Genomic DNA, 72,078 nt, shown 5'->3' on the forward strand with positions numbered 1-72,078 from the left:
CGCCCAAAAACCCAGATTTTGACCCGAATTTTGAAATTATTGGTGGGACCCAGCGCAGAAAAAGTTGACTAAAAAAATATTAATATTAATAATTTAAATCAATATAAAATAAAATAAAAAAATTAATATTAATAATTTAAATAAAAAAAAATAAAAGAAATTAAAAAAAAAAAACAGAGGGGTGGCTGCCAGTGGGGGAGGCCGCGCGGCCTCCCCCGACTACTGGGGGTGGCCGCGCGGCCACCCCCGACCCTTGGGGGAGGCCACGCGGCCTCCCCCGACCCTTGGGGGTGGCCGCGCGGCCACCCCCGACCTCCTCTGGGGGTGGCGCGCGGCCACCCCCATTGCCTGGGGGTGGCCGGGCCACCCCCAAATTGGCAGCCACCCTTGCTTCATTTTTTTTTTTTTTTAATTTTTAATTTTGATTTCAATTATTTTTTTTAAAAAAAAAATATTTATTTATTTTTAATTAAATAATCAATATATAATAAATTATTATTATTTAAATTATTATTTCACACAACTTTTCAAAATACCAATCATTATACACAACTTTTTAAACTATCAATCATTTCTTACCATTAAAATATAATATTTTTCAATCTCAAAATTCAACACCCAAACACAATTTCTTACCTCGATATTTGTAAATAGAATTAGAATTTAATTCTAATTCTCAAAATTCAATACCCAAACGCACCATTAAACTCTCTCACTCTCCGTCAAATCCAAGCAGCAAGAAGACAAGTTTTACCTAGTTCTAAGAAGCACTCAGTAAGCTTCTAAACTTTGCGATTAGGCATGTAAATAAATCAGTCTGTCCGACAACTCGCTCGATACCCGTCCGGTTAAACTCGACCCGAACTCGAGCTTGGTACTGTAGAAACCCGTTCATTACTGTAGAAACCCGCTCAATTAGTAAGTAATACATATCCAACTTACTTGACAAAACTCGATGAGGGTTTGCGAGCCTAGCTCATTTAAAACTCGATCCAACCCGTTTGCCAGACTCGTTTAGGGCTCGCGAGCCTAGCTAGCTCGTTTAATATAATTGAATATGTTAATCAAAATGATTTATATACATTTAAGTATGTATATTAGTAATTGAGTAATATATGTTATATAGGTAACTTTTGCATAACATACTAACTAGTTAGTTAATAACCAAACATATTGTTTAGTTAATTAATATATACTGTGTAAATAAGTGACTTAGTAGATATAGTTAGAATATTCAATATTTTGCGTTAATATACCTATATCTATATATATGTGTGTGTATTATATATTAGCATTAAGCGTATTAACATACTAACTAGTAACAAGTTAGTTAATATGTTTGTAGTCAACTATAGGTTATTTTGATAAAAAATATATATATATATATATATATATATATATATATATATATATATATAGGTTACTTAATATTTGTATGTGTATTATATATATGAATGTATGTATTTGTGTGTGTATATATATTAGTATTAACGTACTAACTAGTTAGTTAATATATACTAACTTAATATTACTAAGTAATTAATTGAGTTAATTAGCATAAGTTATAACTACATAAGTTGTTAGAAAGTTAATAGGTAATATGTTAATATGTTACTACTATGTTTGTGCGTATCAAATTATCAATTATAGTTATAAATGTATTAATTAAGCGTATATGATTCATTAAGTAACTAACTTACTAGATAATCTCATATCATATTATATGATTTATAAAGTATAGTTAATGAACGGTTTAGCTTCTTCAAGCGCTGAGTTAAGGAACGGTTTACATTACACATTTCAAAGGGAGATCCCTCGATTGCTTAGCTTCCAAGCTGAACTATATTTTATGAAAACTTCACAAAAATTCCCTTTCCCTTTCCCTTTTCTTTTTTCTTTCTTAATTTTTTTTTTCAAGTTTTTAATTTTAACATATTTATATATATTTTTTATTAAGAGTGGCACATCTTGTTAGGTATTGGGTCAGTCCAACAATTAAAGGAAAGCCCGTATGCTACAATATGACAGAGCAAATCCATTAGTCAACGATCTCCAAGATCCACATCTTAACATACACAATTTAAATGGCCTATGATATATCGGTAAAAGGAACGTGACTCCCATCACGACAATTCCTGAGATAGGCAGCATGATCCTGATAGAGCCCTGACTGACAAAGTGAAAGATCTAGAAGCGAAATATGATCGGATGATCCAGGAGATCGCGCATAAAATATTGGGAAAGCAATCAGTTGTAGAAGATTTATTCCGAAACACCATCCTTTCTTTCACCGAGCATATCACAAACTTCCCTCTCACAAAGAAGTTCAAAGTCCCTCATATGCTGCTATTCGATGGCAATAGTGATCTAAAAGAGCATCTCGAGACAAATCGAGTAGATTTGAGTCTCCATGGAACCCCTGACAAAATAACATGCCGGGCTTTCTCGCTCACACTCAAAGACAATGCTCACGATTAGTATTCCATAAGTAACTTTAACAATCTCGGGAAAGCAGTCCTATCACAATTCATCGTAGGTTGCAAATGTAAGAAGCCTTCAACTTATCTTTTCACCGTGAAATAGGGACAAATTGAATCTCTCGGGGATTATATCATCTGATTCAACCATGAAAAGTTGATCGTTGATGACCCTAAGCAAGATTTAGTCTTTGTGGCTCTCTTAAATGGGATCCTAACCAAAGGACCATTAATAGGAGATTTAGCTTGAAGAACTCTTGCCTCACTTTTAGAACTCATGGATAAGATAGAAGAGTTTATCAATGCAGTAGAGACAATGAAAGCATTGCTAGAATTCAGGTAGATTCTTGAGAGAGAGTGCCATGGAAAGCCAAAAGACAATCGAGAAGAAGAGAGAAAAATCTCATATAAAGTCGCTAAGAAGATGGAGGTAGTAGCTCCCCTAAGAATGATGGCGCCTCAAGGAAAACCGGTTTACAATTAGTTGAATTCTAATATGGCTCCGATTCGCATGGAAATCTGAGAAGGCTCGGGGTTACCTTGGCCACCAAAAATGCTAACTCCTACCAATAGGATCGGAGGTCTCAGAATTGATATTGTGAATTTCACAATGATCATGCCCATGGCATAGAAGAGTGTGTCGCCCTAAGTTTTGAGGTAGACAAGATGATAAAGAGTGTGTAATTAATTTGCTTCCTTGCCAATCAACAACAACAAAGGCCTCAACAGGAACGGAATCCACTGAGAGATTGCTATTATCAGAGAAACAATGATGGTCGTTAGCACAAGGTTCTAATATGGTAAAAAGTTAATAAAATACTCTTTAATTTAAGTCTCCACTTAATACTTGTACAATAAATGTTATTTCCAAAATAAATTTTAAGACTCTAATTAAGGCACTCAATCATGGTAAAAGTAATTACAAATTGAAAGTTTAAAAAAAAAAAATCAATAAATTCTTGGAAAGTTCTATTTGTGTACTCTTTTTAAAAGCTTTATTTTTACAGTTATGAAATTAGTCCAACGTGCATAATTTTTTCTCCAACGTTTATTTGAATTGAATATTTTGAAAAATATGAAAAGTCTTTAAAGTGTATAAATTCTCATTGCTTGCGTTGTGCTTAATAGATAGAATTAAGCTTTATTTTGAAAAAAAGGCACACTACATTTTCAGGCCAACATCTAACATTTGGAGGTGTACGTTCACGATATTCGATCACCACACAAAAATGGCCATGGATGGTGCTGCAACAAATACAGCGAGTAAAATCCCAGAGGTGGTGCTGAGTTCCTCCTCCACAGGGCCGGCTCCATGTATTTTGGGGCCTAAGGCGATAATTTTAAATTAGGCTTTTTATATTTAAATATTAAATAAAATTTTTATTTTTGATTTTTGATTTTTATTTAAAATCATTCTTTTCAATGTTATACTGCTAGTAGGTAATAAATCTATATAAAAGTTTTTTTTTCTACATAATTTTATTATTCAATAAAAATTAAAAATTTCAAATTTCCGTTTGATTGTTGAGAATTTCTTCAAACTTATTCGCAACAAGTTGAAGTACTTCAGTTTTTGTATTTTTTTTTTATATTTATTTATTGACAAAGTTGTCATATAAGAGAGGGAAAAAAAAATGCCCCCCAAATTGGAGTAAGATCCCAGCCCTCCAATGACCGAAGAAAAGAGAGGAAACGTGGCTGTTCAGTAGCCACACATTCCTGATGACCAAAAAATACAAAAACGAAAAGGTGTGGTTGTGCATTTTTTTGTCTTTATATCTTGTTGCCTTAAAAGAAAAAAGTCTGAGAGCATAAAATATTGCAGGCAAACTATCCAACATTTGGAGGTGCATGTACGTTCACGATATTCGATCACCACACAAAATGGATGGTGCTGCAACAAATACGGCGAGTGTAATCCCAGAGGTGGTGCTGAGTTCCTCCTCCACCCGCAAGGCCATGCCGGTGATTGGCTTTGGCACGGCCGCAGATTCCAACGACAGCGCCACCCTCATATCGGCGGTCCTGGAGGCAATCAAGCTCGGTTACAGGCACTTCGACACAGCTTCTTTATATGGGTCAGAGCAGGCTTTGGGAGAAGCTATTGCCCAAGCTCTCTCTGTCGGCCTTGTCACCTCCCGGGACGACCTTTTCATTACTTCCAAGCTCTGGTGTAATGATGCTCATTCGCATCTTGTTCTTCCAGCTCTACAGAAATCACTTCGGTCAGTCTGACTCTTTCTTTCTCAAATAAAGCTCATAAATTAAAATCTTAGATAAGTGCGGACTTTGTAAATTTGACATGAATTTAATATTAAATTAACAAATTTAGATAAAAAAATATTTACTCGTTTAATTAAATGGATTAGTTAGAGTTTGACTTATATCTACGTACTCAACATTGTTGACATGTATATGCAATTTCCAAGAAGCAATTGCAAAATTATACTTGGCCATAGATTAAATTGTTTAGGGAATTTATGGTTGAATATTTAATTTCTTGGGAACAATTACCATTGATATATATAAAATCTACTATTTTCTATATATTTATTTTGATTGAGTTATTAATATGAGTTATTGTTATTAAGAATTAATAATATAATGTTCTTTTTTTTAAAAAAAAAAAAAAAAAAAAGGTTTTAAGTTATATAAAAAAAAGTGTAAAAATTAAAAAAGAAAAATAAGGTAGACCAAAAAACTTTTCATTGATTTGAACTAACTCAATAAAAATACTTCAATTCTCAAATTAAATAGAATAGAAGAAATCATACTTATATACAATATACATATACTACAAAAAAGAAAAAAAAAAAAAGGTGATATTTAGTGACGTGTCTACAGCGATGAACTTTTTGGCACGTCACTAAACTTTTTTAGTGATTAGAAAATCACGATGTGGATTTTGATATGTCACTAATTTGAAAATCTATCCAAAATTCAGAAGTATTTTTCCTGATTCTCTTTCAATTTTTTATTTTTGTTAGCAGATATGGTAGCACTAGCAGCCTTCCATGGAATAACATCCGTGTTTAACAAGTCTACTGATTTCTGTGGCTTCAATTCCCTCACTTTCTATATATATATATATATATATATATATATAGGTTGCTGCCTTGGAATTTAGAATATATATGAGCCTACCTCATAGATTCTCCATGTATTTGGTTTTCCTACTATGCAACTTATTGTTCATTTTTTTTCTTCATAAAAGTAAAAATATGTTTCAATTTCAAGATCTCTTGATTTATGTTGTTTTGATAAACTAGTTTACTTAATTTTTTGGTTATTAGTCACTAAATTATATATATATATATATATATATATATTTTAAAAAAGGAATTTCGTGTCCAAATTTGCGACGAACACATTAACCACGTTGGAAACACGTTACTAACGTTTAGTGACGTGTTAGAGCTTCTGACATGTCACTAAACCCACGTTTATGTACTGGTGAAAGATTTCATTTAATTAATCCTAGTAACAATTTATTCTTTCAGAATTATTTTTCTGTTTGCTTATTTGGAGCAACTAGGGTCTTTCTCTTCCTTTTTTTTTTTTTTTTTTTTTATTTTTTTTTTTTTTATTGAATTCCTTTCAATATTCAATTCTTAGTTTCTGATGCTATCATACGCTGTCAGAATAATCTTAGTTCTGCACGACGTCTGAATTTATGGTTGAATATTTTAATTTCCTGGGAACAATTAACATTGATATTATATATATGGAAAATCAACTAGTTAAATAGAAATTAAAGCAAATAATGTTGGAGATGACGAATTTTTGCAGGAGTCTTCAGTTGGAATACATAGACCTATATTTGATCCACTGGCCAATCAGTTCGACGCCTGAAAAGGGGAGATGGCCTATTGATGAACAGGACCTGATGCCGATGGATTTCAAGTCTGTGTGGGCAGCCATGGAGGAGTGCCAGAGGCTTGGCCTTGCCAAGTCCATTGGAGTCAGCAACTTCTCTTGCAAGGAGCTTCAGAACTTGCTCTCCTCTGCCACTATTCCTCCTTCAGTGAATCAAGTGAGTCCACTGCACGAGCTTCAACTTTTATTCACAAACAATGTATATTAATTCTGTAAAGATGGTGATTTATGTAGGTGGAGATGAGCCCAGTTTGGCAACAGAAGAAACTAAGAGAATTTTGTAAGGCAAATGGAATTGTTGTCACTGCTTTCTCTCCTTTGGGTGCAAAGGGGTGTAGTTGGGGTACCCACCAAGTTATGGAGAATGAAGTACTCCAGGAGATTGCAAAAGCTCGGGGAAAGACTGTTGCTCAGGTTCTATTCAATATCTCATCAAATTAACGGCCATTTGTGATTAGGCACTACGAACTGACAAGTGTCATGATTTAGCCTTTTAAATTGTCAATATGTTATTATTTAGCCCACTTCATAAGTCTTGACCGTTATATTGGATGAAAAAAAAAATCAAATTTGAACAAAATGTTATGAAAATACCCTTATTTTGATCATTAAAAAATCAAAATTATCCTTTTTATTTATTAATTAGTAGAAAAAAGATAAAGGGTAATTTTAGTTTTTCAATAGTCAAAATAAAAGGTATTTTCCAAACATTTTGGTCAAATTTGATTTTCCATCAACATAATGGTCAAGACTAACGAATGCGGCTAATTTAAAACAAATTGATAGTTTGAAGGGGCAAAACATGACACTTGTCAGTTCATTGTACTTTATAAAAAATAGTTGTTAGTTGAGAGGGCTAAATTATATCTAACCCAATTTTTAATTGAAATAAGAGGTAAATAACATAGACAATATTTCAATCTCATGACCTTTGACTTTGATATCATGTTAAATCACTACTTATGCCAAAAACTTTAGATGATAGGAAATTGCTAATTTAATTATTTTATTTATATTTTAACGTTATGGAATTATTTTTGACTTCAAACATATAAGTTATTAAGTTTAAGCTTTTGGGATAACTGTAGATTGAACATAATATCAAAACAGAAGTCCTGAGTTCGAACCTTGTCTTTGTCATTTACTTTCAATTTCAATTAAATATTTTATGTGTTGGGCCTCAGCTTAAGAGTGTGTTTGGAATTGCGATTTCATAGACAATAAGTGCGATTTTAAACCAAATCGCATAACATAAATCGTTTGGGAACTGCATTTTTAAAACTAACGATTTAAAAATGCAGAAAATCTATTTTTTAAAATCGCAGGTAAGATGATGCTTTTTCGAAAACGCGGAATTTTAAAGCATAATTTGCGATTTTAAAGGCTAAACTGCGATTTTGCCAAATGCTTAACTGCGTTTTTAAAAATCACTTTTTCAAATTGCACATTTTAAAATCGTTATTTTAAATCGCACTTTTTGAAATCGCAAACTCAAACGGACCCTAAGGGAGCTAGAGTTTAAGGGTGGAGTATTAGAGTATAAATTAAATAATTAAATTTACTTTTTTCTATAATGTAAATTTTTTAGATAATTGGTGATTGAACATATCATTACATGCATGTAGCTGTGTGTGTGTGTATATATATATATATGCTTCAATATGTTCTAGTAAGTTGATGATAGTGTGGGTTTTTGGTAGGTTTGTCTGAGATGGATTTATGAGCAAGGGGAGACTTTTGTGGTGAAGAGCTACAACAAGGAGAGGTTGAAGGAGAACCTGCAGATCTTTGACTGGGAACTATCAGAGGATGACCGTAACAAGGTCAATCAAATCAAGCAGCACCGGTTGATCGTCGTGAAGGAATTTGTTTCAGCTCGTGGACCCTACAAGTCCATTGAAGAGCTTTGGGATGGAGAGCTTTAAGGCTTAAGGCTACTATATATATGTTCATGGCTGTAACAAGTATTTTAGGAAGAGCATATTTTCTTAAACGGTTCTCATTCTCATACATGTGTTTGGATCTAGCAATAGCAGCAAGTCAAGACTGCAGGAACTTCGGAAACACATCTTTTCATTTTAACTCATGCTGCCTAGGTGTCAGTAATGGGTGCTTGTTGCATATTATAATCAAAGTTATCAATTGTTGACACACATGCGAATTGAACACGAACACAACACAAAGTTATAGAGTTTGGATTTAGACTATAATCTGTTTATGACTCGCTAACTTGTTTATGACACGTTTATGACCCACCAATCTTTTTTATGACACATTTATAACCAGATTAGCTAAACGGGTTGACCCTCTCAACCTGTTTTGCTAACCAATCTCTTTTCCTCTCCGGTGAGAAAACCCTCATCCTTCCAGTTTGACTCATCTGCTGTAGTTGCATATTTAGGCATTTAGCCCTTGATGAGCAGTGGCATAAACTCAGGTTTGCTCAAAGTATAGGCAAACTCTAATGTTAATTCACAGCAAATGAGCAAATTGAAAGGGGGATTCTTGTGTGCGCGCGTCTATATCTCTTGCTTTGACTCTCTTTTTCACACGGGAGATGAGTGGGCCGTAGATCTTGGCCATCTCGGACAAACCATGGAGAAAGAATAATTGGGGGCTGCTGGAGAGAGAGACGAGAGAGAGGAAGATTCTTGTGGTGTCAAAAGAAAATAATAAAAAAAATTTAAAAAAATAATAATAATATTAAATTCCTCTCCAGCCCTCCTATTTCCCTCTACCCCAAATGCCGCGCTAATTCCACCAATTTCGCCCAAATCCACACCGGCTCCGCTCCGATAATGGCTGCCTCTTACAAGCCAAAACAGGCGAGGGCTCCACCTGCGCTTTCCTTGCCCACTCCCCCGTCACCAAGGCAAGTCTCTTTCTCTCATTTATCCTTAATTTCTGTTTCTTTTTTACAAAACGAAAAACTTCCAAGTGTGTTTTCTGGTGCCCTATGGTTTTAGTTCAAGGTCGGGTTGTGCCAAATTTCGGTGACGCCCTATAAGAAGCGGAATATCGCACACTCTCACAAGGCGATCGAGGAGGCCGCTTCAAAGGACGTCCAGCTTGTTCTCTTGCCCGTGAGTACACACCCAAATTTTTGAAACTTTAGATTTTTCTAATCTTATTTTATTTTTATTGACATATCGAGAGTCGGATGTCTGATATGGTTGGACTATATTGAGAGTTCGATGATCTCATAATTTAAGCATCGGAGTGATCCCGACGGGACATTTTGTGCTTGACCTTCCTTATCTCGATTCAGGATTTAGCGTGCGATCAACTAATTCTTTAAGTTCATTTCCATTTCAAGTTAAATGTAGATAATCTAAGTTTAATATTTTGTTTTGTTATATTTATTGGTGTTGTGTTACACCATTTGAAATTTTTAAATGGCATAGTAACATATTCATTATTTAGCAATATAAACAGAGACTATTATATTTGTAAAAAATTTAGTTTGATCCAGGAAATGAATCATTTTTATTTACCATCCGAATTATTCTCTCTATCTTTCTCTCTTTACTTTTTTTTTTTATTATTATTTTTTTAAAAAAAAAAAATTTAGCATAAGCTTATGATAGTGAAGTTCTTTTACCATCTATAATGTTTGGGTGGTGATTCAAAACGAGACCAGATAGAGAGATAAGGTTTTAGGCCCAACAAAACCATACATGGCCCAGATTCACGGCTAATTCTGCCCCAAAGCTCCACGCGGGCTAGTAACTTTTTCCATAGTCATGTACATGGCCGCAGGTTATCACCCTCATTGTCAATATTCCCCTATACCATTAGTTATGTCAATTGTTTTGGTAACTTTTTGTTAGCCTTGAGGGGGAAAATTACATTATTTTGGTAGTTTAGGAAAAAGATTAACACAATTGAAAGTTTGGTAGAAATATTGACAATGAAGTAGTAGTTTGAAAGGGAAAACATTAACATAATTTATGCATATTTCTTTTTCTTAGAAGAAGAAAGGAACCTAAGTTGTGTTTATATGGTGATAAAAAATTAAAAATTAAAAAAAAAAAAAAAACTAAAGGAGAAGGGGTGCTACCGAAGGGGTAGCCACGCGGTTACCCTTGGAAAAACCTGTGCGGCCACCCCTAGAGAAAAGCTGGGGTGGCAGCAAGCCACCTCAAAAAACCTAGGGTGGCTGCGCGGCCACTCCAGAGAAAAAATGGGGTGGCTGCGTGGCCCCCCAGGTTGCGGGGTGGCCGTGAGCCACCCCCTCCACCTAAGGGGGTGGCAACCACCCCCTCCGACAGCCACCCCCTATTCTTTTTCTTTATTCTTTTGTCTTTTTTTTATGCTTTTTTATGCTCTTTTTAAAATTAAAAAAAAAAATTAGTTTTAATATTTTTTATTAATAAATTTAAACCAAATTAATAAACCATTTTTTTTTATTATTTTTTTTTATCAATTGAGAGTATTTTTGTCTTTTAATCAAAATTAACGTCCCAAATCAATATATTCCGTCCATGTAAATGGGTCTGACTAACGGAAGGAGGCAAAATCTATGAAGTTGATAGTTGTATGTTCTTTTTTGGTTGAGTTGGTAGGTCATGGGACATCACGCATTTGTTAGTAGTTCATAGGGGAAAAGCCGAAAAGATAATTACCCCTATAATTTCTTTTTTAATGGAAAGCATACCTATCGATATGCTAGACAATATTATACAGATTCTGTAATTATGTCTTTCATGCATTTCTCTTCTAAATTTGGTCATAGTTGGCAGGTTTACAGAGGAAATTTGGTGACTATTAACTAGCTTATTCAGTAACTTCGCAGCTGATGTTTGGCCAATAAACATGATGTAGCATTTCCTTTGAGTGTAGAAAGCCTTGCTGCTTCACATGTAATTAAATGACCAATAATCTCTTGGGAGACATCAAAATTGATTGCGAGCATGTCTATTTTATCTTTTACAAACTGATGAGGAGTGTCTCATGCATGTTTATTTTGTTGGAAATTTTAAATCACAGTTATATGTTCACCTGCACGAGATGTTGGAGCTGGTTATGTGGCTTGGGGCCACTCCACTCTTGTTGTACCAGTAAGTGGATATTAACATATTGCTTTTCTTTGTACAATGGCAATTCCTTGGGAGATTGATGTGTACTACATGCGGAAGACCAGGTGATTTCTTCAAATTTTATTTCACACTTTGTTATGTGCTTAGCTCGGGAATAAGATTAGGATTAGGATTAAGACCCTGTTTGGTTTGCAGAATAGATCCATGGAATGGAATGACTATTCTAATGGAATAGTCATTCTTTTGTTTGGTAGGAGTCTATTCCATGGAATAGCTATTCTAATGGGAATAGCTATTCCCTTATGAAGAGGAATACCTATTCCTTCCATTTTTGAGAGGAATAACTACTCCTTGGGGTAAAGAATACAATTTCCAAAAAAAAAAAAAAAATCATTTTTTATTTTCTTTCAAATCTTTTGTTTAAAAAAAAAAAAAAAAAAAAGAAAAGAAATGATAAAAACTAAACCCCAAAGTGGTTGGCCGACCACCCATTGGGGTGGTCGGCCAGCCACTATGGAGGGCCAGGGGTAGTCACACCACCCCCCAGGCATTCGCAGGGGGGGGGGGGGGGGGGGGGGGGGGGTATGGTGCAACCACCCCCGGAGCAACTGGGGGTGGCACAGGCCACTCTGAGTTCTCGTCGGGGGTGGCCGCGGCCACCCCTAGGGTCCCTCGAGGGTGGCCGCAAGGGTGGCCGGCCACCCTCAGAGGCCACTTGAGGGTGGTCTCCGGTTCAACGGTGGGTGGCCGACCACCCCAATGGGTGGTCGGCACCCACCAATTTATTTCAATTTTTTTTTGTTTTTATTTTTTTAGTTTGATTTTTTTAAAAAAAAAAATAAAAATTAATGTAGGATTTTTTTAGTAATTTTCTTTGAATTCCGATTAAATGTGTGAGTTATTACCAAACAAAAGAATAGGAAAGTCATTTCATTCCGCCACCTTTTATTCTTAGGAATAACTATTCCTTTCCCTAATGGAATGACCATTCCGCGAACCAAACGAGGCCTAATAATTCAATTATGGGTAGGTGGTTAGATTAACCATTGCACGTGTACGAATCACTTCAACTCTTTATTGAGCCGCTGCGTCACCTGCATCATCGCCCTTAAACATCCCATCCGATGCTGCCTTCTCAGCAGCCACCATCGGTGTCACCCCTAGATAACCATCTGTTGCCATAGCTCCACTAAACTGCAGGACCAACACAACCATGGATTTTGCTCCCATTGCGATGCGCAGATTGAAAAGGGCCACCTTTGCAGCAATTTGTTCTTCAAGGAAGGGGAACTCACGGGAAACATAGAGGTCAAAAGGGAGACCCGGATGCGAAGGGATCATCGTGGTGCGTCACCGTTCGCAACAGAGCGGAACTGTACGACGTTGTTTGCATGTGACTGTACGTTGTCGTGTGTTGTCAACCCAGGGGCTCCATCTGCACAAAACTGTTCGCCTTTTCACCGCGGTGCAATACCGAGTGAGAAGCAGACTAGTGTTCGTAGATCAATGGAGATGAGTGGGCTGACTGACATGACGTACGTTGTGTTGAAGAGGACCCATGAGCTGCGATTTGCACCGCACCTGCCATCTGTTAAACAATGGGAGCAACCCAAGTTGCTTTCAAAGAGGACCTGTGCACTACGACCTACTCCGCACCGGCCACCTACATAGTCCGGATGCTATGTGGGTTGCGCCAATCGAGTATGGAGTTCATGGAGGAATCAAAGGTGTCGATGGAGATCCAACCGCGGCCAAAACATATGCAACTTGCGGAGACGGAAGAGAAGCCGACGTGTCAGCCGTGACAAATGTGTCTGAAGCGCCTAAAACCCGTAGTGGAGGAAGAGGAGTTGACGAAGATGCAGTGGCAGAGACTTGGGGGAATGAAGCAATGAAGGACAAAAATGAAATTGCTGTAGAAGAGCCACCGCGAGAGAATGCCAAGGCGATTGGCAAGCTGGCAAGGTTATTCAGGAGAGGGAGAGGTTGGAGGTGCCACGATGATGCATTTGAGCTCAACGGCCACTGTTATGGGTTGGGAGGGTGATAGCATGCTGCCACGAAGGACCACTCGGCCACATCACCCCAACCCACGCTACATGGCCTTACATGAGGAGCTGCCAGCAGATGCGGACTCACGAGAACGTGGCTAGGAAGTGGAGACGCAGGGGATGGCAGTAACATGCAATACGAGTAGGGGGGATTGCATGACCATTAGTAGTGGACAGTTAACTTAGTGGGTAGTTATATGACAATAACTTAGTGGTAGCTCTAGTATAAAAGAACGGCTTAGCATGTAGTTTAATTACTGATTATTGTATTGACTCTTGTCATTTGTGGTTTGTATCCCACCCTAAGTGGATTCCTTATCTATCACATATCTTCATTTCTGTTCAATTCATCGTGAGTTCCTATCAGAGGGGTTTGGGGATATTGTTATGCTAGCTCCTGAAAATGTTAAAGAAAAACGTTACGTGACAATATTTAAGAGATTGAGCTTCTTCTTTAGAAAACAATATCTTATTACCCTTGAATAATTTCTCCTAATCCAATCACCTACCCCAAATTGAATTATTAATGATAATCCTAATCTTATCTCTGGGCTGACACACCTATTTATGAATTCGGTGAAGCTCTTTAGGCTGGTAAGTAATCTTATCGCATAAGTACTTACAAAACTGTGGCAGTTTGGAGAAGTCCTGGTAACCACCGAACACGCGGAGGCTATCATCATAGCAGAGATTGATTATTCACTAATTGAGCTCAGGAGGTAATTAGTTGCGGAAATGTTTTTACAGTGCTTTATAGTATTATTTTATCCTAATTCTGTGATTAAAACATTCAGGACAAACCTCCCATTGTCAAAGCAACGGCGAGGTGATCTCTACCAATTGGAAGATATCCAGAGGCTGAACTGTCAGTGACTGGAGTGAGAAATTCTAGAGGTCTGTTCTGATGCATGCATGGAAGGATTTTCAGCCAAAAAGGCTACTGCAATGAAAATGGGAGACCATTGTATTCAGAGACTCTATTGCACAAACCATGTCAGGCATTTGTATAATTTGTATGTGGTGAGTTGGAACTTGAATTTCTGGTTATATAATAATATTGTGTTGGGTATATCATCCAGCTCATAAATTTGCTTAAAAGCTTCAACAATAATAACTACTCGTTTAAGTTTTATCTTTGGCTTATTATGGTTTAAGAATGAAATTACTACTCAGGCCGGATTGAGCTGGTTTGGTCAAAATTTTGGGAAGACATTATATGATTATCTAATCAACTTAGAGATAATAGGGGTAAGGATCAGATCAAATGGCTCCCCTTGAGTAAATTTAGATAGGTTGGCTTAGGAATGGGCACGCTTGCCAAAATTCCCCTTCAAAATTGTTGCAAACTGAGCAAACAATTAAATATGTTTTCGATAGATAAGTTAGAGAGAAATTTGGGAAATTTATTTACCACATTAAAATAACATCTCTCTCTCTCTCTCAAGAGAAATTTGGGAAATTTTACCATTTTATACCGGTTGATAGTGTGGGTTGTTGGTAGGTTTGTCTTAGATGGATTTATGAGCAAGGGGAGATTCTTGTGGTGAAGAGCTACAACAAGGAGAGGATGAAGGAGAACCTGCAGATCTTTGACTGGGAACTATCAGAGGATGACCATAACAAGATCAGTCAAATCAAGCAGCACCGGATGATGCGCAAGGAGGAACTTGTTTCGGCTCGTGGACCCTACAAGTCCGTTGTAGAGTTTGGGATGGAGAGCTTTTAAGTCTTAACCTTTCTTCAACAGTACTCATGCCTAGCTTCTTTATAATTAAGAGATTGAATTTTACTGTTAGGATATGCACGTAATATGGATACACTAAAACTGGAATGGGCCTAATAGAACTTTAGAATTATTGGGTTTTCAACCATGCTCAATTACATGAGCGTTCATTCATATATATATAGACCGATTACAAAAGACTTTGAATCAAACACTAACTCTGATTACATGTACTCTCTTTACAATAGACTAGAACTCATCTAGCTTTATCTCTTAGGACTCTCACTGTGAACATAGAAGTAGAATACTAGAAGGACTCTCTCTTATCATAGAACTCTTATCGTAGAACTCTATCTTATCACATCAGCACTAGAATTTCGGATAGGAGATGTAGTCCTACCACTTGTCTTCCGAATAGATTGCAACGCACAAGACTCAGATTTGGATTGTGAGTCTTGTGCGTGAGTTGTATTAATACCCTCCCGCAAGATCAACGGGGGAGAAGACACGTTGAGCTTGGAACATAGAAGTTGAAACCGGTTGGAGACAAGAGGTTTAGTAAGCAAATCAGCTAGTTGATCCGAACTAGGGATGAATCGAACATTCAGAGACTTATCAGCAACACGTTCTCAAACAAAATGGAAGTCAATTTCCACATGCTTGGTACGCGTATGGAAAACTGGGTTGACCGACATGTATGTAGCTCCAATGTTATCACACCACAAAGTTGGTGTAGAAGAGAGACTAATGCCAAGGTCTAGAAGGAGGGCACGAACCCAGAGGAGTTCGGCAGTAGTATTAGCAACAGCCTTGTATTCAGCTTCTGTCGATGATCGAGAGATAGTTGGTTGTTTGCGGGAGCTCCAAGAGATCAGGTTGGAACCAAGAAAAACACAGAATGCACCTGTGGAGCAACGATCGTCTAAGCAACCAGCCCAGTCAGCATCTGAGTAACCTGCCAAAGATGTACTGGAGGTGCGATGAAGAAGCAGACCATGGGAAGGAGTATGCTTCAAATACCGAAGAATCCGTTAAACCGCCTGCCAATGAGGTTTGAGTGGTCTATGCATGAATTGACACACTCGATTAACAGCAAAGCTCAGATCAGGACGAGTGAGGGAAAGGTATTGCAGGGAGCCAACTGTGCTTCGGTAAAGAGAAGGGTCTTCCATAGGATCACCAGTGAAGGCCGAAAGTGTGGAGGAGGAAGCCATGGGAGATGTAACTGGTTTGGCCTCAATCATATTGGTTTTCTTCAAAAGATCCAAGAGGCCACTGGTTGTTGGATGTCAAGAGTTGGAACCTACTGTTCCAGGCGCATCTCATGAGCAAGGAGAAGGCCGTATAACTCATCAATGGAGAGAGGGTCAACCCGGGTAGTAACTGAGGTAACAAAAGGATCATATTCGGATCCAAGGCCCTTGAGAAGAAACGAGACACTCTCAAAGTCGTTGAGAGGCTGACCAGCAGCAGCCAAGGTGTCACTAAGGGTCTTAATAGTCTGGAAATACTCTGTAATGGAGGTATTGCCCTTCTTAACAGTGGCAAGTTGAAAATAAATCTGCATTACTCGGGCTCAAACCTGAGAAGCAAACATAGTGAGCAGAGTTTTCCATAAGGCTGAGGATGTAGCACAACCAACAGCATGCACAACATATGGTTCGGAAAGAGTTGAGATAAGGATGCTGAGAATCAGTTGATCTCTTTGGCACCACACGAGATAGTCTGGGTTGACAATAGTTGCAGCAGCTCCAGCGTCTGTACTGGGATTTGCGATTGTTTGAGCCGGGATTGGATTGGAGCCATCAAGGAATCCGTAAGAATCCTGTCCCTTGATATAAGCGAGGACTTATGTCTTCCACGCCATGAAGTTTCCTTTAGAAAGCTTGATATGGAGATTGGGGTTCATGTTTGGGACGGTAAAGACAACTTGCTGGGGGGTTTGTGTTTGGGGTTGAGTGGCCGTGGAAGAAGGAGAGTCAGAATCAGAATCAGCCATGAATCAAGACGTTTGTCTATGAAAAGGCTCTGATACCATAATAGAACTTTAGAATTATTGGGTTTTCAACCATGCTCAATAACATGAGCGTTCATTCATATATATATATAGACTGATTACAAAAGACTTTGAATCAAACACTAACTCTGATTACATGTACTCTCTTTACATTAGACTAGAACTCATCTAGCTTTATCTCTTAGGACTCTCACTGTGAACATAGAAGTAGAATACTAGAAGGACTCTCTCTTATCATAGAACTCTTATCATAGAACTATATCTTATCACATCAGCACTAGAATTTCGGATAGGAGATGTAGTCCTACCACTTGTCTTCCGAATAGATTGCAATGCACAAGACTCAGATTTGGATTGTGAGTCTTGTGCGTGAGTTGTGTTAATAGGGCCTAAGAATTGGCCCAGTCCAATAGCCAAGAAGGGGGTGCCGAATGACAGTTTTGAAGCAACCCCAAGAAAATTTGGATGCCATAGCATAAAAGATTGCTTTGGAGATCAGCTAGACTAAAAGTGTTGAAGAGGACCTCCACTCCGACGCCCGACGAGAGATGTACCGAGTGGTTGTTGTGCAGGGGACATCGAATCTTGCAACTCCACATGGAAAAAGGGGAGACATGCTATGGAGAAGCAGAGAAGTTGAAGGTGGGAGGGGTTGTACATGAAAGCTAATAGTCTATCAATCTGATGGGCGGTACATAAGGCCCGCACTCGACACTTGGTATGCATGCGCAATGGGGGGAGGGTGTGGAGGATGGAGAAAGGGGTCAATGGTGGCATTGGTAGGGTTCATGGGTGAAGGGCGGTAGATTTGACTTCCCAAAAACGAGGAGAAAAATGTTACTTTAGGATCAACGCTGATAATAGGTCATTAGTTGATTATGAATCTATGATGCCCTATTCTTAGTGTCAACACATCGTTCTAGGTTCTAAATCCATGAGCATTGGCATAGGTGATGGGTCATTATTAGCGTTGACTTCATTAGGATCGATGTATTTGGGTCAACATCCTTAGCATTAACTAGTCGCTACTAAAGATCAATAGCGTCAATGCTGGGACTTTTAATAAGCAATTTTTATTTTTTATTTATTTATTTTTGTTATTGCCAGTGATACCAAACAAAGAACCATGATAAATTGATAGGAACTAGAACCAAATTTGCATAGGAGTCTCACCATGCAGAAAATAGAAGTCTCTAACAAATATAGGAGTAAAAAAAAAAAAAAAAACCATTGTTCCATGTACTTAGTAAATATATATAGTAGTTGAATCAGATATGCACATTTATATACTGTCACTGCCGATCGAGCGACAAGCATTGTCGATCGATCCAACAGCAGGATCGATTGACATAGCGAAATAATGTAGTGTAGCATGCATATAACAACACATGTCGACGACTTTAGGTAGAAATCATCACTGCCATTGATGATTTTTATCTTAGATCATAAACCCAGTCTATTTTGGAGACACTAGAATTACTAACAAACAACTAAACATAATTTAGTTGGTAAATTTTAGTTTAGTTAGAACCGAACTTCTCATTCAATAGAGATAAGAGATATTAGTCAATTTTTATTCTTTGAATCTGCGTTGAACACCTCCAAGGCCTTTGTCCGTGGATCAAATATGCTCTGTAATCATCTGCACCCTTCAAACTCACTATAAAGGAAAGGGCGAGCGATGGTTGTTCTTCACAAGACCGAAAATTCTCTCTTTGGCTTCCTGAAACTCTCCACTCTCACATTTGAACCAATTCCCACAATAAAAACCGGAAAACTGGTGTTCCACGGGGCGGGGCGGGTTCTGTAGGTCCTGCACACCTTATTGAAAAGTAAATTACACTTCTTTTTCTAAAGTTCAGGGCCGGCTCGATACATTTTAGAGCCTTAGGCGAGAAGTTTAAGTGAGGTCTTTTATTTAAAATTAAATATTATTTAATTTAAAATTATATTTTTATTTAAAATTCATTCTTCTCGCCTTTTGATATGCAAAATTACTTATTAAGTTTTTATATTTGAGTTTTTTAAACATTTCTTTTTCAATTGATAATATGGCTAATCCATTTAATCTTTATTGTGACATTGTTGATCGATCTTAGATTCTTAGGTAAGATTTTAATTTTTATGATAGGATTATCTAAGACTTTTAAGTTGCACAAGGAAACACAAATTAGTGTAAAATTATTTCCTCATATCAAATTAAAAATTAATGCAATTGATTGATTGAGTTTTTGGTAACTAACTAATTTCTTATCACTGATCAAACTTAAATAGTAAGTTATTGGAAAATAATTAAATTGGAGAGGAAGAGAGAAATTCAAATTTTAATAAGAGTTGAATAGGGAAATTGAGATAAAAAAATAAAATAAAAATGGAAACTTGTAAAGAGAAAGATTTGTAATTGAATAAAATATTTAGGGACTTTCCATGTACTTAACATTTAATTGTTTTTTTTTTTTTTCAATTCTATTTTGAACATTGGACTCAATCATAAATGCACTATTTTTGAAGGTTGTGTATTAAAGCAACACACGTAAGAGAGAGAGAGAGAAAAAAAAAAATACATATCTCATGCAATGATATTAATGCATTTTCTTAAATTATTTTTACCATAATTTGTGGCCTTAATAAAAAAATATTGATGGTAATTAAATAAAATATTTAGAGACTTTCCATGTTCTTAGCATTTTTTTTTTTCTATTCTATTTTCAACATTAGACTCAATCATAAATGCACTTTAACGTTGTGATCACTTGTGTGTGTAAAGAAGCAAAACACGTGAGTGAGTGAGTGAGTGAGTGAGTGAGTGAGTGAGTGAGTGAGTGAGAGAGAGAGAGAGAGAGAGAGAGAGAGAGAACCCAAATCTCATGCAATGATATTAATATATTTCTTAATTAATTTTTTACCAAAAATTTGGAGCTTTAATTAAATAATATGGATGGTAATTAAATAAGATACTTAGTGATTTTTCATCTTTTTAGCATTTTTTTTTTCATTCTATTTTGAACCTTGGACTCAATCATAAATACACTATTTTGAACGTTGTGTGTACCGCAGCATTTTACCATAATTTGGGACCTTAATTAAATAATATTGATGGTAATTAAGGCCTTAATTTTTTTTGGAAATAAATTTTCATTAATATTTTGTAATTGGGGGCTTTATTAAATTGAGATTGCTTGCATGATATTAATGCATTTCTTAATTATATTTTTACCATAATTGAGGGCCTTAATTAAATAATATTGATGGTAATTAAGGGCTTGTTTGGGTAAAAATTACGTTTTTATTATTTTTGAAATACATGTTTGGGTTGTTTTGTTAAGTTTGAATTCTACAAAAACAAATTATGATAAAAATAGTAGAATATAATACGAAAGAATAGTGGAATATAATACAAAAAAAAATTATACACTTAAACGTGCCCTAAGGCCTTATATATATATATATATATATATATTTTTTTTTTTTTTTTTGGAAATAAATTTTCATTAATATATTTTTTTTTGAACAAATTCCTTCATATTATAAAACCATTAGCAACAACTGGGACCAAAGCATAGGACAACAAGTTCTCTAATTAGAATATAATAGATCTAGGGAGGAATTTCTTCCATCCAGATTGAGTCTACATTAATATGAGTGACAGCCTCACGAGCTAATTCGTGAGCTGTTGAATTGGCCTCACATTTGACATGGATTAAGTTCACCGTCTGAAAAAACTGCATGCCAGATTTGATACCCTCCAATAAATGACCATATCTACTCACGTTGGCCAAATCAATTGCTCATTCTGTTATAATTTGCAGGGAATCTCATTTTAAGCAAATATATAAAAATAAAAATAAAAAAAATAAAAAAAAACCCAACTCCTTACAAAAGAGTACTGCCTGAAGAGTCGCTCATGCCTCGGCCATTGTGGGATCAACTATAAGAAAAAATGTGGAACTCCGAGCAGCCAAAACATATCCCTCACAATCTCGAATAATAATGCCCATTCCAATTTGTCCCTTATGTGCATTTATAGCCGCATCCCAGTTTGCTTTAAAAGTTCAACTAACTTGTGGCTTCCAAATAGATAGTGGTTGATCTGCTTGCACTACAACATGCACCTCCATTCTCTTTGACATGAAACCGGTGAAAATCCTCCACAATCGCCTTGGCTTCCTTGAATATTTCGGCGGGATGGGCGAAAGGGCCCTCATAAACTACAGAGTTCCGACGCAACCATATTTTTCGAGCTAGCACGGCCTCCAATTCTGTCTCCTCTCTATTGCATATGTCCATTAAAACCTCAACTAAGTTTAGAAAGTTGAGACGATTAGTAGATAATTTTTGCAGTTTTGCTGGTCCACACCACCAAGTGTCTTGGGTAGCTGGGTAGGCCCACAGAGCATGGAAAACTGTTTCCTCATCCCTTTCACAGATCGGGCATGCTGTACTAGCCACCACTTTCCTTCTAAACAAATTATCCTTTGTTGGGAGAATATTGTTACAAGCTTTCCAGTGGAACACTTTTACGTAGTTAGGAATAGCTAGTGACTAGAGCGTCTTCCATATTTTTTTCCATAGAGTTAGTCCTTAAGCTTTCCCCTCTACTTTGCCCATGTTTCTCTACTTCCAAATAATAATCCCTCCTTATTGTTAACTAACGGGAGTAACAACAATACCCAAACTTCCTCTTTGTGTGAATCTACAAGAAAACTACTAAATAGAGCAATATATATGTAAAATATATATTCAAACACCACAAACACAAGACACACAATTTTTAAGTGGAAAACCTTCTCGGTATGAGAAGGAAAAACCACTGGGTCACTCAAACAATTCCACTATCAACAATTACAGGAATACATGAGTCTTCTCTAGTCTCAACTAGAGGCATACAATCAGAGATTATCTTCAAGAAATACAATTTCTTGGCTCAAATCAACTTCTACAAGAATAAAGGAAAAATCTCACCAAAGAGGAGGTTACTGTTTACGGGCTGAAAAACGACCACCGGATGCTCAGAATCTGATCTCCACCGTTCACAATGAAGATTCACGTGTCATGAACATCCCCAAAAAATTTCAGCTCAATCAGACCACAAACGCTCGTTGATCAGAGCACTTGATGAGATTTGGACGGAAGTTCCAGAAAAGTGACAGCAGCCTCTTTTCTCCTCTTCTTGTGTTTTCTGATTTTTCACTCTTTCTCTCTCTCTACTGTTTGCTACAGTAAAGGAAGGGTTATTAACCCTCTTTGGGCCTCTCTACCCATGGGCTAAAGCATAGACAAGTATTGGGCCATCCTCACTTAGGAGGAAACCCAAACCCAACATTAACTTACCATTTTTCTCATTGTGAATTTGCCATTTTTAGTACCTCTCCATATTAATTAATCTTTTGGTTGTAGAGGACTTTTAAGGAATGCTGGAAATAATATGTACTTCCTTCTCCAGAAAGATTGCTCGAATGAGAGCGAAATTCCAACTCTTAGTGGTTGGATCAATATGGTTGGTTTGGCAACAGAGTGGAATAATTATTCCACTCGGGTTTTTTCTAAAACCCACCCACCCGCCTAAAAAATCAGATTTTGACCCGAATTTTGAGTACACTCAAGGCTGTCTTTCAGATTAATGGTGAGACCCACGCGCAGGAAAAGTTGACTAAAAAAACGCGTAGGTCCCACATTTAAATAATAAACTATTAATAATTTAAATAAAAAAAATGAAATTAAAAAAAAAAAAAAACAGAGCCTGCCGGTTGGCAGCCACCCCTCAAAGGGGGTGGCGCACTGCCACCCCCGACACTTGGGGAAGGCCGCGCGGCCTTCCCTGACCACTGGGGGTGGCCGTGCGGCCACCTTTAAATCTAGGGGTTGGCCTAGCGCCACCCCCCGAGGTTGCCGGGGGTGGCAGTGCACCTTCCCCAACCACTTGGGGAAGGCCGCACGGCCTCCCCCGACCACTGGGGGTGGCCGCGCGGCCACCTTTAAATCTAGGGGTTGGCCTCGCGCCACCCCCTGAGGTTGCCGGGGGTGGCAGCGCGCCTTCCCCAACAACTTGGGGAAGGCCGCGCGGCCTCCCCCGACCACTGGGGGTGGCCGCGCGGCCTCCCCCGACCACTGGGGGTGGCCGCGCGGCCTCCCCCGACCACTGGGGGTGGCCGCGCGGCCTCCCCCGACCACTGGGGGTGGCCGCGCGGCCTCCCCCGACCATTAGGGGTGGCCGCGCGGCCATCCCCGACCACTGGGGGTGGCTGCCGATTGCTTCTATTTTTTTTTTTTAATTTTAATTTTAATTTTGTTTTTTCTTTTAAAAAGAAAAATTATTTATTTTTTAATTAAATAATTATTATTTAAATCATTATTTCACATAACTTTTCACAATACCAATCATTATACACAACTTTTCAAACTTCCAATCATTTTTTACCATTAAAAATAATATTTTATAATCTAAAAATTCAACACTTAAACACAACTTTTTGCTTCGAAATTCGCAATTAGAATAAGAATTCAATTCTAATTCTAAAAATTCAATACCCAAACATTCTTCTACTCGTGCTTGTTCCACCATTCTTCTTGAACTTTGCTCCATTAATATTTTTTAATTGTAAATCTTCTTAAATTGGAGGCCTGCCGCTTAAGACTCAAGGCTGTCTTGCTGCTGGCAACTTAAAAATTACAATCTAAAAAATGGAAAAGGGTAATTACTTTTTCTCTTTTATGAACTATCAATTTTTGCATAAAGTCCTTACAAACTATCAACATGATCAAAATAGAGCATTCAACTATTAAAGACAATTATTTTATCCTCTTCTGTCAGTCAAGGGGTTAAAAGAAATGGTCAACGGGTCATGTGACCGTTATGTGCTATTTTACATTGGAGCATATCGAAAAATAGTGGAGGCATGTTTGACAATGATGGTAATTCATGGGGAAAGGGGGAAGAAAATGATGGTAAAACGACATGTGATGATCACGTGACTTGTTGACCGTTTGTTTTAACCCCTTTAACTGACGGAAAGGGAGAAAATGATTGTCTTTGACAGTTGAATGCTCTATTTTGATCGAGTTAGTAGTTTGTGGGGATTTTGTCCAAAAGTTAGTAGCTTACGAAGAAAAAAGTAATTATCCAAAATAAAAATAAAAATTCAAACTTAGTTGGCTCACGATGTGACTGGGTGAAAATGACGTCATCCCTCACGTCAAAGACAAACGATAATACAAGCCCTTCAAATGGGAATATAAGCACCTCGATCAGCGATCGCACTCCATTTTCAGACCAAAATCTAACATTTGGAGGTGTCGTTCACGATATTCACTACACAAAATGGATGGTGCTGCAACAAATACAGCGAGTAAAATCCCAGAGGTGGTGCTGAGCTCCTCCTCCACCCGCAAGGCCATGCCGGTGATTGGCTTTGGCACGGCCGCAGATTCCAACGACGGCGCCACCCTCATATCGGCGGTCCTGGAGGCAATCAAGCTCGGTTACAGGCACTTCGACACAGCTTCGTTATATGGGTCAGAGCAGGCTTTGGGAGAAGCTATTGCCCAAGCTCTTACTGTCGGCCTTGTCACCTCCCGGGACGACCTTTTCATTACTTCCAAGCTCTGGTGTAATGATGCTCATCCTCATCTTGTTCTTCCAGCTCTACAGAAATCACTTGGGTCAGTCTCACTGTTTCTTCTCAACTTAAGCACAGAATTAAAATCATTTCAGCGGTATATATATATATATGATTCTTCTTGATTTTAATTTCACATTTTGAGTGTTCGCCGTGTGTATCACAGAGTGACAGAGATAAATACCGATTAGATGATCATCTGTAATTATTGGTCTAAATTTCAGAAAATTCGAACATTTGATCGTAAGACACCACTTATCTCAAGTGAGTTTCATACGAATTCAATACAAAATTAGCGAATTTTGGTTGAAATATATTAGGGAATTTTAACTAACAGTGGTTATAAAAAATATGGTGCCAATAATTTGGAAACATGATTACAGTCAGTTCAATTTGACATGTATATCCAATTTCCAAGAGGCAATTGCAAAATTATACTTGGCCATCGTCATAGATTAAATTGCATGTTGGGGAAATTTGAATTTCCTGGGAACAATTAACAGTGATATATGGAAAATCAACTAATTAAATAGAAATTAAAGCAATAATGTTGGAGATGACCAATTTGTGCAGGAATCTTCAGTTGGAATACATAGACCTGTATTTGATCCACTTGCCAATCAGTTCGACGCCTGGAAAGGGGAGATGGCCTGTTGATGAAGAGGACCTGATGCCGATGGATTTCAAGTCTGTGTGGGCAGCCATGGAGGAGTGCCAGAGGCTTGGCCTTGCCAAGTCCATTGGAGTCAGCAACTTCTCTTGCAAGAAGCTTCAGAACTTGCTCTCCTTTGCCACTATTCCTCCTTCAGTGAACCAAGTGAGTCCACTGCACCAGCTTCAGCTTTTATTCACAAACAATATATATATTAGTACTGTAAATTAAAGATCGATGGTGATTTGTGTAGGTGGAGATGAGCCCAGTTTGGCAACAGAAGAAACTAAGAGAATTTTGCAAGGCAAATGGAATTGTTGTCACTGCTTTCTCTCCTTTGGGTGCAAAAGGGAGTAGTTGGGGCACCAACCGTGTTATGGAGAATGAAGTACTCCAGGAGATTGCAAAAGCTCGGGGAAAGACTGTTGCTCAGGTTCTATTCATTATTTCATCAAATTGAAAAGATAGCAAACACCAAGCTTTCAATGCTTTGGGGAAAAAAAGAATTATATATATACACACACACACACAACACACACATATTAGAGAAAATCACGACACTTTTCAGTTTATTGTGTAAATTATATTTAACTAATTTTAAAAAATAGCTGTTAGTTGAGGGGGTTAAATTATATTTAACTAAATTTTTAATTGAAATGGAAGATGAATAATAGAGACAATGTTTGAATCTCAGGACCTTTGGCTCTGATATCGTGTTAAATTACCACTTATTCCAAAAATTTAAGCCGATAGAAAATGGTTAATTTAACTATTTTATTTATATTCTAACTTTACCTGTTCATCATATAAGTTTAAGCTTTTAGAATAAATGTAGATTTAACACAATATCAAAACAGAGGTTTTGAGTTCGAACCATTTCTTTGTCATTCACTTTCAATTAACTATTTTACTTTTGGGGCTTCACCTTTAAGGGAGAGTTTAAGGGATGAAGTATTAGAGCATAAATTAAATAATTAATTTTTTTTTTCTATAAACGTAAGTTTTTGGAATAATCGGTGATTTAATACACCAATACATGCATGTGGCTGTGTGTGTGAATATATATATGCTTCAATATGTTGAAGTAAGTTGATGATAGTGTGGGTTGTTGGTAGGTTTGTCTTAGATGGATTTATGAGCAAGGGGAGACTCTTGTGGTGAAGAGCTACAACAAGGAGAGGTTGAAGGAGAACCTGCAGATCTTTGACTGGGAACTATCAGAGGATGACTGTAACAAGATCAGTCAAATCAAGCAGCACCGGATGTTGCTCCACGAGAACTTTGTTTCGGCTCGTGGACCCTACAAGTCCGTTGAAGAGCTTTGGGATGGAGAGCTTTAAGGCTTAAGGCTTAACCTTTCTTCAACACTACTCATGCGTAGCTTCTTTATAAGAGAGTGTAATAGGGGTTTGTTTAAGTGCTTCAACTCTTCTGTGTGTACAATATTATAGAGCTCTTTCTTTGCCCCCCTACTAAAAATAAAAAATAAAATGTCTTTCTTCGTCTTTTTTTAATTATAAGAAATTGAAACAATGTAATTATAGAAGTATTATGTTTGTTAAAATTTTTGTTGTCTTACCAAAACAAAAATATTAACAAATGACCCAAAACACAACTCTTAAAAATATACAAAAAATAATTTTTACCTTTTTATCATATCAGAACACATTTTTAAATAAAAATAAATAAATAAATTATCCACAGAACACATTTTACAAACATACACATATTTTTTAATATGTTACTATTGCACTGCTATTTTTTTTTTATTTTTTTATTTTTTTGTTTTGAATTAGGTGCTTGATGTGAGGTTTGCACTGCATAGTCGGAAATGTTTAATATTTGATTATTTTTTTTCTCCATTTTAGGCACATATATATATATACACAACTGGGGAGAGAGGCCTTGCTCCTGCTAGAGTAGGATTCTTTACAAATCAAATGAACGAATAATAACGGGTCTTTTTTAAGTAATTACGTCCGCAATAGTAATTTGTTAATTTAAGTTTTATTGGCAAAAATAATATAATACTATTTTATAAAAAAAATAAAAAAATAAAAACTAAAGTGTTGCTATTAAAACAGCCACGTACGACACTAAAAAAATTACCTTTTTGAAATGATCGGCTCTTTGCAATGCTCAATGCTGCTGTTCGAACATTCAAACTCAAACCCAAAGTACCACCTGCTATTCTCTTCCTCTTATCTTTCTGGCCCAAACCCTAACGTTAATTCACAGCAAATGAGCAAATTGAAATGGGGATTTTTACGTGCGTGGGTCTATATCTCTTGCTTTGACGCTCTTTTTCACACGGGAGATGAGTGGGTCGTAGAGCTTGGCCATCTCGGAGAAACCATGGAGAAAGAACAATTGGGTGCTGCTGGAGAGAGAGACGAGAGAGAGGAAGATTCCTGTGCTGTCAAAAGAAAATAATAAAAAAATTAAAAAAATAATAATAATAATATTAAATTCCTCTCCAGCCCTCCTATTTCCCTCTACCCCAAACGCCGCGCTAATTCCACCAATTTCACCCAAATCCACACCGGCTTCGCTCCGATAATGGCCGCCTCTTACAAGCCAGAACAGGCCAGGGCTCCACCTGCGCTTTCCTTGCCCACTCCCCCGTCACCAAGGCAAGGCTCTTTATCTCATTTATCCTTAATTTCTGTTTCCTTTTTACAAAACGAAAAAACTTCCAAGTGTGTTTTCTGGTGCCTATGGTTTTAGTTCAAGATCGGGTTGTGCCAAATTTCGGTGACGCTCGATAAGGTGCGGAATATCGTGCACTCTCACAAGGCGATCGTGGAGGCCGCTTCAAAGGGCGCCCAGCTTGTTCTCTTACACGTGAGTACACGCCCAGATTTTTGAAACTTTAGATTTTTCTAATCTTATTTTATTTATTGACATATCGAGAGTTGGATGATCTCATAATTTAAGTATAAGTGATCCGACGGGATATTTTGTGCTTGACCTTCCTTATCTCGATTCAGGATTTAGCGTGCGATCAACTAATTCTTTAAGATCATTTCCATTTCAAGTTAAACGTAGATAATTTAAGTTTAATATTTTGTTTTGTTATATTTATTGGTGTTGTGTTAGATCATTTAAAATTTTAAAAATGGCATAGTAACATATTCATTATTTAGTAATATATACACATACTATTATATTTGTAAAAAATTTAGTTTGATCCAGGAAATGAATCATTTTTATTTGAGAAATGATCTCTACACTCATTTCTCACAACAGCCCCACAACAAGCTGACGTGGCTGGTAATATTTTATTATTTTTTTTGTTTTCTTTTTGTAAAAAAATAATAAAATATTACCAGTCACGTCAGCTTGTTGTGAGGCTGTTGTGAGAAATGAGTGTAGGGATCATTTCTCTTTTTATTTACCATCCGAATTATTCTCTCTATCTTTCTCTCTTTCCTTTTTTTTATTTTTTATTTTTTTAAGCATAAGCTTATGATAGTGAAGTTCTTTTACCATCTATAATGTTTGGGTGGTGATGTAAAACGAGACCAGGTAGAGAGATAAGGTTCTAGGCCCAACAAAACCATACATGGCCCAGATTCACGGCTAATTGTGCCCCAAAGCTCCACGCGGGCCAGTAACTTCTTCCATAGTCATGTACATGGCCGCAGGTTATCACCCTCATTGTCAATATTCCCCAATACTATTAGTTATGTCAATTGTTTTGGTAACTTTTTGTTAGCTTTGAGGGGGACAATTACATTATTTTGGTAGTTTAGGGAAAAGATTAACACAATTGATAGTTTGGAAGAGATATTGACAATGAAGTAATAATTTGAAAGAAAAAAGATTAACATAATAGTGATTAAAAAAAAAATACAAAAGAAGAAGGAATGCTGCCGGAGGCGGGTGGCTGCCACCCCTTAGATGGAGGGGGTGGCCTGCGAGCCACCCCCAGAGGTGGCTCCAGCCACCCCTTAGGCCACCCTTGAAAAAACCTGTGCGGCCACCCCAGAGAAAAGCTGGGGTGGCTCGCACTCCACCCCAGAGGTGGCCAGACCCACCTCTGGGGTGGCTTGCCCTATTATTTTTTCTTTATATTTTTGCTTTTTTATGCTCTTTTTTCTTAAAAAATAATAATAATAATAATAATTAGTTTTTATATTTTTTATTAATAAATTTAAACCAAATTAATAACCATTTTTTTTTTTTTTTTTTTTTTTTTTTTTTTTTTTTTTTCAATTGAGGGAATTTTTGTCTTTTAATCAAAATTAACGTCCAAAATCAGTATATTCCGTCCATGTTAACGGGTCTGACTGACGGAAGGGGGCAAAATGTGTAAAGTTGATAGTTGAATGCTTTTTTTTTTTTTGTCGATTTAGTAGTTCATGGAAGCATCGCGCATTATTTGGTAGTTCATGGAGAAAAGCCGAAAAGCTAATTACCCCTATAATTTCCTTTTTATTGGAAAGCATACCTATCGATGTGCTAGACAATATTATACAGATTCTGTAATTATGTCTTCCATGCATTTCTCTTCTAAATTTGGTCATAGTTGGCCAGTTTACAGAGGAAATTTGGTGACTATTAACTAGCTTATTCATAAACTTCGCAGCTGATGTTTGGCCAATAAACACGATTTAGCATTTCCTTTGAGTGTAGAAAGCCTTGCTGCTTCACATGTAATTAAATGACCAATAATCTCTTGGGAGACATCAAAATTGATTGCGAGCATGTCTATTTTATTTTTTACAAACTGATGAGGAGTGTCTCACAGTTATATGTGGCAACCTGTTCACCTGCCCGAGATGCTAGAGCTGGTTATGTGGCTTGGGGCCACAACACTCTTGATGGACCAGTAAGTGGATATTGACATATTGCTTTTCTTTGTACAATAGCAATTCCTTGGCAGATTGATGTGTACTACATGCGGAATACCAAGCGATTTCTTCAAATTTTATTTCACACTTTGTTACCTGCTTAATTAGCCCGGGAATAAGATTAGGATTAGGATTAAGAATTCAATTATAGGTAGGTGATTAAATTAACCATTGCACGTGTGTACGAATCACTTCAACTCTTAATTGAGCCGCTGCGTCCCCTACATCATCACCCTTAAACATCCCATCCGATGCTGCCTTCTCAGCAGCCACCATCGGTGTCACCCCTAGATAACCATCTGTTGCCATAGCTCCACTAAACTGCAGGACCAACACAACCATGGATTTTGCTCCAATTACGATGCGCAGATTGAAAAGGGCCACCTTTGCAGCAATTTGTTCTTCAAGGAAGGGGAACTCGCGGGAAACATAGAGGTCAAAAGGGAGACCCGGATGCGAAGGGATCATCGCGGTGCGTCACCGTTCGCAACAGAGCGGAACTGTACGACGTTGTTTGCCTGTGACTGTACGTTGTCGTGTGTTGTCAACCCAGGGGCTCCATCTCCACAAAACTGTTCGCCTTTTCACCACGGTGCAATACCGAGTGAGAAGCAGACTAGTGTTCGTAGATCTTTGGAGATGAGTGGGCTGCCTGAGATGATGTACCGTGTGTTGAAGAGGAACCATGAGCTGCGATTTGCACCGCACCTACCATCTGTTAAACAATGGGAGCAACCCAAGTTGCTTTCAAAGAGGATCTGTGCACTATGACCTGCTCCGCACCGGCCACCTACATAGTCCGGATGCGATGTGGGTTGCGCCAATCGAGCACGGAGTTCATGGAGGAATCAAAGGTGTCGATGGAGATCCAACTGCGGCCAAAACATATGCAACTTGCGGAGACGGAAGAGAAGCCGACGTGTCAGCCATGACAAATGTGTCTGAAGCGCCTAAAACCCGTAGTGGAGGAAGAGGAGTCGACGAAGATGCAGTGGCAGAGACTTGGGGGAATGAAGTAGTGAAGGACAAAAATGAAATTGATGTAGAAGAGCCACCGCGAGAGAATGCCAAGGCGATTGGCAAGCTGGCAAGGTTATTCAGGAGAGGGGGAGAGGTTGGAGGTGCCACGATGATGCATTTGAGCTCAACGGCCACTGTTATGGGTTGGGAGGGGTTTGGGGATATTGTTATTCTAGCTCCTGAAAATGTTAAAGAAAAACGTTACGTGGCAATATTTAAGAGATTGAGCTTCTTCTTTAGAAAACATTATCTTATTACCCTTGAATTATTTCTCTTAATCCAATCACCTGCCCCAAATTGAGTTATTAATGATAATCCTAATCTTATCTCTGGGCTGAGCACTCAACACACCTATTTATGAATTCGGTGAAGCTCCTTAGGCTGGTACGTAATCTTATCGCATAAGTACTTACAAAACTGTGGCAGTTTGGAGAAGTCGTGGCAACCACCGAACACGAGGAGGCTATAATCATAGCAGAGATTGATTATTCACTAATTGAGCTCAGGAGGTAATTAGTTGCGGAAATGTTTTTACTGTGCTTTATAGTATTATTTTATCCTAATTCTGTGATTAAAACATTCAGGACAAACCTCCCATTGTCAAAGCAACTGTGAGGTGATCTCTACCATTGGCAGATATCCAGAGGCTGAACTGTCAGTGACTGGAGTGAGAAATTCTAGAGGTCTGTTCTGAGGCATGCATGGAGGGATTTTCAGCCAAAAAGGCTACTGCAATGAAAATGGGAGGCCATTATATTCAGAGACTCTATTGCACAAACCATTTCAGGCATTCGTATAATTTGTATGTGGTGAGTTGGAACTTGAATTTCTGGTTATATAATAATATTGTGTTGGGTATATCATCCAGCTCATAAATTTGCTTAAAAGCTTCAACAATGATAACTACTTGTGTAAGTTTTATCTTTGGCTTATTATGGTTTAAGAATGAAATTACTACTCAGGCCGGGTTGAGCTGGTTTGGTCAAAATCTTGGGAAGACATTATATGATTATCTAATCAACTTAGAGATAATAGGGGTAAGGATCAGATGAAATGGCTCCCCTTGAGTAAATTTAGATAGGTTGGTTTAGAAATGGGCATACTTGCCAAAATTCCCCTTCAGAATTGTTTTAAACTGAGCAAACAGTTAAATATGTTTTCGATAGATAAGTTAGAGAGAAATTTGGGAAATTTATTTACCACATTAAAATAACATCTCTCTCTCTCTCTCTCTCTCTCTCTCTATATATATATATATATATAAGTTAAGTTATTCTTCTAGGTGGGAAAAGAGAAATTTGGGAAATTTTACCATTTTATACCGGTTGACATGTTATCTTTTAAATAAATTTTGTATTTTAAATATATTTTTTTAAGTGACTAACATGAAAAGTCGCTTAAAACATGTTATCCCAGTCAGAATAATATGAGTGTGATAAATGAATACTTATTTATTTATTTTTTTAAAACAACTATCACACAAATATCATTTTTCAATTTTAATTTTATTCTTTAAACCTTTCAAACATAATTTCTCTACCTTTTTCTATTCTTCGGTATTTGTAATTTTGAAAAAAAGTTATAAAGAATACAAAAAAAAAAAAATCACACACCCAAACATCCTAGAAGAATAATCACAACCCTGCATCTCCTTCTCCTTGAGATAGGGATGTAAACGAGTCGGCGGGGCTTGATACCCGCTCAGTTAAGTTCGATTCGAACTCGAGTTCGACACTGTACAAATCTGCTCGTTACTATAAAAACCCGCCCAATTAATAAGTGATACATAACCGACTCGCTCAATGGAATTCGACGAGGGCTTGCGAGCTCGACTCCTTTAGCGCCCGGCTCATATAACGTCTGACTCGAGCCGACCCTCTCACTCGATTCATCATTAGCTCGATCATATATATTTGTTACTTTGTATAAATAATGAGTTATATAAAGATATAACTTATAAACTATAAGTATCAAGCATGTATATTTATATAGATTAGTTAATATTAATATCAATATTATCATACTTCATTACTTCCTATAAATTTTAGATAATCTCATATCATATGATATTATTTTTTTTAATATCTTAATGTCACACAAGTATACAACATCATATGAATATAATATATAGTTCGTTGATATATGGATGAATGTATGCAAGTGCAACAAATAACAATGACATTGTGACTTATATAATACCACTTCAGCTTAACTTCAAAGGAATAAAAAAATATACAGATTTCTCTCATATATATATAGCAAGGAACAAGCTTAATATATTTTTAGCAAATACTGTAATTGTTAGTAAATTATATGAGACAATAAAAGACACTTTGAAAAAGTTACAACAAAAGTAAAACAAATATCAAGAAATGGAAAAAAAAAAAAAATACAAACAAAGAAGACATTGATAGATAATAATTTGTGAATAAATCAATAAAATGAAATCAAATAATAGAGTATGGAAGCATATCAGACTAAAAATGAATAAATGTTTATAGAATAATAAAATAAACAACAGAAATGGAAAGAGAATAAAAGAATATTAATTATAAAATATATATATATATATATTATTTTTTTTTGTCAAAACCAAAGCCATTTGTCAAAATAATAGCCTTTTAGCTTCTTCTTTTTTTCCCCATAAATTAAGGCATTTGGTATTGCAGGTCAAAGAAATAATAAAATAGATATGTTATTTGCACACTAAAAATGAATAGTCATTTATAGAATAATAAAATAAACAACGGAAATGGAAAGAGAATAAAAGAATATTAATTATAAAAAAATATATTAAGTTTTTTTGTCAAAACCAAAACCGCTTGCCAAAATAATAGTCTTTTAACTTTTTTTTTTTTCCCCCATAAATTAAGGCATTTGGTATTGTAGGTCAAAGAAATAATAAAATAGAGATGTTATTTGCACACTAAAAATTAATAGTCATTTATAGAATAATAAAATAAACAACAGAAATGAAAAGAGAATAAAAAAATATTAATTATAAAAAAAATATTTAGTTTTTTTTGTCAAAACCAAAACCGCTTGTCAAAATAATAGTCTTTTAGCTTTTTTTTTTTTTTTTTTTTCCCCATAAATTAAGGCGTTTGGTATTGCAGGTCAAAGAAATAATAAAATAGATATGTTATTTGCACAACTCTTATACAACAATTGCACAACAATGCTCATGTGCAAGCATTTTTTTTTTTTTTTTTGAGAAATGATCCCTACACTCATTTCTTACAACAGCCCCACAACAAGCTGATGTGGCTGGTAATATTTTATTATTTTTTGATAAATGTGTTTACATGAAATGCGGGTTTAAGATATAATTTTCTGAAACTATAAAAATTATGTTTAATAACCGAATGAGGGTTTTGCGTTTGGTAAGCATAAAATCGAATAATTATTGTTAGTAAAATATAATAATAATGGGCTTAAATATTTTACATCCAAATATTTAAAGATACCATTTAAATATATTTGTTCCTTGTTTTTCCCTTTTTAAGCCCTTCATTACATATTTTTAAGCTACTTCTTAAAAATATATAAAATTATTTAAAGTAAAGCAACAGATCGATCAGCAATAGAAGCATAGAACTGGCTGTTTTTATTGCTTCTAAAATCAGTTGTATTGTTCTTATAACAAAGACTGTGGCTTAGAATGTGTATTGGAACTCAAGCACCTGCACGTTGCAATCTAAATCCATTTTGTACAGTGTAAAAAAATACAAAGGGCAATGAGTATGTTGAAAGACCAGAAAGACCCATCATTTCTAGAATGCAATGAAATAAATAAGAAGTTTGAGCAGCCAAAAGCTTGACACAGGTGTCCTTGATCAAGTAATGCCTCAATCCACTCAACCTTGGTTTGCATGTTTGAATCAAAGTTCGGGAAAGTGATTAAAGATGATGTTTTAAAGGTCCTGTTGTTCACATGAGCCTCTCAGCCTAGAAAAGGTTGATTATGATAATCTCATCCCATTTGCAGTGAGACAGTGAGAGATTTCTTGCCATGTTGTTCTATTGCTACTGTAACTGCAATATTATTCAGGTGGAAACAAGAATCACAAACAAACAGACCCAAAATTTCTTGACTTATACTCCGAAAAAAAAAAAAAAAAAAAAGGAAAAAAAGGTTACTGACATAATGCAGCTCTAAGTTTTTATCTTTCTCTAACTCTATTTTACAGTTATCAATAATTACAGAGATTAATATGGACATAAGCATTAATTTTTATTGAACTTCACAAGTAATCTAAGAAGTAGCATGTAATTCCAAAAAAACTCTTTCTGTTGTTGGAAGTTCATAGATACATACCACAGGAAAACCAAACTCATATAGCCCAAAACCTGACAAAGCGACCAGGCCGGGGAACAGCAGAAAGTGGACTTAAGAACCTGGATAAATAAAGAAACATAAAACTTACCAACTTAAGATTAGGAGGACTTGTAAGATTAGGAGGAATTGCGGCGTAACCGACAAAGATTAAAAACCCAATCCATCAATCTTGGATGTTTTGGGGCCCTCATTAGGTTTGTGTTTAATTGAAAATTTAGAGTGGTGGAATATTTTATTATTTAATTTTATATTCTAACACTCAAGAGTTCACATTTGCATCAAACGAGCATATTTTGAACAATCGAGACTACTCTAAAACGAATTCTTAGTGACAGCATCCATTGATTACATAATAAAACAAAAGCTGCACAGAATAAAACAAAAGCTTGTGCAGTTAAGCAATGGAGCACTAATTCGGCTGATTCAATCATCTTAATTACAAAGTACTAACCTTGCAACATTACGCCAAAGGCCACTAAAGCCAACAACAATCTGGAGAGTTGAGGCAACAACAAGAGCACCCTGGATTCCGCGCATTATCCTTTCAAATTTCTATATAGACATAAAAAGTTAGGCGAACCAGGATTATGACATACAGGATTATGACATAAATAATAATAATAATATTAATTTTTTTTTTAAAAAAAAAGGAGGAAGGCACCAAACTAGATGGGATTCCAGTGAACCAACCTCTTGAGGATTCAAAATGTCACTATATCAAGCTGCCAAAATGATTGAAATGGTTGTTGGCACATAACTATAAGAAGCTCCGAGGGAGGGAGGGGAGGGGAGGGGATAGTGTGTCACATGGGTAAACCAGAGACACAGAGACCCTTTTTTGATTTGGAGAGACCACTAAGTCAACAACCTCACACACACACATAACTTACATAAGAAGAAGAAAAAAAAATAAAAAATAAAAATTCGAGAGAAGATACCGCCCATTCAGTCTTACAGAAAAATCTTGTGCAATCAACCCAAAAACTTCAACATTTACAAATCCAAAAGGATCCAACAGTACCCAAATCCACACAAAATAAAACCCAAAATCACGATATCCATATGATTTCTCTACAAAACCTTTCCAAAACAAACTAAAAAAAATGGAAATCAAAGCCCTACTTACCGAGAAATGAATTGCTCCCTGTTTGGGTGCTGAGAAAATGCCGGAAAAAGACGTCCCTTGGCTTTACCGGCCTCGGGCCATGACCCACTGGCCTCCGGCGCCGTCTTCCACCCCCAGTGGTGGCTAGTCCACCGCGTGTCTCTCTCAGGTTCTCTCCAGTTCTCTTTCCAGCTCTCTCTCCAGCTCTCTTGGCCTCCCTCTCCGATCTCCCTCTCTTGGTCTCTCGGTGGAAGACAATAAAATAACGAAAAGAAGGAAGTCAGGGGAGAAGGAAGAAAATAAAAAGAAGATCGAAAAGAACAAGAAAGGGCATGCGTGATTTCAAAAAAAAAAAAAAAGACCTCAAGCATAAGGGAGGCAACTGTGCGCTGGAGGAGAAAGAAAGAGGAGGGAAAAGGAAATAAATCGGTCCAAAATTTCAGATCCCACCAATAACACGCGCCTTGTTATGAATGCATTCATATATTTGGTGGATGACCATTTAGTTTCATCTATTGGAATTCTACACATTCATGTCATCTTTTAGAATTCCATAACATTCATGTAATACATTGATGTAGCCTTTTAATTCCTTAACCTCCCACTATGATTCTATGTCTATAAAAGGGAGTATTGGATACTTTGTAAAACACACAATTATAGAGAAGAATCATACATAGTTCCTGAAGAACTAGTTTCATATTTACAATCTCTTTATCTTGTCTTGTTATTTTCATTAATTTTACAACACGTTATCAGCACGAAGCTCTAGCCAGTTGTTGTGTTCTTTTGATCTTCAACATCAAAAGCTATCCGTGGGATATTCTTCAATCATTGTAAGTCTATTTAAGATTTAGTAATCTTATTATCTATTTTGTTAATTAACATTCTAACATATGCTTAGAAATTTTTATTGTTTTAAGAATCATATTAAAACATATGAATCTTATGATCCATGTGCGATTAATATGAACTAAAATGTTATCATTTTATAATGCTATGAATATTGATGTTATGAATCTTGGAAATACTATTAAGAATGAACATCAAGCATCCCAGCAGGATCGTGATAAAGCAATGAATGAAAATCAAGCATCCCCGCAGGATCGCGCTAAAGCAATAATTTTTCTTCGCCATCATCTACATGATGAATTAAATAAAAATGAGTACCTTATAGTAAAAGATCCATTGACCTTGTGGAATAATTTGAGGGAGAGATACAAGTACCAGAAGACAGTTATCCTCCCAAAAAGCTCATTATTGTTGGATGTACATGAAGTTGCACTCTTTAAAATCAGCTCACAATTAAAATTGTGTGGAGAAAAAGTTACTGATGTGGATTTGTTAGAAAAAACGTATACCACATTTCATGCCTCGAATGTGCTCCTGCAGCAGCAATATCGAGAGCGTAAATTCACAAGATATTCTGAACTAATATCTTGTCTTCTAGTTGCTGAGCAAAATAACGAGCTATTGATGAAAAATCACCAATCTCGTCCAACGGGTTCTACACCATTTCCTGAAGCAAATGGAACCTCATTTCATGGTAATAAAGGAAACCGTGATCGTGGACGTGGACGTGGTAGAATATATATATATTATAGAGGTCAATGGGAACGTACTCATAATTCTTACAAAAGAAATTTTCATTTCCACCAGAAGTGGAACCACACTGAGGCGAAAGAATATAAAAACAAAGGTTTACAGAATAAACCTACTATTAAGATCGATAAATGTTACAGGTGTAATATGAAAAGACATTTGTCGCGTACCTGCCGTACGCCTAAACATTTGATCGACCTATATCAAGCATCCATAAAAGAGAAAGAAAAGTGGATTAAAATGAATTTTGTTAATCACAATAATCTTGTAGTAATATCTATATGTTTTCATTATATTGTCAATTTTAATTTTATTTTGTTATTTTATTTTGATTAATGAAATTTAATATTTATTTTATTATGTATGGAGGTATGGGTCATACTGATGGAATGATTAATTCCAAAATGATTGGTGAAGATTTGTGTCTAGCAGACAGTTGTACAACGCACACAATTCTTAGAGATAAGAAATATTTTCAATACTTAATATTAAACAAAGCTAGTGTCAATACAATATCAGGTTCATCAAACCTAATTGAAGGCTCTGGAAGAGCAAATATTATATTGCCAAAAGGAACAAAATTTTGTATTGATGATGCTTTGTATTCTTATAAATCTAGAAGAAATTTAATCAGTTTTAAAGTCTAAATAGTTATCATGTTGAAACCACTAATGAAGGCAGTGACGAATATCTTTATATTACTTCAATAATTTCGGGCCAGAAGCTCATATTGGAAAAACTGCCTGCTTTCTCTTCCGGGTTGTATTATACAACAATAAGAACAATTGAATCACATGTTGTGATGCACCAGAAGTGCTCTAATCCAAAGATGTTTATGCTTTGGCATGATCGTCTTGGACATCCGAGAACAATTATGATGCGTCGAATAATTGAGAACTCTCATGGGCATCCCTTAAAGAACCAGAAGATTCTTTTACAAAGTGATTATCCTTGTGCTGCATGTTCTCAAGGTAAACTTGTAATAAAACCATCCCCTTCTAAGGTAATTCTTGAATCTCCATCATTTTTACAAAGAATTCAAGGGGATATATGTGGGCCAATTCACTCTCCATGTGTGCCATTTAGATATTTTATGGTTTTAATAGATACATCAACTAGATGGTCACATGTTTGCCTACTTTCTACTCGTAATGTTGCATTTGCTAGACTTCTTGCCCAAATAATTAGATTACGGGCACAATTCCTTGATTATCCAATTCAATCTATTCGGATGGATAATGCGGGTGAATTTACATCTCAAGCATTTTATGATTATTGCATGTCAATCGGTATTAATGTTGAGCATCCTGTTGCTCATACACACACTCAAAATGGTTTAGCTGAATCGTTTATTAAACGACTTCAGTTAATTGCTCGACCTTTGCTTATGAAATCAAAACTACCTATTTCTGCTTGGGGACATGCAATATTACATGCTGCATCATTAGTTCGGATCAGACCAACATCTTACCAAAAATATTCTCCTTTACAACTTGCATTTGGTCAACCACCAAATATTTTTCATTTTCGCATTTTTGGTTGTACTGTATATGTTCCAATTGCTCCACCTCAGCGCACTAAAATGGGACCTCAACGTAGACTTGGGATTTATATTGGTTTTGACTCTCCATCTATTATTAGATACCTTGAGCCTTTAACTGGTGATATTTTTAAAGCACGTTTTGAAGACTGTCATTTTGATGAAAATATATTCCCATCATTAGGGAAAGAAAAGTCGTTGCCAGAAGCACGACAAGAAATCACTTGGAATAATTCGACGTTATCACATTTTGATCCTCGTACAAATCAATGTGAACTAGAAGTTCAGAGGATCATTCATTTACAGAGTATTGCAAATCAATTGCCGGATGCATTTACTGACAACAAGAAAATAATTAAGTCTCACATTCCAGCTGCTAATACTCCAGCAAAGATAGAAGTCCCTGTAGGACAATTAACTAATACAGCAGCAAATGAGTCTAAGGCACGCCTGAAGCGTAGAAGACCTATTGGTGCAAAGGATAAGATTCCCCGGAAGAGAAAAGCACAAGGAAATGAAATCGGCGCTCCTGAAAAGGCTTTACCCACAAAACAGGCAACGGAAATTGATCCATCCAAACTTTCTGTACAAAATTCTCCTGGAAAGAAATCTCCTGAAGAGGAACCTCTTGAAGAGGAATCTCCTGAAGAGTTACCCCCTGAAGAGGAACAGGTACCTGAAAATAATGAGATCTCAATAAATTATATAAGTACAGGAGAAATATTGGATAGAAATAAAATTGTTGTCGACAACATATTTTCATTTAAAGTTGCATTTGACATTACCAGAAGTAATGATGATATTGAACCACAATCCGTCGAAGAATGTCGACGTAGAAATGATTGGCCAATGTGGAAGGAAGCAATTCAGGCAGAACTGAACTCACTAGCAAAACGTGAAGTATTTGGACCTGTAGTCCAAACACCAGAAGGTGTGTCGCCTGTTGGATACAAGTGGGTATTTGTACGAAAACGCAATGAGAAAAATGAAATTGTGAGATACAAAGCAAGACTTGTTGCACAAGGTTTCTTGCAGAAACCAGGTATTGATTATGAAGAAACATATTCCCCTGTAGTGGATGCAATTACATTTAGATTTTTGATTTGCTTGGTAGTTACAGAAAGTTTGGATATGCGTTTAATGGATGTGGTTACAGCATATTTGTATGGATCACTTGATAATGATATATACATGAAAATCCCTGAAGGATACAAAATGCCTGAAGCATGTAATTCAAAATCCCGAAGTATTTATTCTATCAAGCTACAAAGATCTTTATACGGGTTAAAGCAATCCGGACGCATGTGGTACAATCGTCTTAGTGAATATCTATTGAAAGAAGGATTTGAGAATAATCCAATTTGTCCATGCGTTTTCATTAAGAAATCAGAATCTGGATTTGCTATCATTGCAGTTTATGTAGATGATTTAAATCTTGTCGGGACTCCAGAAGAGCTCACAAAAACTGTCACTTATCTAAAAAATGAGTTTGAGATGAAAGATCTTGGGAAGACAAAAATTTTGTCTTGGCTTACAGATTGAACATTTTCAAAATGGAATTCTTATTCATCAATCAACATACACAGAAAAGGTCCTGAAGCACTTTTACATGGAGAAAGCTCATCCTTTGAGCACTCCAATGGTTGTTCATTCACTTGATGTGAAAAAGGACCCTTTTCGTCCTCGAGAAGATGACGAATAAATTCTTGGTCCTGAAGTACCATATCTTAGTGCAATTGGCGCACTCATGTATCTTGCAAATTGCACACGACCTGATATAGCATTTTCAGTTAATTTACTAGCAAGATACAGTTCTGCACCAACTCGAAGGCATTGGAATGGGGTTAAACATGTTCTACGCTATCTTCGTGGAACAACTGACATGGGATTATTTTATCCAAAAGGTTCAAATTCACAGTTAGTTGGATATGCAGATGCGGGTTTTCTTTCTGATCCGCATAAAGGTAGATCTCAAACAGGATATCTATTTACATGTGGAAGTACTGCTATTTCATGGAGATCTGTCAAGCAAACACTTGTTGCTACTTCTTCAAATCACTCAGAAATTATAGCAATTCATGAAGCAAGTCGGGAATGCATATGGCTAAGATCAGTAATTCAACACATTCGAGAAAAGTGTGGTTTATCCACAATCAAAGATAGCCCGACAATATTATATGAAGATAATGCTGCTTGTATCACACAGATCAGAGGAGGATACATTAAAGGTGATAGAACAAAACATATTTCACCAAAATTCTTTTATACACATGAGCTCCAGAAGAGTGGTGATATTGATGTGAAGCAGATACGATCAAGTGACAATTTAGCAGATTTATTTACCAAAACATTACCAACTGCAACATTTAAGAAGTTGGTGAATAACATTGGAATGTGCAGACTCAAGGATCTTTCGTCATAACCAATTGAAGCTCTTCATCCTAATGAGGGGGAGTAAAATGATTATACTGATTGTACTCTTTTTCCTTCGCTAAGGTTTTTCCCACTGGGTTTTCCTTTGCAAGGTTTTAATGAGGCAATCCTAAAGCATATGACGACACACAAGAATAATGTACTCTTTTTCCTTCGCCACAGGTTTTTCCCACTGGGTTTTCCTTGGCAAGGTTTTAATGAGGCATATTCTTAGTGTATGGTCATCCAAGGGGGAGTGTTATGAATGCATTCATGCATTTGGTGGATGACCATTTAGTTTCATTTATTGGAATTCTACACATTCATGTCATCTTTTAGAATTCCATAACATTCATGTAATACATTGATGTAGCCTTTTAATTCATGTCCTATCCTTTCCTATTCCTTAACCTCCCACTATGATTCTATGTCTATAAAAGGGAGTATTGGATACTTTGTAAAACACACAATTATAGAGAAGAATCATACATAGTTCCTGAAGAACTAGTTTCATATTTACAATCTCTTTATCTTGTCTTGTTATTTTCATTAATTTTACAACACGCCTGCTGTTTTAGTATCAGCTGATAAATACATTATCAGCGGCCACATTGAAATGTCGCCGCTGATAAGTAGTCAATAGCGGCGACCACCTCGCCGCTATTGACCCTGAAAAAAAAAATATTGACAAACTAGTTCTATAAAATTATATTAAAAAAAAATTGTTAAATACTCTATTGGTATCTGAGTTTTAAGCATTTAAATGAGTAATGCTACATATCATCCCTTTGTCCTCCCAAAATTAATGTGGCTCTTAAAATCACCATTGGATCAAAATTCAATAATGATCTATCATAAATTCAATGGTGATTTTAAGAGCCACATCAATTTTGGGGGACAAAAGGAGGACAAAGAGATGATATGTATCATTACTCATGCAACATTCCTTAGAATCGTACGTGTTGAGGTAGCTCCTTTACATTACACACTTCAAAGGGAGATCCCTCGATTGCTTAGCTTCCAAGCTGAATTATATTTTACGAAAACTTTACAAAAATTCCCTTTCCCTTTCCCTTTTCTTTTTTCTTTCTTAATATTTTTTATTTTATTTTATTTTATTTTTAAATTTTAACATATTTATATATATATTTTTATTAAGAGTGATACATCTTGTTAGGTATTGGGCCAGTCCAACAATTAAAGGAAAGCTCATATGCTATAATATAACACAGCAAATCCATTAGCCAACGATCTCCAAGATCCACATCTTAACATACCACGATTTAAATTACCTGTGATACATCGGTAAAAGGAATGTGGCTCCCATCACGGCAATTCTCAAGATAGGCAGCATGATCCCGATAGAGCCCTGACTAACAAAGTGAAAGATCTAGAAGCGAAATATAAAATACCGGGAAAGTGATCAGTTGTAGAAGATTTATTCTGAAACACCATCCTTTCTTTCACCGAGCGTGTTGAGATAGATTCCGGTAGGTGACGTGTCGATCAGTAATTCGTCAGAGTACTCCTTCTTCTCAAATCTGCAAACAAGAACAAACACTGCGTCGGGGGGGTGCTCCGACGTTCCCGCTCTGTTGCCTAAGTCAGAGGATAGTTTGAATATGAGCAAAATAATTTTTAGAAGCATAAAATGTACCTTAATATCTGAAGAGACTCTAGTATTTATAGAGATTGAGAAGCAGTTATGATTGCTCCCGGTTTGTACGGGGATCGGTAGTTGAGGAAGACGTGGCTTCAGGCGCACGGGTATTTCGGGTCCACGACCGCTTATCTCGGGGACACGATCCTTTATGAGTGACGTCATTAGCGAAGCTCCGGGCACACGATCTAGTTTTGCTTCGCACCCAACGTCCCCTAGATCCCGGGTAATCCCGAGATCCACGCGGGCATAGGAGTCAATTCGTACCCGGGTCGGATAGTCGGGTCGGTTGAACAGGTTTGGCCCTGATGATCTTGGCGGGCTTGGATAGATTAATTTCTCCTGAACCGCTTTGGCCTGGTCGAGTGGACCCAATGGGCCTTGTGCTCGAGCTGGGCCTGACTACCGAAGAGGCCAATATTTTCCCTAACAGTTACCCACAATTCTAATATGCAAATTTTATGCGTAAGTGAATTAAGTTACAATCAACCGATCTCATCAGGCTTTGGATTTCGAATTGGGTTGTGGACATGTTGTCGAGAACGGTCGATGGGCCCTCACTTTACTGAATTCAAAAACGACTCGGTGGCATACCTGGAAGGTCTCAATTCGTTAGGCGTCGCTTCACCCGAGGAGCACTGATCCGAGAGCCCCCGAACATTACTTTTGAAAAATCCCGCACTTTTTGAAAGAATCCCGCCCATTTTCAAATTCTAATTTTGAGCTTTTATTTCTAGGATCTCGGGTTCTGGGATTTGCTGACATAGGTGACAGGCGCATTTAATGCGACATGACGACAGTTCGGCTTTCAAGGGATAGGATGGCTTGTTAGGTATGTGACCGGAGACTCTTCCGCTGCCGGTTCGGAAGGATAAAAATCGGGCGTGGCCTTTCGGCTTCCGGTTATCGGAAACCAGCAAATCCGGGTCACACCCCCTATAAATATCCCTTCTTCCGCATTTATGCCTTTATTTTATTTTATTTTATTTTGGATTCTCCTCTTTCTTTCGAACCTCTAAACTTTCTCCCCTCAAATCTCAAAATCTCAAAAAAAATGTCAAATGTGGAAGAATTTGAAGGGGATGTCATCTCGGAGCTTGAAGGAGAGGAGGCCTTCTTAGAGAACGAGGACGCAGCCGATCTAGACGAGGAGCCGGTTGCCGGAGAAGTAGCTCCTCGAACTCTCATGCCTCTTGATCACCGAGGGGTTGTGAAAGTTTCAGTTGGGGATGAGCATCGTCTGCGGAACAACTACAATATTCCTCCCTCAGTTCTACTACACTTCCAGAATCTGGTTAGTAGGGTGACTAGAGGTGGAGACATCGTTCTTTACGAACGGATGCTGCTAGCCGGGTTCAGTTCCCCTTTCCCGACATTGCTGGGGAACTGGTCTTATATCTTGGCGTCTCACCGAGCCATATAGCACCCAACGCGTGGAGATACCTCTTTGCGTCCTTCATTCTCTGGCGCACGGTGCTTGAGGCTCGAATGACAATTCCAGAGTTCTTTAATGTGTACAAGATTACATATAAAATGGAAGGGGTCGTTGAGTTCACCGTCAGGACAAACCTGATAAGTGCTGAATGTTACACATTCAAGCCTCTTAATTTACATATGTTAAGCTCTTAGTTTTGTTATAGTTTGATATTTTGTGTTGTTTTTGTGTTTTCTTGTATTTTACAGGTTTTGGAAGAAATCCATCAAATTCCAAGATTATAATGAAGTCAGCAAACTCACTTTTGGATAGATTCAATTCCAATCAATTTTGAATTTAAGGAAAGAGAAGTTGGCAAAAATTCGTTATTTTCGGAAAGAATCCAGAATGAGCATGTCTCAGTAATTTAATCATAAATTTTGGCTCAAATATCATATTGCAACAAATTTTGTGGCCTTAGAAAGCTAAGAGAAAATTAAACAAATATGTGAGAAATAGGTTTTTCCTAATTCGGACGTTTACCATGCCAAAATAGTTCCTCAATAAAAGACCGCAAATCTGTATGAATTTTGGAATCCTTTTCCTACTTGGATAGAAATTTCAGAAAAGGAAAAGACTTGTAATTACTCTATTTGGACTAGAAGACCTACATAGAATTTTAATAGGAATTCTAGAGCTTCTAGAGCTTCTCTAATCCCTATAAATAGGCCTCTAGCCTTTGAAGAAAAGACAAACAAGCTTTGAGGAAGAATCAAAGGTTCCATCAAGAAGGAGGTTCTTCCTAGTTTTTATTTTATTTATTTATTTTCTGTATGTATATAATTTTAGTTTATATTAGTTGTAAATAATACTTTAGTTAGGGCTCCATTGAAGCCCTAATTATGTCTCGTTAAGGTTTTCAATTGGTGCCTTTGCTACAATTCATATATTGATGCTTAACTTGATTATTTCCTATTTTCTTGAATTCCTCTCATGTTTATGCTTGATCATCATATGCATGTGGTATAGATTTTTTATTTATGTCAATTTGGATGACCGAGTCCTGGGCATAATAAAGTAACAAAAGAACCCCATCACAGGTTCTTAGATTAATCAACATAAAGACAACTGGAATAGACACCATGTTCCAATCTGAGTGTGTTTACCGATTTCCATAAATTTATGCTTTCTTGAAGAAAAACTTAGTAGATACCATGCTAAATCCTTCAATGAAGAAAAGAGTTAGAGTAGATACCATGCCTAACTCGTTGCTCAGGGAAATCAATAGCTTTAGGACAAGATACCATTCCCTTGTGGCTGGTAAGCATTAAGTATCAAGTTATGATGGTAGCATTGGCATTGTGAATCTTAATTGAGTATGATTAGCGGTGGATATCGAAGCCCTACCTTATTTCATATTATATTTCTTCAATATTTTTATCTATTTTCTTATTTGATCTGATTAATATTTTTATTGCTTTTCACTCGTCTCAATTATTAAGGAATTCTTTTTAAGCATAATTTACCAATCCTCGTGAGAATGATCTCGTATTTGCCTACTATACTATCGTTTTGATCTTGTGCACTTGCAAGTAAAACGTACAAATATTTATCTATTTATTTAGGTAGATATTTGCACAACAAAACCCGATCTTCATCTATCTTTCTCCAAACTACTCTAACAATCGGGGTGGAGATCTGAATTTTTTCGGGTCTCGGGTGAATGGGAGTCGGTCGCCCCTTTGCCAGACAACCAAAGGATACCCCGAGAATGGAGACCTGTCCACGTCGATTTGAGGGAGGCTCCAGCTTTGGGTGCAACCGGCAGGAGGAGGGTTGCAACTATGTTGACGTTCTCCCAGACACCGGGGAACGCCTCAAAGATCGACTATGATAATATCGTCACCGAAGAGAATATGAGAAAGATTCTCAAGTACAAGATCCCTACTAACAAGGTCTGGTATGACCGTAAAGGGAAAGCGGTACCGAAGAGATCCGGGACCAAGATTGCTGCCACCCCCCGGGCTAAGTCTTTGGGGACTGCTATCGGGCCAAAGAAGAGTACAAAGCCAACAACAGATTCTTCCAAACCAAATAGGGTCAACAAATCGGCAACCATATAGAAAAGGGTGGTTATACCCGAGGGTAGACCAGTTGTCGTTTCTACAATGGCCGCTCCTACCAAAGTTACCGAACTTGGGAACGAGCTAGCAGAGGTCCCCAAGAAGGAAATTTCCACTACTGCTTCAGTCGCTCCTGCCACAATGACTGAACTCGGGAAGGAATCGGCTGAGGCTTCCGAAAAGGAGTCTCCCACTGCCCCCGCCTCGGCCGTTCACTCAAAGGTCGCCGAGATCGGGAAGGAGATTCCGGCTACTTCGCCCGGGACTATAGTGACCGAGATTGCCCAACCATCCGTCCTTGATGTGATCACATTGAAGATGAACCCGAAGAACCTGAGAAGGAGGTTTGAAAGTCCGCCAAGCGCAAAGGAAAAGAGAAACTGCAAGAATCACCGAAGAGGGCCCGCTTCGCCTCGGATCCTGAACTTTATGCGCTTTCTCGCGCAAGTGAAGCCGAACTCCTCTTCGGTCACCCACGCTTTGTATTGCCAATTGTTTCAGTTACACAAGAGATCCCGGTGGACCGCTTCCCTCCTGACTTTGTCACTGAGGAAACACCAATTACGAGGGAGCCTTTGGGTCCTACTCCAGTTGAACAGTCCGGGTGCTTGAAAGCGAGAAGACCCTCGATTGGGTGCTCATTAATTTGACCGAGGCTAACGATGCCAAACCGACTTTGACAGCCCAGGTGACTGAATTCCAAATGGAAAAGGACTCTTTGGTAGTAGAGAAACAAGCTTTTACTGAGAGGCAGAAAGAGGCTCAAGTTCGATTGAAGAAGCTTCGGAAGAAAAGCCATCATTACAAATCTAAGTCCAAGCGATTGGAGAAGCAACTAGCTCTGGTCCTTTGGCTCTGAGGCATCAGCTAGGGTCGGGGATCAAACTGGGGGTTTGAGAGCTTGAGGACAATAATTCTTCATCCGGAAGTTTTTGAGTTTGACCCGGAGACCGTAACTCTCGACCTCGTTGGGATCATTGGGATGCCGGAGACTGCCACCAACGAGCTCCAAACTTTGGGAGTGGAGTTCTTCCCGGCTTTGTAAATTTTTTTTTTTTTACCCGGTTGCATTTTCAACTGAAATTTTAAGTTTTACAACCGAGTTGGCATTTAACCAGAATTACTACTATGTAATTAAAATTACTATTTAAATTGAATGTGTTACAGTTTTGCTTGTACTACCGAGTTACCCCCCAATGACTTGGACAAATTTCAGATTTGTCTGAGTCATTACCGAGGCATATGTCCGGTGTGTGTGTGCCAAGTCAGTTATGATTCAAACCGAAGAACACAACATTTTAATTCGAGCCTGTTTGATTTGATTTGATTTGATTTGAGCTAGTTTGATCTAGTTTGATTTGAACCGAGTCACCCCCTTTTGAAAATTTGTCTGGGTCATTACCGAGAAACATGACTGGCGTGTGTTCCGAGCTGGTTGTGTTTAAAACCGAGGGAGACAACACTTTGATTTGATCTGGTTTGATTTGAACCGAGTCACCCCCAATGACTTAGACAAATTTGGGAATTTGTTTGAGTCATTACCGAGGAACATGACCGGTGTGTGTGTGCCAAGTCGGTTATGTTTCAAACTGAAGAACGCAACATTTTAATTTGAGCCGTTTTGATTTGATTTGATTTGAGCTGGTTTGATTTGAACCGAGTCACCCCCCTTTTGACTTAGACAAATTTCGGATTTGTCTGAGTCATTACCGAGGAACGTGAACCGAGCCAGTTGAGTTTCAAACCGAGGGAGACAACACTTTGATTTGATCCGGTTTGATTTGAACCGAGTCATCCCCCAATGACTTAGACAAATTTGGGAATTTGTTTGAGTCATTACCGAGGAACATGATCGGTGTGTGTGTGCCAAGTCAGTTATGTTTCAAACCGAATAACACAACATTTTAATTTGATTCGGTTTGATTTGATTTGATTTGAGCTGGTTTGATCTGGTTTGATATGAACCGAGTCACCCCCCAATGACTTAGACAAATTTGGGAATTTGTTTGAGTCATTACAGAGGAACATGACCGGTGTGTGTGTTCCGAGTCGGTTGTGTTTCAAACCGAGGGAGACAACACTTTGATTTGAGCCTGTTTGATTTGATCTGAGAAATAAGCTGGATAAAATTTGAGCTGTACAAATTCCGAAGGGATTGAATTTACTGAAAGCATAATTGGTTACATGTGATTCACATAAAGTACTTCTTCAAATGCTCGTCATTCCATGCTCTCAATAGTTCCCTGCCAGTTGTATCGATCAGATGATATGCCCATTTGTCGTGACATCGTATTACTTTGTAGGGGCCTTCATATTGCCGTCCGAGTTTTCCTTCAGTTGGATCTTTAGTAATTAGGCTTACTTTCCTCAAGACCCAATCTCCGAGTTGGAACCTCCGTGGGTTCACTGTTTTGTTGAAGTAACGGGAGGCTCGGTCCTGGGAGGCTGCCCATGTGACCTGTTCGGTCCTGGTAGGCTGCCCATGTGACCTGTGCTTCATCTCTTCTTTCTTGTAACAAGTCCAGATTGAGCTTGATTCCTTCATCATTGAGTCCTGGATATTAGTATGATACCCGGAAGCTTGGTGATCCGACTTCAGCAGGGATGACCAACTCAGAACCATATGTTAAAGAGAACGGAATAGCACCAGTGGGAGTACGTGTCATGGTACGGTAGGCCCAAAGTACCTCGGGGACATACTCGGCCCAAGCTCCCTTCTTCCTGCCGAGCTTCTTCTTCAGTGTTTTGAGGAGTGTTTTGTTCATGGCTTCCACTTGCCCATTTGCCGATGGGTGAATCGGAGTGGAATAATAATTTTGAATCTGACGTTTGGCGCACCATTTACGAAATGGTCCGCAGTCAAACTGCTTTCCGTTGTCAGTTACAAAGGCATGTGGGATGCAGAATTGGCATATGACCGAGCTCCAAAGAAATTTTATCATGTTGTCGATGTTGATAGTAGCGAATGCCTCAGCTTCGGCACACTTGGTGAAATAGTCTACAGCGACAAGAAGGAATTTCCACCTTCCCTTTCCCTTTCCCGGTGGCATGGTTCCGACTATGTCAACACCCCATTTCGCGAATGGCCAGGGTGAAGTGATCGAACTAAGTTTTTCGGGGGGGTCCATTACCCGAGCAAACCTTTGACACTTGTCACATTGTTGAATCAGCCTGACCGAGTCCTTGTTCATTGTTGGCCAGTAATACCCGTCTCTCACTGCTTTGTGTGCCAGCATCCGTGAGCCCTAATGGTTCCCGCAGACCCCTTCGTGTATTTCCTTGAGCACATACTCCACCTTCGAGTTTGTGAGACACTTGAGAAGTGGCTCGGTATAACCTCTTCGGTAGAGTACTCCTCCAATAAGTACGTATTGGGTTGAGTACATTTTGACCTTACGAGACAGCAGCTTGTCCTCGGGTAAAGATCCGTCTCGGAGGTACTGAACAACATCAGTGGCCCACTCGGGACCGGTCGATTTTTCTTTGATTTCCATCATGTCTAACTTCGGGGTAATTGATGGTTCGGTCTGCACCACCACCTCATAAGTAGATGTTTTGACATCGGGCCCAGTACCCGAGCCCATTTTGGAGAGGGCATCAGCCTGGACATATTCCTCCCGAGGAATTTTTGTCATAGCGGTCCTGTCAAAGTTAGACTGATATGCTTGTACCTTGTTAAGATATTGGATCATTTTTTCAACTTGAGCCACGGCTAGTCCCTGCACATGGCTTACTACCACCTGAGAATCGCTCCTGATTTCTATGTTTTGCACTCCCATCTCCTGGGCTATAGAGAGTCCGGCCAACACGGCCTCGTATTCCGCTTCATTGTTGGTGGTAACGAAGTCCAATTTGATTGCATATTGGAATTTTTCTCCATCCGGGCTTGCAAGAGTGACACCGACTCCGCTTTTTCGATTAGCTGATGAACCGTCTACATGAGCTACCCAAGTCTCTTTCTTGGGCAGTTCTTCTCTCTCGGGTGTATTACTGAATTCCAACAGAAAGTCAGCTAGGACCTGACCTTTGATGGCAGTTTGAGGATGAAATTCTATTTTGAATTGTCCCAGCTCTACTGACCAGTTCACCAACCTGCCAGGAAGGTCTAGTTTTTGCAATATATTCTTCATTGGATATTCAGTCAACACTCGTATGGCATGTGCTTGAAAGTATGGCCTTAGTCTCCGTGCTGAGATAATTAAGGTGAAGGCCAATTTTTCAATCCGGGGGCATCTCTCCTCTGCTCCATGGAGTGCTTTATTAGTAAAATACACCGGTTTTTGGATACTTGAGTCTCCTCGGACCAAAGTTGTGCTGACTGCTGAGGAAGATACTGCTAGGTAGAGATAGAGTATTTCCCCTTCGTCCGGTCGGCTCAAGAGTGGTGGATTGGTCAGGTATTCTTTTAACTTCCCGAAAGCTTCCTCGCACTCGCTATTCCATTCGAATGCTTTTTTCAAAATTTTAAAAAACGGGAGACATTTGTCTGTGGATCAGGAGATGAATCGGTTTAAGGCCGCTATTCTCCCGGTCAGCTGCTGTAGTTGCTTGGCGGTATGAGGAGATTGCATTCCTAGGCCTGCACTAACCTTCTTGGGATTTGCCTCAATTCCTCTATGGGAGACCATAAACCCCAAGAACTGCCCGGAGGAGACGCCGAAAGCGCACTTGACTGGATTGAGCTTCATCTTGTGTCTCCTCAGCGTCTCGAAGGTCTCCCTCAGATCTGCTATGTGGCCAGCGGCTCGAATGCTCTTGACGAGCATGTCGTCAACATAAACTTTTACGTTCCGTCTGATCTGATCTCGGAACATTTTGTTGACGAGCCTCTGGTACGTGGCCCCAGCATTTTTTAGACTGAACAACATCATCTTGTAGCAATACAAACCTCGGTCGGTAATGAAGGATGTTTTCTCTTGATTGGCTTCATCCATGTGAATCTGGTTGTACCCTGAGAAGGTGTCCATGAACGTTAGGAGTTCATGCCCAGACGTAGAGTCTACTAGGAGATCGATCTGAGGCAATGGGAAACTGTCCTTGGGACATGCTCTGTTGAGATCGGTGAAATCGACACACATTCTCCACTTCCCGGTGGTTTTTCTGACTAAAACCACGTTGCCTAGCCACTCTAGGTAATCTACTTCTCGGATAAACCCGGCCTGTAGGAGCTTGTGCACCTCCTCGGCTACGGCCTGATTTTGTTTCGGCGCGAAAGTTCTTCGCTGTTTGATAGGTCGATGGCTCGAGTCAACCATTAGCTTGTGGACTATCACGGATGGGGGTATTCCTAGCATGTCCTCGTGGCTCCATGCGAAAACATCTTCATTTCGCCTCAGGAATGCTACCAAGGCTTCCTTTATTTCAGGGGAAAGCTGCGAGCCTACCCGAATCTTCTTCTTCGAGTTACCGAGCTCGAAGTCTTCCAATTCCTCGACCAGCTCCCCCAACTGTGATTGCTACTTTCCATCGTCTTTGGTCTTCTCTCCAAGTCCCATAGCCTCAGGGAGCTTTTACAAGCTTGTGTTGTAGCATTCTTGGGCCATCCGTTGATTTCCCTTTTCAACACCGACCCCTTCTTCGGTGGGGAATTTCATACTCAGGTGGGGGGTTGAGGTTACAGCTTGGAGATCATTGAGTGCCGTTCTTCTGAGGATGGCATTATAAGCCGAAGGTCGATCTATTATTAGGAACCGGACCATTATAGTCCTTTGCCTCGGGTATGCTCCTGCCATGACCGGGAGCTCGATTGACCCAAGCAGGAGCACCTGTTCTCCTGTGAATCCCACTAGCAAATGCCTAGCTGGGATCACTTTTCTTTGATCGATCTTTATGAGCTCAAAGGTTGACCTATAGAGGATGTCAACCGAGCTTCCCGTGTCGATTAGGATGCGGTGAATCTTGTGGTTGGCAATGGCTAAGCTTAATACCAAAGCGTCAGTATGTGGGAGAGATACCCCTGCATAATCATCGTCCGAGAACTTGATCACCTGGACGTCCCGTTTCCCAAACTTTGGAGGTTTCTGTACTGAGTATACCTCGAAATCCCTTATCTGCCTTGCATATGCCTTCTAGGCCGAGCTAGACTCTCCTCCTCCTCCGAAACCCCCCGAAATCGTCTGAATCTCCGGAAGGTTTTCCTGTGGTGCTGGTTGGGCTCGGCTCTTGCTTCTTTCTCGTGCGACCTGAGGATCTGGCCTGCGTTCTGGTTCCCTACCCCTTTCCTAATCTTTTCCTCAGTCATTCTGGGGATTGTTTTGATTCTGGTGGAACCGATTGTAATTTTCCTGAGGGCGGTTACCGTGCCCTGGGTTCGGTAGGATTCTTTGATTCGCGAGGAATTGGACAAGCTTTCCATTCTCTATGAAACGTTCTATCAAGATTCTCAAGGAAATACAAGCTTCGGTGCGATGCCCGGTGGCATCATGGAAAGCACAATACTGGTCTGCATATGGTGAATTTGGGTTTACAAGTATTGGCCTGGGCTTTTGGTACATAAGGTCTCGCTTTATCTCCAAGAGAACATCCATGATGGGAGCATTGAGGGGAGTCCAGTTATGACCTCTGAGCGACTCCCGGTCTCACTTTGGCCTGTCCTCATCTTCTTCTGGAACACGCTTACGCTCTTCTTTCCGAGGATCCTTTTTCTTCTTTTTTTGCTCGGAGGTGGATGGGCGAGTCTACTCGGATCCCAGTAGGGCTCGGAGCGTTTCCTTCTGGTTGATGTACTTCTCTGCTTTATTCATGAAGCCATCAAGATTCTGAGGGGGCTTTCGGGCTATATCAGCCATAAGAGTCTCATCTTTTCGGATTCCCTGAAAGAGGGCTCTGTATATGAAGTCATCAGTTGCTGTCTCAGCTTCGAGCCTCGCCTGGTTGAATCCCATGAAAATTTCTTTGAGAGACTCCTCGGGTCCTTGATGTAATGACATCAAGGATCTGGACAGCTTCCTCCTGACCCTCCCGGCCATGAACTGCGTTAGGAATATCCTTCCGAGGTCGTCGAAGTGACGAATGGAGTTTGGCGAGAGTTTCCTGAACCAATCGCGGGCATTGCTCGAGAGGGTAAGAGGGAAGGCTCTACAGGCCACCATCTCGGGTGTTCAGTGGAGGTCCATGTGGGCACGGAAATTATCTAGATGCTCCACGGGATCTTCAAGTCCTGTATAGAACGGGATCTCGAGGATTTTGAACTTCTCGGGAAGGCGAATGTTGGCCACATCCTCGATGAATGGAGAGGTAGTTTTTTGTAAAAGATTTTCGACTAGTGAAGCTTTTCCCTTGTCGTTTCGTTGGATAGCTACGGTTAGAACGTTGCATCTCTGTTCTAACTGGGCAATCATGCCTTGCACCGCCCTTTCGGCCTCGGTTTGAGGAGGGGGCAGATTTCCAGGGATTTCTTCCTCACGATCATTTCGCTCTCCGGACCCCTCAACTCGGCTGCCTTCGTGTCTTTCTTCCTCTCGACGCTCTCCGATGTGACTATCGCAGGCCTCTCGGTTTTCTGGATTTGTGGCTGTCCGGTGAAGTTCCGGGACCCGAGCCTGGAGGATGGCATTCATAGTAGCCAAATCCTCAATACTTTTGGCCATCTGTTCCATTCTTTCATTTAGACGAGTAAGTTGGGGATCGTTGGAGTTTCCTTCCTCCTGGGCATTTCAGTCATCCCGGAGCACTCTATTCGCTTCTGATCTAATGTTCACCATAGCTGATTTTTAGTAGAAAAACGACACAAGTCGTTCCTATAGACGACTCCAATCTGTTGAGACAGATTCCGGTAGGTGACGTGTCGATCAGTAATTCGTCAGAGTACTCCTTCTCAAATCTGCAAACAAGAACAAACACTGCGTCGGGGGGGTGCTCCGACGTTCCCGCTCCGATGCTTTAGTCAGAGGATAGTTTGACTATGAGCAGAATAATTTTTAGAAGCATAGAATGTACCTTAATATCTGAAGAGACTCTAGTATTTATAGAGATTGAGAAGCAGTTAAGATAGCTCCTAGTTTGTACGGGGATCGGTAGTTGAGGAAGACGTGGCTTAGGGTGCACGGGTATTTTGGGTCCACGACCGCTTATCCCAGGCGCACGATTCTTTGTGGGTGACGTCATTGGCGAAGCTCCGAGAGCACGATCTAGTTTTGCTTCGCACCCAACGTCCCCTAGATCCCGGGTAATCCCGAGATCCACGCGTGCGTTGGTGTCAATTGGCACTCGGTTGGATAGTCGGGTCGGTTGAATAGGTTGGGCCTTAATGATCTTGGCGGGCTTGGATAGATTAATTTCTCCTGAACCGCTTTGGCCCGGTCGGGCGGACCCAATGGGCCTTGTGCTCAGGCTGGGCCTGACTACCGAGGAGGCCAATATTTTCCCTAACAGAACGTATCACAAACTTCCCTCTCGGAAAGAAGCTCAAAGTCCCTCATATGCTGCTATTCGATGGCAATAGTGATCCAAAAGAGCATCTCAAGACATATCGAGCAGATTTGAGTTTCCATGGAACCCCTGACAAAATAGCATGCCGGGCTTTCCCCCTCACACTCAAAGACAATGCCCACGATTGGTTTGGGAGGTTGCCCCCCCCTCCCCCAAAATTCCATAAGTAACTTTAACAATCTCGAGAAAGGAGTCCTATCACAATTCATCGCAGGTCACAAACGTAAGAAGCCTTCAACTTATCTTTTCATCGTGAAATAAAGACAAACTGAATCTCTCAGGGATTATATCATTCGATTCAGCCATGAAAAGTTGATCATTGATGATCCTAAGCAAGATTTAGTCTTTGCTGCTCTCTTAAAATGGGTTCCTAACCGGAGGACCATTAATAGGAGATTTAGCTTGAAGAACTCCCGCCTCACTTTTAGAACTCATGGATAAGATAGAAGAGTTTATCAATGCGGCGGAGACAATGAAAGCATTGCGAGAATTCAGGCAGATTCTCGAGATAAAGTCCCAAGGAAAACAAAAAGACAACCGAGAAGAAGGGAGAAAAATCTCATATAAAGTCGCAAAGAAGATGGAGGTAGTAGCTCCCCTAAGAATGATGGCGTCTCAGGGAGAATCGGTTTACAATCAGTTGAATTCTAATATGGCTTAGATTCGCATGGAAATCTGAGAAGACCTGGGGTTAATTTGGCCACCAAAAATGTTAACTCCTGCCAACAGGAGGTCTTAGAATCGATATTGCGAATTTCACAATGATCATGCCCATGACACGGAAGAGTGTGTCGCCTTACGTTTAGAGGTAGACAAGATGATAAAGAATGTGTAATTAATCCGCTTCCTTGCCGATCAACAACAACAAAGGCCTCAATAAGAACGGAATCCACTGCGAGATTGCTATCATCTAAGAAACAATGATGGTTGCCAGCATAAGGCTCTAATATGGTAAAAAGTTAATAAAATACTCTTTAATTTAAGCCCCCACTTAATAATTGTACAATAAATGTTATTTCCAAAATAAATTTTAAGACTCTAATTAAGGCACTCAATCATGGTAAAAGTAATTACAAATTGAAAGTTTCAAAAAAATCAATAAATTCTTGGAAAGTTCCACTTATGTACTCTTTTTAAAAGCTTCACTTTTACAATCATGAAATTAGTTCGACGTACATAATTTTTTCTCCAACGTTTATTTGAATTGAATATTTAGAAAAATATGAAAAGTCTTCAAAGTGCATAAATTCTCATTGCTTCCGTTGTGCTTAATAGATAGAATTATACTCCCGGTGAATCTTTAATGTCCAACAATTTTTTCCGCATTATGTTCTATTACAAATAAATCTTTATATAACTTATTTTCATTTTTCTCTTTATTTTTCTTTAAATCATCTTATTTCATGTCTTTAAATTAAGTGATAAGTCATTCTATATCTAATAAATTATAAAATAAAATAAAAAAGATTTAAAATACATTTTTCAAATAGAAGAAAATGCTCTAATTGACATATTAAATAAAATAAATATAATATAAATATTAAAATAAATTTAATTGAATTAATATTTAAATATTAAAAAAATTATTTCACTTAAACTTATTATCTAAAGCCTCAAAATTTATCCATTGATCTAAATATTAGAGAGTCTATATATAAAAGTAAGAGTGATGTTTCTTGCACAACTCTTACACAACTTTTGTACTACTCTAACAACTTTTTTTATTTTTTATTTTTTATGATCAACCATTAAATTTGTTTTTTCTACATGTGAACCTTAAATATTTAATAGTTGATTTTTTTAAAAAAATGTTGTTAAAATTATTTAAGAGTTATGAAAAAATATTACTCTAAAAATAAACTTAAACGTGAAGTGGGAAACAACTTTGAAAGGTTGTTGGCTCCCGATGTGTCGTGATAAAAATGACGTCACCCCTCACGTCAAAGACAAATGATAATAGAAGCCCGGACCCACTAGGGAATGGAATATAAAGCACCCTCCATTTTCAAGCCAACATCCAACATTTGGAGGTGTTCACGATATTCGATTACCACACAAAATGGATGGTACTGCAACAAATACGGCGAGTAAAATCCCACAGGTGGTGCTGAGCTCCTCCTCCACCCACAAGGCCATGCCGGTGATTGGCTTTGGCACCGCCGCAGATTCCAACGACGGCGCCACCCTCACATCGGCGGCCCTGGAGGCAATCAAGGTAGGTTACAGGCACTTCGACACGGCTTCGGTATATGGGTCAGAGCAGGCTTTGGGAGAAGCTATTGCCCAAGCACTCACTGTCGGCCTTGTCACCTCTCGGGACGACCTTTTCGTTACTTCCAAGCTCTGGTGTAATGATGCTCATCCTCATCTTGTTCTTCCAGCTCTACAGAAATCACTTCGGTTAGTCTGACTCTTTCTTCTCAAGTAAAGCACAGAATTAAAGTTGAGAGAATTTAAACATTTGATTGCAATATTAGCAAATTTTGATTGAAATATTCACTCGTTTAATTAACCGTGGTTATAAAAAATATGGTGCAAATAATTTGGAAACATGATTACAGTCAGTTCAATTTGACATGTGTATGCAATTTCCAAGAGGCAATTGCAAAATTATACTTGGCCATGGTCATAGATTAAATTGTTGGGGAAATTTAATGCAGGAGAAAACGGGCATTAGTGTTATTTTATTATGCATCTATGTTTTAGTTTTTCTTTTTCATTAGGATTAGGTTTTTTTTTTTTCTTTCAATTATGCATGTATGTTTTAGCTTTTCTTTTTAATAAGGATTTTGTTTTCTTTTTTCATTAGGGATTATGTTTTTCCTTTCTAATTAGGATTTGTTTAGATTTTTTTTTTTTTTTTTCCTATACAAGCTAGGGATAGATACTGATCAATGAAATTATAAAGTTTTTAAGTATCAATTAATTATAAGTTTTTTAGAGTTATTTCTTTGTTTGCTTATTTGGAACAATCAAGATATTTCTCTTCTCTTTTTATTATTCTCTTTTCTTTTTTTTTTGCTGCTATCATTAACTATATAATGTCAAAATATTCTTAGTTCTGCTCGGTGTTAGAATTTATGGTTGAATATTTTAATTTCTTGGGAACAATTAACGGTGATATATGGAAAATCAACTAATTAAATAGAAATTAAAGCAAATAATGTTGGAGATGACCAATTTGTGCAGGAATCTTCAGTTGGAATACATAGACCTGTATTTGATCCACTGGCCAATCAGTGCGACGCCTGGAAAGGGGGGATGGTCTTTTGATAAAGAGGACCTGATGCCAATGGATTTCAAGTCTGTGTGGGCAGCCATGGAGGAGTGCCAGAGGCTTGGCCTTGCCAAGTCCATTGGAGTCAGCAACTTCTCTTGCAAGAAGCTTCAGAACTTGCTCTCCTCTGCCACTATTCCTCCTTCAGTGAACCAAGTGAGTCCATTGCACCAGCTTCAGCTTTTATTCACAAACAATATATATTAATACTGTAAATTAAAGATCGATGGTGATTTGTGTAGGTGGAGATGAGCCCAGTTTGGCAACAGACGAAACTAATAGAATTTTGCAAGGCAAATAGAATTGTTGTCACTGCTTTCTCTCCTTTGGGTGCAAAAGGGAGTAGTTGGGGCACCAACCATGTTATGGAGAATGAAGTACTCCAGGAGATTGCAAAAGCTCGGGGAAAGACTGTTGCTCAGGTTCTATTCAATATTTCATCAAATTGAAAAGATTGCAAAAACGTACCAAGCTTTCAATGCTTTGGGAAAAAAAGAAATTAAATATATATACACACACATATTAGAGAAAATCATGACACTTTTTAGTTTATTGTGTTTTATAAAAAATAGCTGTTAGTTGAGGGGGCTAAATTATATTTAACTAAACTTTAATTGAAATGAGAGATCAATAACAGAGACAATGTTGGAATCTTAAGATCTTTGGCTCTGATATCATGTTAAATCACCACATATCTCAGAAACTTAAGCTAATAGGAAATGGTTAATTTAATTATTTTATTTATATTCTAACATTATGGAATTATTTTTTACTTCAACTGTGCATCATATAAGTTTAAGCTTTTAGAATAACTGTAGATTTAACATAATATCAAAAGAGAGGTCCTGAATTCGAACCATGTCTTCGTCATTTCACTCTCAATCTCTATTAAATATTTCACTTTTTGGGCTTTACCTTTAAGGGAGAGTTTAAGGGGTTGAGTACTATTAGAGCATAAATTAAATAATTAAATTTATTTCTTCTTATAAACGTATGTTTTAGGGATAATTGGTGATTTAATACATTAATACATGCATGTAGCTGTGTGTGTGAATATATATATATGCTTCAATATGTTGAAGTAAGTTGATGATACTGTGGGTTGTTGGTACGTAGGTTTGTCTTAGATGGATTTATGAGCAAGGGGGGACTCTTGTGGTGAAGAGCTACAACAAGGAGAGGTTGAAGGAGAACCTGCAGATCTTTGACTGGGAACTATCAGAGGATGACCGTAACAAGATCAGTCAAATCAAGCAGCACCGGATGATGCTCAAGGAGGAACTTGTTTCGGCTCGTGGACCCTACAAGTCCGTTGAAGAGCTTTGGGATGGAGAGCTTTAAGGCTTAATTAAGGCTTAACCTTTCTTCAACAGTCATGCCCTGTTTATAAGAGACTGAATTATAACATCTGATTTCTCAAACACAATTCACAGCGTAAAGAAAACAAAAAGAAAGAATATATATATATATATATATATATATATATATATATATATATATATATATATATATATTTTAATGAATGAATATGGTCTGCTGCAACCATGGCTAGATGAATCACAATCAGGAGACAAAAATATTCTATCACATTACTGCAACAACAAAGCAGTAGACAACACAAAACACCAAAACCTTTACAACAGAAACACCCAATACCGCAACAACAAAGTAGCAAAAACAGAAAACTAAACAAAACAACAAATACCTCCTTGATGCTTTCAACAGGCTTCCATCAAACTCAATCACAATATCACCTGGACAGATCCAGCATGATGTGTGTTTTAATGAGTACTCGCAAGCGCACGAATCGTTTGCAATATAGTGTGTGCAAGTGCGAGGTCGAATCCACAGGGAAATGGTCAAATATTGGTGTCTTGTTTAATCAACCTCATTTTAACCTAGTTCCAAAGGTTTGAGGATTAATTCAAGAACAAAAGACTAAATAAACGAGATGAAATGAAATATGCAAATTAAAAGGAACTAAGGCTAAGGAATCTACCAAACCAAATCCAACAACTCACACTCTTGGTTTCTACTTGAACACCCAAAGAACATTAAGCTTTGGATGTTATTCAAGTGTCTTAACCATAAACTCTAGAACCATTAAATGAATCCAACTCAAAGATAAATCACAAAGAGTACCCATTTGAAATCAAATCATCCAATGTATCCATTCAATGAACAAGTCACAATGAATATCATCATTCAAATCGATAAAACAATGTATCCATCGATTGAAACACATTAAATGTCCTATATCTACTAACAACCACATTCATTGCAAAAAATAAAGCATTTAAATGAATGGAACTTGAACAACAAATATGATATATCATCAAATGTGCAAGTAGTATAACAAGAGTGTGAGTAGCCTTCCATGACTATGGACACCACAAGAAAATGAAGAACAAACATGGAAGTAAAGGAAAAGCTTTACAAAGAGAAAGTGTCTAAGAACAAAAGCTACTGAAATACACTATGAAATGAACGAAATTAAACCTAGCTACTGTTCTCTGAACTCTCCAACAGGGAGGCATGGCTATGGCTTTTATAGAAGGAAATTAGGGCTAGAAACCCATGTAAAATGACTCCTATAACCCCCTCTAGGGTTTCTTTCTTGCGAGAGACAACCAAGGTCACGAAACCAGCGTGTTCTGCTGCGAAAATCAGAGGGAGAACTGCTTTTTGTCATGGAGAAGCTCCTGATTGGGTGTTCTGGCGCGCTTCTGCAAAAGTAAGTTCTGGAAAATTTCGATCGATCGACTTCAGGCAAAATTTGATCGATCGAATTTAAGTTCGATCGATCGAGTTCTTCAGAACTTCCGAATTTTCCAAGCAATTCCACATGAATTTTGCCATTCCTCACTTATTGACCTACAAAACATAAAAACACAAAAACTAACCAAAACATCAGAAAATAACAAGGCTAAAGGTCTAACTAATGTAAATCAAGGGGTCCAAATACACAATATTTGGCACTCATCAAATACCCCCAAACTTACATTTTGCTAGTCCCTTAGCAAAAACAAAATGGAAAACAAAATCAAAGCATGAAACATAAATCCTCTTTCATGGGAGAAACGATTGCATTTACATATGCAACAAGCCTTTTAAACCCCTAGGACTCCCTAGTGGACGAGTGAAGTCTCGTGAGGGTTTGCCAGAAATGATACCCACAAACATTGAAGTACTGAATTATCAATTGAGCAAAAATCATCATTCAAACACATGGTTCACACATCATGAGTATATTTAACAAAATGAATATCATATTATCATGTTATCAAAAAACGATCAACTCATAGATGAAAAATTGAGACAACACATGTTCAAAAGTGTAAGGTGTGAATAACATAGAGTCATGGGGTTTTGATTTTCCTCAAAGCACATATATCCAAAAATTCACAGGACTTCCATCAAATAACCAAGGCTTATCTTACGTTTATCATTGTTTATTTATTATTTTTGTGTCGGCTGTGCAATGCTTGACTTCATTAAGCTTTCTAATTGACCTATGTAACAAGTGTTGGGCCAGTGACTCCCAAACCAGATGGTTTTAGGGCACTAGATGTAAAAACATCCCTAAGGGCTTAATTACTTAAGTCAAAAAGGTTACGAAGTCAAACTAGCCAAACAAACATCCAAGCTGAAATTCTCATCTTTTTACGTGAACACCCAATGCTTAATGAGGCAAGGGGCCCGGTTACTCAATGAGAAGTCAAATTGGTGATATTATTCTAAGCAGATTTTATATATATATATATATATATAACAATAAGCCAAGGTTTCATCAACAAGTCATCTTACAAATCTCAAGATACATTATTTTTAATTCAAATCTCATACCCCACAGAAACAATGCTAATGTGCTTATGATAAACAATTTAAACATGTCAAGTCTCTCTAATCCAAAGATGAGTCATACCCCACAGAAACAATGCTAATGTGCTTGTGATAAAAAAATTAAACATGTCAAGTCTCTCTAATCCAAAGATGAGTCAAAAGATCTCAGATTTTAATGATATGCAAAATTCAACATGTTAAACAAACCAATGAGATGCAAACCATAGTAAGATGTAACCATGCTCAACTAACAATAAGATATATATATATATATATATATTAACAAGTATTAACAAAGCAAACATAAAATGAAAATAGACAGAAATGTCTACCCCACCCCCAAACTAGAATGACACATTGTCCCCAATGTGGCTAGAGATACAATACCGAAATGGTGATGCAAGCTGGGCACACTGCAAGAGAGGCGCTCCCCCAAACTTGAACGGCAAACACTGTCCTGTAAAGCACAACTAAAACACAAGAAATAAAATCAAATGATAAGGAAAAATGATGAGGGTTTCCTCCCACAAGCGCTAAGTTTTCAGTCTTCAGCTAGACTTTCCATCCTGACGACAATCACTCCGAGTAACTCGGATCCTCTAAAAGGGTCGTCTCAACCTCTAAGCTCTGTAACTCCAAAAATGGCTTCAGTCGTTGCCAGTTCACCGTAACGTGCTGCTATTTTTTGGATCCTCAATCTCAATAGCCCCATAAGAAAACACTGATCGCACTATGAAAGGGCCTGTCCATCGAGATCGGAGCTTCCCTGGAAACAAATGCAAACGTGAATTGTCAAGAAGGACTTTCAGACCGGGCTCAAAGAATCGCCTCAATATGTTCTGGTCGTGAACCTTCTTCATCCGTGCTTTGTACATCCTAGCACAATCATAAGCATCGTTCCTCAGCTCTTCCAATTCATTGAGTTTGAGCTTCCTCTGTGAGCTAGCCTTTGTGAGATCGAAATTCAGCTGCTTAATGGCCCAGTAGGCTCTGTGCTCCAACTCCACAGGCAGGTGGCATGCTTTCCCGTACACGATACGGTAAGGTGACATGCCAATCGGTGTCTTGAAAGCTGTCCGGTACGCCCATAATGCATCGTTCAACCGGAGAGACTAATCTTTCCTTGACGGGTTCACCGTCTTCTCTAAAATCCTCTTGATTTCTCTGTTTGAAACGTCCACTTGTCCACTCGTCTGAGGGTGATAGGGAGTGGCAACCTTGTGCGTGATGCAATATTTAATCATTAGCTGCTCGAAGACCCGGTTGCAGAAATGCTTTCTACCATCACTAATAATTGCTCGAGGAGTACCAAAACGAGCAAATATAGTGCCTTTTAAAAATTGAACCACAACTCTGTGGTCATTGGTCTTGCAGGCAACCACCTCCACCCATTTGGACACGTAGTCCACTACAACCAGAATGTACAGATAGCCAAAGGAAAGTGGAAAAGGTCCCATGAAATCGATGCCCCACACATCGAAGATCTCGACAATAAGAATGGGGTTAAGGGGCATCATATTTCGGCGTGAAATACTCCCTAGCTTCTGACAGCGCTCGCATGAAACACAATAAGTGTGAGTGTCTTGAAAGATGGTAGGTCAGTAAAAACCACACTGCAAAATCTTTGCAGCGGTCTTCTTTGCACTGAAGTGGCCTCCATAGGCTTGATCATGACAGAAGGAGATGACACTGGATTGGTCAGGCTCGGGAATGCATCTCCTAATGATCTGATCGGGACAATACTTGAACAAGTAAGGATTGTCCCAGAAAAAATTCTTCACCACGGACATGAATTTGGAGTTATCTTGCCGCCCCCAATGCAAATGCATTTGACCGGTGACAAGATAGTTCACTATGTCAGCAAACCATGGTGAGTGAGCATGAGCAATATGCATCAACTACTCATCAGGGAAGGTCTCAGAGATGGAGATGGCTTCTTCCGTGAAGTCCACGGTAATCCTCGAGAGATGATCAGCCACCACGTTTTCGGAACCCTTCTTGTCCCGAATCTCAATGTCAAACTCTTGTAAGAGCAAAATCCACCGGATGAGGCGAGATTTAGCATCCTTTTTGGAGAAAAGATACTTCAATGCCGCGTGATCCGAGTAGATGATGACTTTCGATCCTAGTAGGTAGGATCGAAACTTATCCAGAGCAAATACGACTGCCAGCAGCTCCTTCTCAGTGGTCGAATAATTCAGCTGGGCGTCGTTCAGAGTTCAACTTGCATAATAAATGACGTGGGAAAGTTTGTCAATGCGCTGCCCCAACACAGCTCCAACGGCGTAATCGGACACGTCACACATGATCTCGAAAGGTGTACCCCAACTCGGGGGCCGAATGATGGGTGTGGACGTCAGAATTGCCTTCAAGGCCCCAAATGCCTTCTTGTAGTCCTCGTCAAAAATGAAAGGGGCCTCCTTCACCAACAGTTTGTACAAGGGCCGGGCGATTTTGCTGAAGTCCTGGATGAATCGCAGATAAAATCCTGCATGGCCCAGAAAAGAACGAACATCTTTCACCGTCCGTGGGGGTGGAAGGTTGGATATCAGATCTACCTTCGCCTTGTCTACCTCAATCCCCCGACGAGAGATGACGTACTCGAGCACAATTCCTTGTTGTACCATAAAGTGACACTTGTCCCAATTGAGTACCAGGTTCTTCTCTTTACACCTCACCAAGACTAACGTGAGGTGGTGCAAACACTCCTCAAAAGATGTCCCAAAAACTGAGAAGTCATCCATAAATACCTCCAGGAAATGCTCCACCATGTCAGAAAAGATGCTGATCATGCACCGCTGAAAAGTAGCGGGTGCATTGCATAAGCCAAAGGGCATGCGTCGGTAGGCGAACGTCCCGAAAGGACAAGTGAAGGTCGTCTTCTCTTGGTCTTCATGATCCACAGGGACCTGGTTATATCCAGAATAACCATCCAAAAAACAGTAATACTTGTGCCCGGCCAACTGCTCCACCATTTGATCAATGAACGGAAGAGGAAAGTGATCTTTCCTGGTGGCGGTGTTCAGCTTGCGGTAGTCGATGCAGACTCTCCATCCAGACTTTACTCGAGTTGGGACCAACTCGCCTTCCTTGTTCTGCACGACCGTTACTCCAGCTCGCTTGGGCACTACATGAATGGGGCTCACCCATTTTCTGTCAGAGATTGGGTAGATGACTCCTGCATCCAACAACTTGATTACTTCTCCTCTGACGACTTCCTGCATGGTCGGGTTGAGCCTTCTCTATGGCTCCCTCGATGGTTTGGTGTCTTCCTCCAGATGTATCTTGTGCATAACCACCGAAGGGCTGATTCCCTTAATATCTTCTATGGTCTAGCCTATAGCTTCCTTATGCTCTCTCAACACGTCTAACAATTTCTCTTCTTGAGAGGCATGTAGATCCGAAGCTATGATTACAGGCAAAGTTTCGGCTGGACCTAGGAACTTATACTTAAGATTGTCCGGCAGGGGCTTAAGTTCCTTCTTAGGAGGCTCAGGTACTGTTGCCTCCTCTTCTTCCTTGCTCACCAGAGGAGCAAACTCTAAAAGGGCATTTGCTTGCTCAAGTAACTCATCCAAGTCCAGATCCTCTCCGAACTGAGCAAAGCATGCCTCTAGGGGGTCTTTGGTGCTTGATTCTTCCTCTATGATCTCCTCAATCAAGCAGGCACTTCCGATCTCATCAAATTCCCTCGGCCTCTTGCTGATGTCAAAGATGTTCAGCTCCACTGTCATATTGCCGAAGGAGATCTTCATTACCCCCGTCCTACAGTTGATCAAGGCGTTAGTCGTAGCGAAGAATGGTCGCCCTAGGATTACCGGTATCTGAACTCCAACGTTCTGTACCGGCTCGGTGTCAAGCACTATAAAGTCCATGGGGAAATAAAACTTGTCCACCTTAATCAAAACATCCTCCACTATTCCCCGTGGTATCTTAACTGACCGGTCAGCCAACTGCAGTGTCATGGAGGTGGGCTTCAATTCTCCTAACCCTAATTGCAGGTAAATTGAATAGGGTAGGAGATTGACACTGGCTCCAAGGTCAAGCAGCGCCTTCTCAATGTGGTTGATGGCTATTGTGCAGGAAATAGTAGGACATCCGGGGTCCTTATACTTTATAGGCAGCCTACACTGGAGGATTGAGCCGACTTGCTCGGTCAAACAAACTTTTTTCGGGACATTGGTTTTCCGCTTTACAGTTACCAAATCCTTCAAGAACTTAGCATAAGACGGCACTTGCTGGATGGCATCCAAGAACGGGATGTTGATCTGCACTTGTTTGAACACCTCCAAAATGTCCTCGAACTTTCCTCCCTTCTTTGGCGCGAGAAGTCTATCAGGGAATGGCGCCTTAGGTATGAACGACCTAGGAGGAGTCTCTATGGTCGGAGCTAATGTAGATGGCTGGGCATCTCTCTTCTCTACGCTCCTGCTTCCTTGTCCTTCTTGTGCAGCAGGGTTCTCCTCTGGGTGAACCACTTGGTTGTCTACTTGTTTCCCTGACCTCAGTGTGACAACGGCTTGCACATACTCCAACCTATGCACTGCATTGGATGAACTTCCCTTATGGAACTGCAACTTTGGATTTGGCACAGGCTGACTAGGGAGCTTTCCCTTTTTCTCACCCCCAGGTGACTAGCAATTTCCCTGATCTGGGTCTCCATCTTGGCAATAGCTTGGGTGTTCACCATGGTAGCATTCTTTACGTCATTGATGGATTGGCTTGTAAGCTGGATGAAAGCTTTAAGAGTGTCTTCCAAAGAAGACTGTGAAGAAGAGGCAGGGGCTTGAGTAGGGGCTTGGTATGTCGGTGTTGGCTGGTTGGGACGACTTTGATGGTGAATCGGCTGATGAAATCCAGGGGGGTGTTGAGTATGGGATTGGTGAGGAACTCCCCCTTGAGTCATAGGCTGGTTCTGCTTCCAAGAAAAGTTAGGGTGGTTCCCCCAACCTGGATTGTATGATTTGGAGAAAGGTCCATTGGCTTGCTTCCTATAGTCGTTGAAAGTGTTCACTTGCTCCATTGGTGACTCGACAAAAACAGGCAATGATGGGCAAGTCTGTGCTAAGTGCATGGGACTAGCACAGATGAAACAGCAGTCAACATGGAATGGATTGGCAGCATTCATGGATTTGCTAACAACTAGGGCTTCGACCTTTTTAGTAAGGGCATCTATCTTCATTTTTAATTCTATATCCTCCTTAACCTTGTAGATGCCTCCTTTCTTCTGAATGCGAGTAGCTTTATCTCGACAGCTTGAAAAATCCCACTGTTGGGAATTGTCGGATAACTGATCTAAGGTCCTATACGCCTCATCTCCCGTCAAACTCAGAAATCCACCTCCGTTCATTGACTCGATCATGCTACGGTTGGATTGAGTTAATCCTTGATAGAAAAATTGTACGAGTCTCCACTTCTCGTATCCATGTGGAGGGCACTTAATCAGCATATCTTGAAATCTCTCCCAATTCTCAGAAAATTTCTCATCTTCTTCTTGAGTAAATGAGCTTATCTCCTTCCTACACTCATTGACTTTGGACATGGGGAAGAATTTGTTGTAGAATTTGTTTAGCAAGTTCTCCCAAGAAGTGATGGAACCAGGCATGTTTGAATCCAACCATGCCTTGGCTCTATCATGGAGTGAGAAAGGAAAAAGCCTAAGATGCACAGACTCTTCAGAAATTTTTTGAAATTTGAAGGTAGCACAGATGCCTTTGAATTTATTCACATGGCTATAAGGATTTTCGAGGTCCAAGCCATGGAATGCGGGTAGGAGTTGGATGACATGAGGCTTGAGGTCAAAGTGAGTGGCATTGGTTGGGGGTAACACTATACATGAAGGAGAATTTGTTGCAACGGGTGCAAACAAATCCCTAAGTGTCCTAGTATGATCAACGTTTTCTCCCCAATTCCTCTCATTCTCATTCGCATGCATGTTATCTCCCATCTCAACAGAGTTTCTAAACCTTCTCCTAAGAGTTCTTTCAATTTCGGGATCTAAAGATGTCAAGTCTAGGTTCAATGATCTTCTACCAAGCATACACAAATGTTTAACCAAAAGACAAACAAAAATAAAGAAAAAAATTTGCTAATGGGGAACAAAGTTCTCCAAAGTACAATCTAGGCTAGTTCCCAAGTAGGTGAGGGGGGTCACACTGGACACACTTAAATCCCAAGACCTTTTCTTGCCAGAATTCACCTTGTCATTGCTTTTAGATAGCTAAGTAGACCCACACTAGCAAGAAATGTTTTTTTTTTTTTTTTTTTTTTTTTTTTTTTTTTTAAATCAAAGAAAAATAACACAACTAAGATAAAATGTAAAGACTAACAAAAATGCATACAATTTATACAAAGATAGCAGCAAAAGTAAAAATAAGAATACTTACAAATTGGGACCAAAAAGAAGTTTTGGTAAAAATTTCTGCTACTGATCTTATCCAGGAGCTGCCTTCTGAGTTGAGGTCGATCGATCGATAAATTGTAGTAGATCGATCGAATATTTGAAATTGTGCAGGAACAGAAACAGAAACAGGAACAAAAACATAACATAAACTATCTCTCTCTTTTTCTTTTCTTTTTTTGTTAGAACAAAATAAAACAAATTTAGGGTAATATGAAACACAAACTACACAGAATTTGAACTAAATTTTAATGAACTAAAAGAAAATTAAACAAACAGCAAAATACTATTAAACAGAAACAAATTATGAACAAAATGGACAAAATGGACTAAAAGAAGTACTGGAACACAGATACTTACCTAGTTCCGAGCTACTGCAGTGCAGAAAGTTCGTTCGATCGAAGTATATTTCGATCGATCGACTTTTTATTAGGCAGATGCTAACTCGACCGATCGAAACTCGATCGATCGAATTTATTTTCGATCGATCAATTCTTCAGGGCAGAACAGGGTAAGTATGCAGAAACAGATCTGGGAAAAACAAAGAATGCAGAACAGAAGCTAAACAACAGAAAAATGAAACAAAAATCTATCTAACTAGTAGAAAAACAAAATCAATCAAACAAAAACCAATTTTTGAACCGATTTCCATGGCAACGGCGCCAAAAACTTGATGTGTGTTTTAATGAGTACTCGTAAGCGCACGAATCGTTTGCAATATAATGTGTGCAAGTAGGAGGTCAAATCCACAAGGAAATGGTCAAATATTGGTGTTTTGTTTAATCAACCTCATTTTAACCTAGTTCCAAAGGTTTGAGGATTAATTCAAGAACAAAAGACTAAATAAACGAGATGAAATGAAATATGCAAATTAAAAGGAACTAAGGCTAAGGAATCTACCAAACCAAATCTAACAACCCACACTCTTGGTTTCCACTTGAACACCCAAAGAACATTAAGCTTTGGATGTCATTCAAGTGTCTTAACCACAAACTCTAGAACCATTAAATGAATCCAACTCAAAGATTAATCACAAAGAGTACCCATTTGAAATCAAATCATCCAATGTATCCATTCAATGAACAAATCACAATGAATATCATCATTCAAATCGATAAAACAATGTATCCATCGGTTGAAACACATTAAATGTCCTATATTTACTAACAACCACATTTATTGCAAAAGATAAAGAATTTAAATGAATGGAACTTGAACAACAAATATGATATATCATCAAATGTGCAAGTAGTATAACAAGAGTGTGAGTGTCATCAATGGAAAGGTTTCATCCGCAACCTTAGTTGAGGTTACTAGCCTTCCATGACTATGGACACCACAAGAAAATGAAGAACAAACATGGAAGTAAAGGAAAAGCTTTACAAAGAGAAAGTGTCTAAGAACAAAAGCTACTGAAATACACTATGAAATGAACGAAATTAAACCTAGCTACTGTTCTCTGAACTCTCCAACAAGGAGGCATGGCTATGGCTTTTATAGAAGGAAATTAGGGCTAGAAACCCATATAAAATTACTCATCTAACCCCCTCTAGGGTTCCTCTCTTGCGAGAGACAACCAAGGTCACGAAACCAGCGTGTTCTGCTGCGAAAATCAGAGGGAGAACTGCTTTTTGTCATGGAGAAGCTCCTGATTGGGTGTTCTGGTGCGCTTCTGCAAAAGTAAGTTCTGGGAAATTTTGATCGATCAACTTTTATTCGATCGATCGACTTCGGGCAAAATTCAATCGATTGAATTTAAGTTCGATCGATCGAGTTCTTCAGAACTTCCGAATTTTCCAAGCAATTCCACATGAATTTTGCCATTCCTCACTTATTGACCTACAAAACATAAAAACACAAAAACTAACCAAAGCATTAGAAAATAACAAGGCTAAAGGTCTAACTAATGTAAATCAAGGGTCCAAATACACAATATTTGGCACTCATCACAGCACGATCAACAGGAGATCCAAGAGTTACCTAGTCAAAAAATGGGAAAATCATCAGAAATGAGCAATATGCATTTTTTTCAAAATCAAAATATCAAAACTCAAGAGACCCACGGCTGGGTCTCTTGAGACCCACGTCGACAGTGGTCGTCGAGAGAGAGAGAGAGAGAGAGAGAGAGAGAGAGGAAGAAGGGAGAAGAAGAACAAGAAAGAAGAAATAAAAGGAGAAAGAAAGGAAGATGATGGAGAGTTATGGAGAGATGAGAGTGGCGATCACAGAGAGAGAGAGAGAGAGTAAAGAATAGATCTAGATATTTTATGGGTTAGTGAAAGGAAAAAAAAATTAAAATTTAAAAAGTTGAATTTTTTTTGGCTATTTTGGAAGAAAATGGCTCTAGTTGGAGTCGTTTTCCTCCAAAATGGCTCCAATCACTTAGTTTTATTTTTAATTAATTTTTTGAAAACTAAGCATATAGTATACTAGCTAATTAAATATAGTATTACATATTAATTATAGGGAAAAGTACACATAAAAAATATTTTTTAAAAAACAAATTAAAAAAATTAAAGAAAAAAGGAAAAAAAATTGTTTTAATAAAAAAAATTAAATAAACAAACGAAAAAAAAATTTAAATGTGATAGATCGTGGTACGATCA

General features: G+C 38.5%; 3 protein-coding genes and 2 long non-coding RNA genes across 6 annotated transcripts; 4 read left to right on the forward strand and 1 right to left on the reverse strand.

The window, feature by feature from the left end:
- Positions 1 to 3,982: 3,982 nt before the first annotated feature.
- Positions 3,983 to 15,184, forward strand: LOC133879705 (NAD(P)H-dependent 6'-deoxychalcone synthase-like). Of its 2 annotated transcripts, none has more exons than XM_062318408.1 (5): positions 3,983 to 4,226; positions 4,303 to 4,702; positions 6,267 to 6,510; positions 6,588 to 6,767; positions 14,945 to 15,184. In XM_062318408.1, the coding sequence occupies exons 2-5, from the start codon at positions 4,329 to 4,331 to the stop codon at positions 15,167 to 15,169; spliced, it is 1,023 nt and encodes a 340-aa protein (XP_062174392.1). In that variant the 5' UTR covers positions 3,983 to 4,226; positions 4,303 to 4,328; the 3' UTR covers positions 15,170 to 15,184. The 2 variants fall into 2 exon arrangements, with proteins under 2 accessions (XP_062174392.1, XP_062174391.1); XM_062318407.1 differs by lacking the exon at positions 14,945 to 15,184 and adding an exon at positions 8,054 to 8,504 and having other exon boundaries at positions 4,009 to 4,226.
- A 9,239-nt stretch (positions 15,185 to 24,423) lies between these two features.
- Positions 24,424 to 26,965, forward strand: LOC133880223 (non-functional NADPH-dependent codeinone reductase 2-like). Its single transcript, XM_062319127.1, has 4 exons — positions 24,424 to 24,842; positions 25,373 to 25,616; positions 25,705 to 25,884; positions 26,567 to 26,965. The coding sequence occupies exons 1-4, from the start codon at positions 24,502 to 24,504 to the stop codon at positions 26,789 to 26,791; spliced, it is 990 nt and encodes a 329-aa protein (XP_062175111.1). The 5' UTR covers positions 24,424 to 24,501; the 3' UTR covers positions 26,792 to 26,965.
- A 3,467-nt stretch (positions 26,966 to 30,432) lies between these two features.
- On the forward strand, positions 30,433 to 32,205 carry LOC133879706 (uncharacterized). The gene is made up of 2 exons (XR_009902138.1): positions 30,433 to 31,836; positions 31,912 to 32,205. It is a non-coding gene; the product is annotated as an uncharacterized LOC133879706 (long non-coding RNA).
- A 3,284-nt stretch (positions 32,206 to 35,489) lies between these two features.
- LOC133878818 (uncharacterized) lies at positions 35,490 to 36,546 on the reverse strand. Its single transcript, XR_009902000.1, has 3 exons — positions 36,357 to 36,546; positions 36,118 to 36,218; positions 35,490 to 35,725 (listed from the first exon to the last, which is right to left on the reverse strand). It is a non-coding gene; the product is annotated as an uncharacterized LOC133878818 (long non-coding RNA).
- Positions 36,547 to 57,953: 21,407 nt separating this feature from the next.
- Positions 57,954 to 60,595, forward strand: LOC133880022 (non-functional NADPH-dependent codeinone reductase 2-like). The gene is made up of 4 exons (XM_062318879.1): positions 57,954 to 58,352; positions 59,142 to 59,385; positions 59,472 to 59,651; positions 60,346 to 60,595. Exons 1-4 carry the CDS (start codon positions 58,012 to 58,014, stop codon positions 60,568 to 60,570), a joined length of 990 nt encoding a protein of 329 aa, XP_062174863.1. The 5' UTR covers positions 57,954 to 58,011; the 3' UTR covers positions 60,571 to 60,595.
- The last annotated feature ends 11,483 nt before the right edge of the window (positions 60,596 to 72,078 follow it).

This window comes from Alnus glutinosa, chromosome 10 (genome assembly GCF_958979055.1).
Source record: "Alnus glutinosa chromosome 10, dhAlnGlut1.1, whole genome shotgun sequence".
NCBI classification, from domain to species: Eukaryota; Viridiplantae; Streptophyta; class Magnoliopsida; order Fagales; family Betulaceae; genus Alnus; species Alnus glutinosa.

Coding starts and splice junctions, on each gene's coding strand:
- LOC133880223 (XM_062319127.1), top strand. CDS start 24,502: ATGGATGGTGCTGCAACAAATACAGCGAGTAAAATCCCAGAGGTGGTG. Junction 25,617..25,704: donor TTCCTCCTTCAGTGAACCAA/GTGAGTCCACTG, acceptor TGATTTGTGTAG/GTGGAGATGAGCCCAGTTTG. Junction 25,885..26,566: donor GGGGAAAGACTGTTGCTCAG/GTTCTATTCATT, acceptor GGTTGTTGGTAG/GTTTGTCTTAGATGGATTTA.
- LOC133879705 (XM_062318408.1), top strand. CDS start 4,329: ATGTACGTTCACGATATTCGATCACCACACAAAATGGATGGTGCTGCA. Junction 4,703..6,266: donor GCTCTACAGAAATCACTTCG/GTCAGTCTGACT, acceptor GAATTTTTGCAG/GAGTCTTCAGTTGGAATACA. Junction 6,511..6,587: donor TTCCTCCTTCAGTGAATCAA/GTGAGTCCACTG, acceptor TGATTTATGTAG/GTGGAGATGAGCCCAGTTTG.
- LOC133880022 (XM_062318879.1), top strand. CDS start 58,012: ATGGATGGTACTGCAACAAATACGGCGAGTAAAATCCCACAGGTGGTG. Junction 59,386..59,471: donor TTCCTCCTTCAGTGAACCAA/GTGAGTCCATTG, acceptor TGATTTGTGTAG/GTGGAGATGAGCCCAGTTTG. Junction 59,652..60,345: donor GGGGAAAGACTGTTGCTCAG/GTTCTATTCAAT, acceptor GTTGGTACGTAG/GTTTGTCTTAGATGGATTTA.